Genomic DNA, 70,624 nt, shown 5'->3' with positions numbered 1-70,624 from the left:
ATTGCATAATGAGTTGGCCATGAGTTGGCATGGCCAACTCATTATGCAATAGGAAGGGGACACCTCACTTGTCCCCTCCCTTGGTCCCATATTTTGGGTCCCCGTAGCAGCACTCTTTTGGGTATTTTGGGTGAAAGCCTAACATTGTGTCAGACTTTCACCCTAAGACGCCTCTAAAAGATCTTTGGAATTGCAAAACACGTGGGAGGCAATAAAGTCGTGGTGATGTTTTCAAAAACGACCTTACAGATCTTTGGAATTGCAAAACAAAGAGAAAATTACGCTAATAAGCGTCCGAAATTATATCACTTGAAGCTTCCCTACTGCTGCTGACCAAAAAAATTGCAAAATTAATCAGACAGGATCCGAATCTGAGAAATCAAAAGTACAGAATCAGCCGCTCCAGGAAAATGACAGCTCTTCACGGTAACACAGCAATGTCCAATAAATGTTGGCATATGAGCTATTTTATTCACAAACCATAATACATAAGGTTACACAAAGAACACACTACATCATAAATTGAAGCAAAATAAGGCCGCAATGCACAACAACAATAAAGATATATAATACTTTCGCATAACACCCCACCAATTCACTCAGCTCACAAAAATTAACATGTAAAAATAAGAAATCATGTATCACTTGAAGCTTCCATACTGCTGCTGACCAGAAGTAGAGAAGCTAGTCCCCCCCATGCTTGGATTTGAGGGAGGAATACCTGATCCCAAACCCACAGTAGTATCAGCCATATACCACGGTGTCGCCGTTCCTTTTCCATTGTTTGAAGTATCGCCAAGTCCACCGACTATTCCAATACCTGCTAGATTTGCCTTCTTGGCTGCAAAATGAAAGATCAACTTAATACCAGGCCAAAGTTTCCAATATCTGCTAGTAACTAATAGATGACTACTCCTTGTCTCTGCTTGGCTATATTAAGGGTTAATTGATAGACCCTCTTATTATCGCCCAATTGCGAATAGACCCCCCATACTATTTGCCCAAGTGCCGATAGACCCCTGAGTAATTTTCTTTTAATATTCTTAAAAGAGAAAACCAAAAACATTCAGGGCATCTATCTGCGCAATAGAACTATAAGGGGTCTATCCGCACCTGGGGCTATCGTACAGAGGCCTATTCGCATTTAATCCATATATTAATTTTAGCTTTTCACGCAAAACCACCTAATACCTTATGTATATACCTTAATACTGCCCCTCACTTAGAAGCATATAGCATAGGCAAGATAGCAACAAAATTGTGATATTAACATTGGTTTGGTTACTTTAAAGTTTTATATATACCTTAATAATGCCCCTCAATTAGAAGCATATAGTATAGGCAAGATTGCAACGAAATTGTGATATTAACATTAGTTTGGTTACTTGAAATGTCATAATAATGTTCTCAAGCGCCTTAGAGCACCTGATATGTCATAAGACCTCAAACTAGAAGCTCCAGGTAAGATTGATAATAACAACAGGGCTTACTATGAATAATAAATAACATCAGAATGAAAAGAAACTTACGGGCTGTGATGTTTAGATCAATCAATCCACGGCTTAAAGAATCAGCCCATACCCCTGACTTGACTTGAAAAGCATTCTTCATGGGTGCAGGCTTGGATGCCATTGAAGATGTCTGTTCCAAGCTGCGGAGGCTGTTCTTTGTCGCATTTTGTTGAGGCTCTGTTGTCACAGACTGAGTATGAGATGTGAAGGTGCCAAAGGAGTCGGATTCTTCGAAATTGTTCAGTGGAATCGCGGCAAAAGGATCAAAGGCTTTTGTGTTTGTAGCTTCTGAAGCAGAGGACTTTGTGTCAGCATGCTTGCTTGAATCAGGAACTGCAAAAGGATCAAATGTTGTCGAGTGTTCCGGCTCTGAGGTAGAGTACTTCACTTCAGATGCTCCAAATAAATCAACATTTGCAACATTTGCAGCAGGAGGGGGAGGAAAGGCAGGTTGACTAGCAAAGAGATCAACATTGTCCTGCAATAACATTGGATATAGGGCACTAGGGATGAGGCGTCACTCAATGCTACCAAAGAGTACTAAATCTAAACAAACAAAAGGTGATGAATTCCAGGATAAAGATTTATTTAGTAAGCATATTAAAAGTACATCAACTAGAGAACGAGCCGCTGAGATTAACTAGCAACAGCTGCCAGCCTAGAAGGGCATGCTTGATTGTTATTGGTTTTACACTGCATAAAAAAGCAAATAGGACTTCACATCTGCTGTATGAAGCAGATGCCTTGTGCCAAGCTAATTCCAAGTGCTAGTCTAACCTGATCATGAGAACCTGGTGTTGCTTCAGAGTGAGGTGAGGCTGATACAAAAGTCGCATCAGCAAATAGGTCAACTTCAGGAGTGTTGGTGTTGCTGAAGAATGCAGGCTCTGATGGTGTAGATGTTGGTGCATCCATGAGATCAACTAAGCTTTCACCAAATAGATCCACTTGGTTGGAGGTTGTATTTGCTGGTCCATATCAGATAGTGACGAGTAGTTAAGATACAAAATATCTATATATATAGTGCTGTCAACTAATGCAAACAAGACAGACAGATATCAGCATAGAAGGCACTTGATTTCTAGATCATGCAGTTCCAATGTAGGTGTCACTCATCAGTCATCTCATTGCTACTGCTAATTCACCACTAATAGATACCATAAGATTAAATTTGAAATAGCCTCCAAATTATACAAGGTTTTACTGATAATGTCTGATGAAGGATACCAGAACAGCTGGTATCTGTACATCATCATGCTTCTACTCAAGACTGGCAAGAATTCTGGCAGAAATATGCAGGAAGCATGTATATAGTTCATTAATTATTTCCCTTAGCTGTTCAATCAAATTCAATTCGGACAATTATACCAAAGCAAATGATTATTAATATTTGTTTGATAAAATGTATATACTACTCCAATTATTTGATTCATTTAGTAGTCAATACACATAGAAAATCAAATATACAGTAAGATTTTATGGTTTCTTACATCTCCTTTAAGCTTAATCAAATATATTTACACACACGCGTCTATGTATAAACGCTGCAATATAGACAATAAAAAAATGTCTTCATAAGACAACTACTTGACTCAAAAATAAACAATTTGTTTTCATTAAACTTTTTAACAAAAGCATGCAGGAAAAAACATATTACCATTCTGCAAAATACATGCTGATTAAAGAGAGTTTCTTTTTTCCATTTCATAACTATCATCATCCGCAATAATTTACTAATAAGCACAGTATGGCACTTACCTCCTTTAGAGGTTCCACGTGGATCAAAGTCGTCAAAATCATCCTCAGTAGTGTTCTGTTCCATACTCGGGCTCTTAGAAGATAGAACTGGAGCAGGCATCTTAGCTGTTTTTGAGGAATTGGAGGATGAAGAATTACGAGACCTATTAAAATCCCCACAAAAAAGCCATCTGAGTATTGGTTTAGATGTAACAGTTCTAGCAGAAAAGCTTGCTGAATTAGCAAGTAGCAAGTGGCTCCAATATAGTTTGCTATGCATGAACTCAGACCACATATAACAAGATAATATCTCTTTACCTGTTGTCCTTGTCAGCGGGTTTTGAACAACCACGAGTTCACAGAAACATCAATGATGGTCAATATAGAAATGCATCCTAAAACACCAGGAAATAAATACCTTTGTATATATATTTACATATATATATGTAATATGTGTGTGCTTAATCTTTTCTAGTTTTACAGGGAAGCATCAAACAATCCGAATAGCGTGTTTGTGAAAGCATGTACAGAAAAATAAATAAAGCAGAGAAGAAGGTATCTGACGTACCCGGTGCGACCTGATGATCCCTTCTTCAATCCACTTTCATTTTCGGTGGAACGGTCATCATTTGACTTGTGATCATCTTTGTAGCTATCCTTGAACGATTCACCGTCCCTTGAACTACCAAAGCCTCCATACCGATCACTGCTCCCAAATGAGGATGCACTTGACTTAAATGTTACTCCCGTCGAGGACAGTCCAAAATACCTGCGTGCAAGAACATTACAAGGTTCCATCTCAGTTAGCTTCAATAATAATATTATTTAGGAGCATAACAATTTCAATTAAACTAACTCACTTATCACGGGTTGCAGCAGCTTTATTTCTAACTGCTTGTATTTTTTCTTTGTCATGTATAAGAGCTACAATGGTTTCAACTTTCTTCCTCACGTTGATTCCAACATCCTTTCCATTAGGCTCAACATATTCAAAGCCTGAAAGTGACTTTTAAAAGGGAAAAACAACAATGAGCAGTTTGGTAGCAAGAAAAACTCATCAAGATACTTCACACAGCGGTATCCTTGTGATAGGCAGAGATGCTTACTGAAATCCGAAAACTACGCTCAAGGATATCATCAAGTGCACGTTCAGATCCATTTGCAATCAAGTACTCTATAACAGTTAATGCCTGCAATGGAAAAAGACTTTCAAAAAACAGAACTCATCGTTTGAAATGATAGTCAACACAACATAGGGCCAGTTTAATTTGATTCGTGTAAAATATGTGGCACTATAATAAATTGAAGGAACTATTACCTTGTAAACATGGCGCCAATTTGCACCTGTGTCAGTCAATCTGGTCCAAAGAACATTCATAATCATCTGGCACTCAGAGCTGTATGAAATAATATAATAAATGTCTATTTAAAATCCGGCAAACAAGATGAAAAAGAATGTTCAAGGATACAAAGTAAAAGAACTTGCAATTTTAGTGTGGCCTGAGCAAGCTCTGACAGAGCAGATCCATGAGGGCCCCAGGGTTCGTCACTGGTTGCATCAAGAACCTGAAATTTGTAACGTCAATTGGAAACAGTAATAAGTAGAAATAACTCAATCAAAATGGCAAAAAGTTATGAATATTCAGAATTATATCACATTGAATACGTTGAATCACTAACAAACATAACATGGATGGTATAAATGAGGGGTTACTTCAATGTCAGTGCAACAAATACAAAAAAAAAAAGGGAAACTAGGATTGCTCATCATGTTACTGGATTTCAGTGAAACAAAAATAAAAAAAATCTGATAGGACATGTATCTACAACAATAAAGATATAAACTGGCCAGAGAAAAGATAAGACAACTCTGGGGCTTGCAGTTGACATAGGATCAATTCTCCGTTAATATCTGGTGTCGTTTGAGCTCCTACACCGTGTTCTAAAAGAACGTCGACGGAAATTTTGGAACCATTTGTAATTTCAAATACGTTTTCTTTTTGGTATTGGTATCAGGAGTTTAGGATTCCTAGTGGTTCCAAATAGACCATCAAGAATTTAGAAAACTACCAATAGATAAAATAAAAGACATTCAGCAATGTCTTTCCCTGCTCAATTAGAAGAAACTACTCAGATTTAGATTAGGCATCAACGTACCTCACGCAATGAAAAATCTAACGTTGCGAATTTAGAAGAAGATATGGCATGGTTTTGAGCAACTAAACTAGCATTGCATGATTGGATAAAGGAGAATTGATTGAGAAGTCTATATTCTATTTGAGCTGATACCATCAAGTAAAGCCCTAGTAGTAAAAATTTAGTAACTTTTCACGTTTAACCCTGTCTAATCCGTAACTACATTCTCGCTCAATAACAATTCAACAAATTAAATAAAAAGATTGAAGATCTTGAAAAAAGCTCAAAGATCTATGCTGCCAAAAGCACCAATTTAAAAAAAATAGAAAAATAAAGAACAAACCCTAACCTTCTGCTCGATCTCCGGGACCTTGAGCACTTTCAGATTCACCTCCCTCTTTTAAAGAACAAACCCTAACCTTCTGCTCGATCTCCGGGACCTTGAGCACTTTCAGATTCACCTCCCTCTTTCTGCAAAAAATAAAATAAAAAAAGAAACAAAAATGAACTCTCTCTATAGAAAAATCTCTATAGACAAAAGAATTGCGATCGAGAGAGAGAGCTCGAATCTCACATCTCCCGAACGGTCTGATCCAAAACCTTCATGAAATCCATCACGAGATCCGCTCTGTTAAACCTAGAATCAAAACAAAGTAGAGGAGAACGGTCGAGCTTCTACAGATCTGGGCGGATCAAGCAAGGAGTGGTCGGATCGCGAATCGAGAATTTGAGCGAAGTGATGAGAGAAGGGAACGGAGATTTGCTGGGATTTTTTTGCGAACCGAGGTTGACGGTTGATGATCTGAGAGCGGTGTTTTTTTTTTAATCGTACGGCTGAGATGGTGGGTCCGAATATCGAGTAGAGGAGAGTTCCGCCGTTCTGGTGTACCGCGGCTTCGTTCGTTTTGTAGCGTCGTGGGGCTGGCAACGGGTCGGGTTCAAATTGGATCCGCAACCACGCGTTCGCGGGGTACGGGTGCTAATGGACCGGATGTGTATCAGATACGTAAATTGATAACTAAGCACCCTGTGTTTATACGTAAATTGGTAACTTTTTGATGCTTTACTAACGAGACAGAACGAAACTATTAGATACTTTTGAGTATAATTATGCACAGTATAGAGAGACTACAGCTCTCCTATTTAAAAAAAATAAAAATGTTAACCGATAAAATCGTTAATCATCTAATAAACAGTAATAATTTATTTTACATGTTTGAAACTTGTGTTTTTACCGAATTTCGCATGTGAGAGAGCAATACAATGACAAACAATAATAAGATAATAAAAGAGAATCTAAAAAGAAAACAACCACCTTGATGTAACTGAATTGTTAATTTGCTCGGCAAGCTTCTAAATATCTTTCTAAATTTAATTGTATTTCTTTAAAATAAAGAAATACAATCCCACTTCTTCTTGATCAAAAAAAGAAAAAAGAAAAAAAAAAGATATTGCAAAATTAATCAGACAGGATCCGAATCTGAGAAATCAAAAGTACAGAATCAGCCGCTACAGGAAAATGACAGCTCTTCACGGTAACACAGCAATGTCCAATAAATGTTGCATATGAGCTCTTTTATTCACAAACCATAATACATAAGTTTACACAAAGAACACGCTTCATCATAAATTGAAGCAAAATAAGGCCGCAATGCACAACAACAATAAAGATATATAATACTTTCGCACAACACCCCAATTCACTCAGCTCACAAAAATTAACATGTAAAAATAAGAAATCATGTATCACTTGAAGCTTCCATACTGCTGCTGACCAAAAGTAGAGAAGCTAGTCCCTCCCATGCTTGGATTTGAGGGAGAAATACCTGATCCCAACCCACAGTCAAAGTTTCAAATATCGGCCGATAATCCGATAGTATCCCTGAGTTATCAGTTTTTGGAGCTTTCCAATAGGCTAAGTTGGAATTTAAATCAGTTATCTTTTTTTAAGGTTTATCGGAGATAATGCAGCGATAAAGGTGATTATCGGCAGATATTGGCGGCTCTAAAAATCAGAATTATCAGGTCACACTATTGGGTTGTGATTTTGGGTAATGAGTAATTTTTGAGTGAACATGAAACATGACACAGACCTGTTCTTTACAATAAAACTTAAACTCGATTAAGTAGCTCTAATCCTCCATTCTCTCTCCCCTCATTTGTGCGCCTGTACCCACTGCCCTAATCCTCTAATCTCCATTTCTCTTTGGACTCCGTCGACCTTGACGCTCGCCTCTGCCGACTTCGACGCTCGCCTCCGCTCCTCTTCGGGCTCCCCTGACCTCAACGCTATCGACTTCGACCATTCGACGATGCTCTCTCATCGACATTAACTGCATCGACTTGACGACTTTAATTAATACTGTGCTCTCTCCATCGACACCATCATCAACTGGTCTGGTAACTCGACGATGTTGACCAACACTGAGCTCTCTCCATCGACGCTATCATCAACTGTGACTTCGACAGTTCGACCTGGACTCTCCATCGACACCACACCCTTAACACAACTTCTGAAGTTGTAGCAACAAATAAAATTTACTATTCAGTTGGTTTTTTCTCTAGTTGTTTAGTGAAGATTGAGATAATGAAAGAGGGGAGTATGGTTAGATTACAATTTGGGGTATTATATTATATATACATATCATACGGTATATCACTCTGATAAGTACTACTTATCCCTGACATATTCCTAATTTCTGCTATCCGATAAGAATTTTGGCCGTCCAATAAATCCCCAATAATCGATATTTAAAACCTTGCCCACAATAGTATCAGCCACATACCACGGTGTCCCCGTTCCTTTTCCATTGTTTGAAGTATCGCCAAGTCCACCGACTATTCCAATATCTGCTAGATTTGCCTTCTTGGCTACAAAATGAAAGATCAACTTAATACCAGGCCAAAGTTTCCGATATCTGCTAGTAACTAATAGATGATTGTTTCCTGTTTCTCTGCTTAGTAATATTAAGGGTTGATTGATAGACCCTCTTATTATCACCCAATTGCGAATAGACCTCATGTACTATTTGCCCAAGTGCTGATAGACCCCTTGCGTAATTTTTTTAAATATTCTTAAAAGAGTAAAAACATAAACATTCAGGGCATCTATCTGCGCAATAGAACTTTAAGGGGTCTATCCGCACTTGGGGCTATAGTACAGGGGCTTATTCGCAATTAATCCATATACTAATTTTAGCTTTTCACGCAAAACCACCTAATACCTTTTATATATATCTTAATACTGCCCCTCAATTAGAAGCATATGGTATAGGCAAGATAGCAACGAAATTGTGATATTAACATTAGTTTGATTACTTAAAAGAGTCGTTATAATGTTCTCAAGCGCCTTGAGCACCTGATATGTCATAAGACCTCAAACTAGAAGCTCCAGGTAAGATTGATAATAACGACAGGGCTTACTATGAATAATAAATAACATCAGAACGAAAAGAAACTTACGGGCTGTGATGTTTAGATCAATCAATCCACGGCTTAAAGAATCAGCCCATACCCCTGACTTGACTTGGAAAGCATTCTTCATGGGTGCAGGCTTGGATGCCATTGAAGATGTCTGTTCCAAGCTGCGGAGCGCCGGAGGCTGTTCTTTGTCGCATTTTGTTGAGGCTCTGTTGTCACACACTGAGTATGAGATGTGAAGGCCAAAGGAGTCGGATTCTTCGAAATTGTTCAGTGGAATCGCGGCAAAAGGATCAAAGGCTTTTGTGTTTGTAGCTTCTGAAGCAGAGGACTTTGTGTCAGCATGCTTGCTTGAATCAGGAACTGCAAAAGGATCAAATGTTGTCGAGTGTTCCGGCTCTGAGGTAGAGTACTTCACTTCAGATGCTCCAAATAAATCAACATTTGCAACATTTGCAGCAGGAGGGGGAGGAAAGGCAGGTTGACTAGCAAAGAGATCAACATTGTCCTGCAATAACATTGGATATAGGGCACTAGGGATGAGGCATCACTCAATGCTACCAAAGAGTACTAAATCTAAACAAACAAAAGGTGATGAATTCCAGGATAAAGATTTATTTAGTAAGCATATTAAAAGTACATCAACTAGAGAACGAGCCGCTGAGATTAACTAGCAACAGCTGCCAGCCTAGAAGGGCATGCTTGATTGTTATTGGTTTTACACTGCATAAAAAAGCAAATAGGACTTCACATCTGCTGTATGAAGCAGATGCCTTGTGCCAAGCTAATTCCAAGTGCTAGTCTAACCTGATCATGAGAACCTGGTGTTGCTTCAGAGTGAGGTGAGGCTGATACAAAAGTCGCATCAGCAAATAGGTCAACTTCAGGAGTGTTGGTGTTGCTGAAGAATGCAGGCTCTGATGGTGTAGATGTTGGTGCATCCATGAGATCAACTAAGCTTTCACCAAATAGATCCACTTGGTTGGAGGTTGTATTTGCTGGTCCATATCAGATAGTGACGAGTAGTTAAGATACAATATATCTATATATATAGTGCTGTCAACTAATGCAAACAAGACAGACGGATATCAGCATAGAAGGCACTTGATTTCTAGATCATGCAGTTCCAATGTAGGTGTCACTCATCAGTCATCTCATTGCTACTGCTAATTCACCACTAATAGATACCATAAGATTAAATTTGAAATAGCCTCCAAATTATACAAGGCTTTACTGATAATGTCTGATGAAGGATGCCAGAACAGCTGGTATCTGTACATCATCATGCTTCTACTCAAGACTGGCAAGAATTCTGGCAGAAATATGCAGCAAGCATGTATATAGTTCATTAATTATTTCCCTTCGCTGTTCAATCAAATTCAATTCGAACAATTATACCAAAGCAAATGATTATTAATATTTGTTTGGTAAAATGTATATACTACTCCAATTATTTGATTCATTTAGTAGTCAATACACATATAGACAATTGTAATAGACTATTTCTTCTGTTTTTTTTAAATAATTTACATATTACATATTTACGTCATATAATAGACTCTTTCTTGCTAGTTGTTAATCTATTCTCTATATTTTCATGTCTAACCTATAAAAATAAAACATTAATTAGTAATTTAGTATATTTGTTTGCTAATTGTAACTTCCTTCTCTAATTAGCATGCTAACTAGAAAATTATGAACATGTAAATATGTAATTGTTACCTCCATTCTCCATCTTTTCATGATAACTAGCAAATAACAATTAAGAATGCTAACTAGAAAATTATGAACTTCTCTATATGTAATTGTTATCTCCATTCTCCATCTTTTCATGCTAACTAGCAAATAACAATCATATTTTTTAATCACTTAATTGTTACTTAAAAATACATATATTTTAAATGAAAATACATATTTCTTATTTGTTACTTGCTTGTTTTGTTTCATAAACTTTTGCTTATGTTGGAGATTATCTTGCATTGCGATTTGTGAAAACTTATGAACTTCTCTATGTTATGCATGCTAATTAAGACTCTGTCGTGAATTAGTAGGTGAAATTATATTTATTGGTCTTTTTATGTGACAACTTATAAACATGTTGCTTATATGCTTATTTGTCTTATGTTGCAAAATATTAGTTTGAGTTGTGCGCTTCAATTCAGTGAGGCGCGCACATCGTTGTACGCCTTGCGCATGGTGCGCATAAGGGGCCTTTGCGCCCCAGCATTGCGCCTTGCGCCTTGATAACAATGGTGGCACTATAATAAATTGAAGAAACTATTGCCTTGTAAACATGGCGCCAATTTGGCGCCAATTTGCACCTGTATCGGTCAATCTGGTCCAAAGAACATTCATAATCATCTGGCACTCAGAGCTGTAAGAAATAATATAATAAATGTCTATTTAAAATCCGACAAACAAGAGGAAAAAGAAGATACAAGGTAAAAGAAGAACTTGCAATTTTTTTGTGGCCTGAGCAAGCTCTGCCAGAGCAGATCCATGAGGACCCCAGGGTTCGTCGCTGGTTGGTGGTTGCATCAAGAACCTGAAATTTGTAACGTTAAGCATTTTTTTTTATAAATCAATATAATAACTTGAAAGTAGTAAACAATAAATATGTTCATTACACAAATAGATGAACTAACCAAACCAAAGTGTAAGTCTTAACTAATTATTACAAACATAATTAATTAGCTAAAGAGATAATCTTTAAAGCACCAATGCGAGTGTCGATCTCGCTGTATGCAACAAGACGAACATAGTAAATCCTGTTTTCAAAAACGACCTTACAGATCTTTGGAATTGCAAAACAAAGAGAAAATTACGCTAATAAGCGTCCGAAATTATATCACTTGAAGCTTCCCTACTGCTGCTGACCAAAAAAATTGCAAAATTAATCAGACAGGATCCGAATCTGAGAAATCAAAAGTACAGAATCAGCCGCTCCAGGAAAATGACAGCTCTTCACGGTAACACAGCAATGTCCAATAAATGTTGGCATATGAGCTATTTTATTCACAAACCATAATACATAAGGTTACACAAAGAACACACTACATCATAAATTGAAGCAAAATAAGGCCGCAATGCACAACAACAATAAAGATATATAATACTTTCGCATAACACCCCACCAATTCACTCAGCTCACAAAAATTAACATGTAAAAATAAGAAATCATGTATCACTTGAAGCTTCCATACTGCTGCTGACCAGAAGTAGAGAAGCTAGTCCCCCCCATGCTTGGATTTGAGGGAGGAATACCTGATCCCAAACCCACAGTAGTATCAGCCATATACCACGGTGTCGCCGTTCCTTTTCCATTGTTTGAAGTATCGCCAAGTCCACCGACTATTCCAATACCTGCTAGATTTGCCTTCTTGGCTGCAAAATGAAAGATCAACTTAATACCAGGCCAAAGTTTCCAAATATCTGCTAGTAACTAATAGATGATTGTTTCCTGTTTCTCTGCTTAGTAATATTAAGGGTTAATTGATAGACCCTCTTATTATCACCCAATTGCGAATAGACCCCATGTACTATTTGCCCAAGTGCTGATAGACCCCTTGAGTAAATTTTTTTTAATATTCTTAAAAGAGTAAAAACATAAACATTCAAGGCATCTATCTGCGCAATAGAACTTTAAGGGAACTATCCGCACTTGGGGCTATAGTACAGGGTCTATCCATATACTAATTTTAGCTTTTCACGCAAAACCACCTAATACCTTATGTATATACCTTAATACTGCCCCTCACTTAGAAGCATATAGCATAGGCAAGATAGCAACAAAATTGTGATATTAACATTGGTTTGGTTACTTTAAAGTTTTATATATACCTTAATAATGCCCCTCAATTAGAAGCATATAGTATAGGCAAGATTGCAACGAAATTGTGATATTAACATTAGTTTGGTTACTTGAAATGTCATAATAATGTTCTCAAGCGCCTTAGAGCACCTGATATGTCATAAGACCTCAAACTAGAAGCTCCAGGTAAGATTGATAATAACAACAGGGCTTACTATGAATAATAAATAACATCAGAACGAAAAGAAACTTACGGGCTGTGATGTTTAGATCAATCAATCCACGGCTTAAAGAATCAGCCCATACCCCTGACTTGACTTGAAAAGCATTCTTCATGGGTGCAGGCTTGGATGCCATTGAAGATGTCTGTTCCAAGCTGCGGAGGCTGTTCTTTGTCGCATTTTGTTGAGGCTCTGTTGTCACAGACTGAGTATGAGATGTGAAGGCGCCAAAGGAGTCGGATTCTTCGAAATTGTTCAGTGGAATCGCGGCAAAAGGATCAAAGGCTTTTGTGTTTGTAGCTTCTGAAGCAGAGGACTTTGTGTCAGCATGCTTGCTTGAATCAGGAACTGCAAAAGGATCAAATGTTGTCGAGTGTTCCGGCTCTGAGGTAGAGTACTTCACTTCAGATGCTCCAAATAAATCAACATTTGCAACATTTGCAGCAGGAGGGGGAGGAAAGGCAGGTTGACTAGCAAAGAGATCAACATTGTCCTGCAATAACATTGGATATAGGGCACTAGGGATGAGGCATCACTCAATGCTACCAAAGAGTACTAAATCTAAACAAACAAAAGGTGATGAATTCCAGGATAAAGATTTATTTAGTAAGCATATTAAAAGTACATCAACTAGAGAACGAGCCGCTGAGATTAACTAGCAACAGCTGCCAGCCTAGAAGGGCATGCTTGATTGTTATTGGTTTTACACTGCATAAAAAAGCAAATAGGACTTCACATCTGCTGTATGAAGCAGATGCCTTGTGCCAAGCTAATTCCAAGTGCTAGTCTAACCTGATCATGAGAACCTGGTGTTGCTTCAGAGTGAGGTGAGGCTGATACAAAAGTCGCATCAGCAAATAGGTCAACTTCAGGAGTGTTGGTGTTGCTGAAGAATGCAGGCTCTGATGGTGTAGATGTTGGTGCATCCATGAGATCAACTAAGCTTTCACCAAATAGATCCACTTGGTTGGAGGTTGTATTTGCTGGTCCATATCAGATAGTGACGAGTAGTTAAGATACAATATATCTATATATATAGTGCTGTCAACTAATGCAAACAAGACAGACGGATATCAGCATAGAAGGCACTTGATTTCTAGATCATGCAGTTCCAATGTAGGTGTCACTCATCAGTCATCTCATTGCTACTGCTAATTCACCACTAATAGATACCATAAGATTAAATTTGAAATAGCCTCCAAATTATACAAGGCTTTACTGATAATGTCTGATGAAGGATGCCAGAACAGCTGGTATCTGTACATCATCATGCTTCTACTCAAGACTGGCAAGAATTCTGGCAGAAATATGCAGCAAGCATGTATATAGTTCATTAATTATTTCCCTTCGCTGTTCAATCAAATTCAATTCGAACAATTATACCAAAGCAAATGATTATTAATATTTGTTTGGTAAAATGTATATACTACTCCAATTATTTGATTCATTTAGTAGTCAATACACATATAGACAATTGTAATAGACTATTTCTTCTGTTTTTTTTAAATAATTTACATATTACATATTTACGTCATATAATAGACTCTTTCTTGCTAGTTGTTAATCTATTCTCTATATTTTCATGTCTAACCTATAAAAATAAAACATTAATTAGTAATTTAGTATATTTGTTTGCTAATTGTAACTTCCTTCTCTAATTAGCATGCTAACTAGAAAATTATGAACATGTAAATATGTAATTGTTACCTCCATTCTCCATCTTTTCATGATAACTAGCAAATAACAATTAAGAATGCTAACTAGAAAATTATGAACTTCTCTATATGTAATTGTTATCTCCATTCTCCATCTTTTCATGCTAACTAGCAAATAACAATCATATTTTTTAATCACTTAATTGTTACTTAAAAATACATATATTTTAAATGAAAATACATATTTCTTATTTGTTACTTGCTTGTTTTGTTTCATAAACTTTTGCTTATGTTGGAGATTATCTTGCATTGCGATTTGTGAAAACTTATGAACTTCTCTATGTTATGCATGCTAATTAAGACTCTGTCGTGAATTAGTAGGTGAAATTATATTTATTGGTCTTTTTATGTGACAACTTATAAACATGTTGCTTATATGCTTATTTGTCTTATGTTGCAAAATATTAGTTTGAGTTGTGCGCTTCAATTCAGTGAGGCGCGCACATCGTTGTACGCCTTGCGCATGGTGCGCATAAGGGGCCTTTGCGCCCCAGCATTGCGCCTTGCGCCTTGATAACAATGGTGGCACTATAATAAATTGAAGAAACTATTGCCTTGTAAACATGGCGCCAATTTGGCGCCAATTTGCACCTGTATCGGTCAATCTGGTCCAAAGAACATTCATAATCATCTGGCACTCAGAGCTGTAAGAAATAATATAATAAATGTCTATTTAAAATCCGACAAACAAGAGGAAAAAGAAGATACAAGGTAAAAGAAGAACTTGCAATTTTTTTGTGGCCTGAGCAAGCTCTGCCAGAGCAGATCCATGAGGACCCCAGGGTTCGTCGCTGGTTGGTGGTTGCATCAAGAACCTGAAATTTGTAACGTTAAGCATTTTTTTTTATAAATCAATATAATAACTTGAAAGTAGTAAACAATAAATATGTTCATTACACAAATAGATGAACTAACCAAACCAAAGTGTAAGTCTTAACTAATTATTACAAACATAATTAATTAGCTAAAGAGATAATCTTTAAAGCACCAATGCGAGTGTCGATCTCGCTGTATGCAACAAGACGAACATAGTAAATCCAGTCAACGATGCGATATTGATTGACCGTTGCAGTGTATTCCATTGGGTCAGTTGTTGAAGAGGTGGGGGTTGGTTCAGTTCCAGTGATCCTCAAAGTATGTCCTTGAGTGTCGGAGCCAGAAGCGTCGGTTGTCTTCAGCTTCTTTGAGCTTGTGTCTGTCGGCACGAGGAAAAGACTCATGTCTAAAACATGTTCTCTTACTTCGCCACTTCTCACTTCATAAGATCCATAAAATCTTCTGGGCATTGTGCGACTTGCTTCAGTCCATGAAAAGTTTCTGGGAACAATGTTGTTGGGGAAGTTTTGCCAGTCGTCCACATCTCGGTAGGCCATGTTTGGAGAACAGGCCTCTCCAATGATGTAGGCTATGGTCACATCATCAGTAGTGTAGTTGCCTTCAAAAGGGAACCACGCTAAGCACATTTCATTGTCGTGCCAGTCGAATAACCAGGATGGTCTTCCAGTTGTGGTTGAGACGAGTGATGATATATTCCAAGCTTTACTATCACACATTCTCATTAGCACACATTGTGCTAAGTCAAAGTTGTCTGTGAAGCCGTCGATGTTAAACGGATTGATGATGTTATTCCAGTTTGTTTCTTTGTTTATAACTGGCACGTACATTACATTTTCACTAATTCCTTTGATGTGGGTAGGGTGAATAGCAGCATGTAGTAGGCACAGAAATTCGTCATATTCATAACTTCTGTGAACTTCTTCTTCATACTCGTAGTATTCTGTGAACGCAATAGGGTCGATTGCCCTAGCAGCCTCTCGGTTTGAGACGTAGAGGTCGTAGAACCACATCGAAACGTATGCACGAGCGGCGTACGTGATGAAGCTGATTCCTCCGGGGGGTGGGAATGCTTCACGTAGTCCACAGAAGTCACTTTGTCTTAAGCTAAAGATTCCCTGGTATAACGTGACCAGAGAATCAAAGATTCCTTGTCTTTTGATAACAACATAGCGGCTGTACGTACCATAGCGTGGCTTCAAAGTTCTGATGCGATGGCTTTCTTGAAGGAAGTCGCTAGCTCGGCTCACTCGGGTCCTAGAAGGAATTGGAGCGGGAGGCGCAGGCGCTGTGACGGTCGAAATGACGTCATCGGGATCAATATGATCTCCCATCTGTGTAAAGTTACAGAGATTTATAAGCGCCGAGTTCAAACGTATTGGAAACAGTAATAAGTAGAAATAACTCGATCAAAATGGCAAAAAGTTGTGAATATTCAGAATTATATCACATTGAATACGTTGAATCGCTAACAAACATAACATGGATGGTATAAATGAGGGGAGAAAAAAAGCTCAAAGATCTATGCTGCCAAAAGCACCAATTTAAAAAAAATAGAAAAATAAAGAACAAACCCTAACCTTCTGCTCGATCTCCGGGACCTTGAGCACTTTCAGATTCACCTCCCTCTTTATGCAAAAATTTTTAAAAAAGAAACAAAAATGAAATCTCTATAGAAAAATCTCTATAGACAAAAGAATTGCGATCGAGAGAGAGAGAGCTCGAATCTCACATCTCTCGAACGGTCTGATCCAAAACCTTCATGAAATCCATCACGAGATCCGCTCTGTTAAACCTAGATTCAGACGAAGGAGAGGAGAACGGTCGAGCTTCTATAGATCTGGGCGGATCAATCAAGGAGTGGTCGGATCGCGAATCGAGAATTTGAGCGAAGTGATGAGAGAAGGGAACGGAGATTTGCTGGGATTTTTTTGCGAACCGAGGTTGACGGTTGATGATCTGAGAGCGAGAGAAGGGAACGGAGATTTGCTGGGATTTTTTTGCGAACCGAGGTTGACGGTTGATGATCTGAGAGCGCTGTTTTTTTTTAATCGTACGGCTGAGATGGTGGGTCCGAATATCGAGTAGAGGAGAGTTCCGCCGTTCTGGTGTACCGCGGCCCCGTTCGTTTTGTAGCGTCAGGGGGCTGGCAACGGGTCGGGTTCAAATTGGATCCGCAACCACGCGTTCGCGGGGTACGGGTGCTAATGGACCGGATGTGTATCAGATACGTAAATTGATAACTAAGCTCTAAGCACCCTCTGTTATACGTAAATTGGTAACTTTTTGATGCTTAGCTAACGAGACAGAACGAAACTATTAGATACTTTTGAGTAAATTATGCACAGTATAGAGAGACTACAGCTCTCCTATTTAAAAAAAATAAAAATGTTCACCGATAAAATCGTTAAAACCATCTAGTAAACAGTAATAATTTATTTTACATGTTTGAAACTTGTGTTTTTACCGAATTTCGCATGTGAGAGAGCAATACAATGACAAACAATAATAAGATAATAAAAGAGAATCTAAAAAGAAAACAACCACCTTGATGTAACTGAATTGTTAATTTGCTCGGCAAGCTTCTAAATATCTTTCTAAATTTAATTGTATTTCTTTAAAATAAAGAAATACAATCCCACTTCTTCTTGATCAAAAAAAAAAAGAAAAAAAAAAGATATTGCAAAATTAATCAGACAGGATCCGAATATGAGAAATCAAAAGTCCAGAATCAGCCGCTACAGGAAAATGACAGCTCTTCACGGTAACACAGCAATGTCCAATAAATGTTGCATATGAGCTCTTTTATTCACAAACCATAATACATAAGTTTACACAAAGAACATGCTTCATCATAAATTGAAGCAAAATAAGGCCGCAATGCACAACAACAATAAAGATATATAATACTTTCGCACAACACCCCAATTCACTCAGCTCACAAAAATTAACATGTAAAAATAAGAAATCATGTATCACTTGAAGCTTCCATACTGCTGCTGACCAAAAGTAGAGAAGCTAGTCCCTCCCATGCTTGGATTTGAGGGAGAAATACCTGATCCCAACCCACAGTCAAAGTTTCAAATATCAGCCGATAATCCGATAGTATCACTGAGTTATCGGTTTTTGGAGCTTTCCAATAGGCTAAGTTGGAATTTAAATCAGTTATCTTTTTTTCGGGTTTATCGGAGATAATGCAGCGATAAAGGTGATTATCGGCCGATATTGGCGGCTCGAAAAATCAGAATTATCGGGTCACACTATTGGGTTGTGATTTTGGGTAATGGGTAATTTTTGAGTGAACATGAAACACGACACATACCTGTTCTTTACAATAAAACTTAAACTCAATTAAGTAGCTCTAATCCTCCATTCTCTCTCCCCTCATTTGTGTGCCTGTACCCGCTGCCCTAATCCTCTGATCTTAATTTCTCTTTGGACTCCGTCGACCTTGACGCTCGCCTCCGCCGACTTCGACGCTCGCCTCCGCTCCTCTTCGGGCTCCGCTAACCTCAACGCTATCGACTTCGACCATTCGACGTTGCTCTCTCATCGACATTAACTTCATCGACTTGACGACTTCGACTAATGATGTGCTCTCTCCATCGACACCATCATCAACTGATCTGATTAACTCGACGATGTTAACCAACACTGAGCTCTCTCCATCGACGTCATCATCAACTGTGACTTCGACAGTTCGACTTGGACTCTCCATCGACACCACACCCTTAACACAACTTCTGAAGTTGTAGCAACAAATAAAATTCACTATTCAGTTGGTTTTTTCTCTAGTCATTTAGTGAATATTGAGAGAATGAAAGAGGGGAGTATGGTTAGATTACAATTTGGGGGTATTATATTATATATACACATTATATCACTCTGATAAATACTACTTATCCCCAACATATTCCTGATTTCTGCTATCCGATAAGAATTTTGGCCGTCCAATAAATCCCCAATAATCGATATTTAAAACCTTGCCCACAGTAGTATCAGCCATATACCACGGTGTCGCCGTTCCTTTTCCATTGTTTGAAGTATCGACAAGTCCACCGACTATTCCAATATCTGCTAGATTTGCCTTCTTGGCTACAAAATGAAAGATCAACTTAATACCAGGCCAAAGTTTCCAAATATCTGCTAGTAACTAATAGATGATTGTTTCCTGTTTCTCTGCTTAGTAATATTAAGGGTTAATTGATAGACCCTCTTATTATCACCCAATTGCGAATAGACCCCATGTACTATTTGCCCAAGTGCTGATAGACCCCTTGAGTAAATTTTTTTTAATATTCTTAAAAGAGTAAAAACATAAACATTCAAGGCATCTATCTGCGCAATAGAACTTTAAGGGAACTATCCGCACTTGGGGCTATAGTACAGGGTCTATCCATATACTAATTTTAGCTTTTCACGCAAAACCACCTAATACCTTTTATATATATCTTAATACTGCCCCTCAATTAGAAGCATAAGGTAGAGGCAAGATAGCAACGAAATTGTGATATTAACATTAGTTTGGTTACTTTAAAGTTTTATATATACCTTAATAATGCCCCTCAATTAGAAGCATATAGTATAGGCAAGATTGCAACGAAATTGTGATATTAACATTAGTTTGGTTACTTGAAATGTCATAATAATGTTCTCAAGCGCCTTGAGCACCTGATATGTCATAAGACCTCAAACTAGAAGCTCCAGGTAAGATTGATAATAACAACAGGGCTTACTATGAATAATAAATAACATCAGAACGAAAAGAAACTTACGGGCTGTGATGTTTAGATCAATCAATCCACGGCTTAAAGAATCAGCCCATACCCCTGACTCGACTTGTAAAGCGTTCTTCATGGGTGCAGGCTTGGATGCCATTGAAGATGTCTGTTCCAAGCTGCGGAGGCTGTTCTTTGTCGCATTTTGTTGAGGCTCTGTTGTCACAGACTGAGTATGAGATGTGAAGGCGCCAAAGGAGTCGGATTCTTCGAAATTGTTCAGTGGAATCGCGGCAAAAGGATCAAAGGCTTTTGTGTTTGTAGCTTCTGAAGCAGAGGACTTTGTGTCAGCATGCTTGCTTGAATCAGGAACTGCAAAAGGATCAAATGTTGTCGAGTGTTCCGGCTCTGAGGTAGAGTACTTCACTTCAGATGCTCCAAATAAATCAACATTTGCAACATTTGCAGCAGGAGGGGGAGGAAAGGCAGGTTGACTAGCAAAGAGATCAACATTGTCCTGCAATAACATTGGATATAGGGCACTAGGGATGAGGCATCACTCAATGCTACCAAAGAGTACTAAATCTAAACAAACAAAAGGTGATGAATTCCAGGATAAAGATTTATTTAGTAAGCATATTAAAAGTACATCAACTAGAGAACGAGCCGCTGAGATTAACTAGCAACAGCTGCCAGCCTAGAAGGGCATGCTTGATTGTTATTGGTTTTACACTGCATAAAAAAGCAAATAGGACTTCACATCTGCTGTATGAAGCAGATGCCTTGTGCCAAGCTAATTCCAAGTGCTAGTCTAACCTGATCATGAGAACCTGGTGTTGCTTCAGTGTGAGGTGAGGCTGATACAAAAGTCGCATCAGCAAATAGGTCAACTTCAGGAGTGTTGGTGTTGCTGAAGAATGCAGGCTCTGATGGTGTAGATGTTGGTGCATCCATGAGATCAACTAAGCTTTCACCAAATAGATCCACTTGGTTGGAGGTTGTATTTGCTGGTCCATATCAGATAGTGACGAGTAGTTAAGATACAATATATCTATATATATAGTGCTGTCAACTAATGCAAACAAGACAGACGGATATCAGCATAGAAGGCACTTGATTTCTAGATCATGCAGTTCCAATGTAGGTGTCACTCATCAGTCATCTCATTGCTACTGCTAATTCACCACTAATAGATACAATAAGATTAAATTTGAAATAGCCTCCAAATTATACAAGGCTTTACTGATAATGTCTGATGAAGGATGCCAGAACAGCTGGTGTCTGTACATCATCATGCTTCTACTCAAGACTGGCAAGAATTCTGGCAGAAATATGCAGCAAGCATGTATGTAGTTCTTTAATTATTTCCCTTAGCTGTTCAATCAAATTCAATTCGGACAATTACACCAAAGCAAATGATTATTAATATTTGTTTGATAAAATGTATATACTACTCCAATTATTTGATTCATTTAGTAGTCAATACACATATAGACAATTGTAATAGACTCTCTCTTATGTTTTTTTTAAATAATTTACATATTACATATTTACGTCATATAATAGAATCTTTCTTGCTAGTTGTTAATCTATTCTCCATATTTTCATGTCTAACCTATAAAAATAAAACATTAATTAGTAATTTAGTATATTTGTTTGCTAATTGTAACTTCCTTCTCTAATTAGCATGCTAACTAGAAAATTATGAACATGTAAATATGTAATTGTTACCTCCATTCTCCATCTTTTCATGATAACTAGCAAATAACAATTAAGAATGCTAACTAGAAAATTATGAACTTCTCTATATGTAATTGTTATCTCCATTCTTTATCTTTTCATGCTAACTAGCAAATAACAATCATATTTTTTAATCACTTAATTGTTACTTAAAAATACATATATTTTAAATGAAAATACATATTTCTTATTTGTTACATGCTTGTTTTGTTTCATAAACTTTTGCTTATGTTGGAGATTATCTTGCATTGTGATTTGTGAAAACTTATGAACTTCTCTTTGTTATGCATGCTAATTAAGACTCTATCGTGAATTAGTAGGTGAAATTATATTTATTGGTCTTTTTATGTGACAACTTATAAACATGTTGCTTATATGCTTATTTGTCTTATGTTGCAAAATATTAGTTTGAGTTGTACGCCTCAATTCAGTGAGGCGCGCGCATCGTTGTGCGCCTTGCGCATGGTGCGCGTAAAGAGCCTTTGCGCCCCGCATTGCGCCTTGCGCCTTGATAACAATGGTGGCACTATAATAAATTGAAGAAACTATTACCTTGTAAACATGGCGCCAATTTGCACCTGTATCAGTCAATCTGGTCCAAAGAACATTCATAATCATCTAGCACTCAGAGCTGTAAGAAATAATATAATAAATGTCTATTTAAAATCCGGCAAACAAGATGAAAAAGAATGTTCAAGGATACAAAGTAAAAGAAGAACTTGCAATTTTTTTGTGGCCTGAGCAAGCTCTGCCAGAGCAGATCCATGAAGACCCCAGGGTTCGTCGCTGGTTGGTGGTTGCATCAAGAACCTGAAATTTGTAACGTTAAGCATTTTTTTTATATAAATCAATATAATAACTTGAAAGTAGTAAACATTAAATATGTTCATTACACAAATAGATGAACTAACCAAAGTGTAAGTCTTAACTAATTATTACAAACATAATTAATTAGCTAAAGAGATAATCTTTAAAGCATCAATGCGAGTGTCGATCTCGCTGTATGCAACAAGACGAACATAGTAAATCCAGTCAACGATGCGATATTGATTGACCGTTGCAGTGTATTCCATTGGGTCAGTTGTTGAAGAGGTGGGGGTTGGTTCAGTTCCAGTGATCCTCAAAGTATGTCCTTGAGTGTCGGAACCAGAAGCGTCAGTTGTCTTCCGCTTCTTTGAGCTTGTGTCTGTCGGCGCGAGGAAAAGACTCATGTCTAAAACATGTTCTCTTACTTCGCCACTTCTCACTTCATAAGTTCCATGAAATCTTCTGGGCATTGTGCGATTTGCTTCAGTCCACGAAACGTTTCTGGGAACAATGTTGTTGGGGAAGTTTTGCCAGTCGTCCACATCTTGGTAGGCCAGGTTTGGAGAACAGGCCTCTCCAATGATGTAGGCTATGGTCACATCATCAGCAGTGTAGTTGCCTTCAAAAGGGAACCACGCTAAGCACATTTCATTGTCGTGCCAGTCGAATAACCAGGATGGTCTTCCAGTCGTGGTTGAGACGAGTGATGATATATTCCAAGCTCTACTATCACACATTCTCATTAGCACACATTGTGCTAAGTCAAAGTTGTCTGTGAAGCCGTCGATGTTAAACGGATTGATGATGTTATTCCAGTTTGTTTCTTTGTTTATAACTGGCACGTACATTACATTTTCACTAATTCCTTTGATGTGAGTAGGGTGAATAGCAGCATGTAGTAGGCACAGAAATTCGTCATATTCATAACTTCTGTGAACTTCTTCATGCAAGTAGTATTGTGTGAATGCAATAGGGTCGATTGCCCTAGCAGCCTCTCGGTTTGAGACGTAGAGGTCGTAGAACCACATTGAAACGTATGCACGAGCGGCGTACGTGATGAAGCTGATTCCTCCGGGGAGTGGGAATGCTTCATGTAGTCCACAGAAGTCTCTTTGTTTTAAGCTAAAGATTGCCTGGTATAACGTGACCAGAGAATCAAAGATTCCTTGTCTTTTGATTTCAACATAGTGTCTGTACTTATCATAGCGTTGCTTCAAAGTTACGATGCGATAGCTTTCTTCAAGGAAGTCGCTAGCTCGGCTCGCTGGGGTCCTAGAAGGAATTGGAGCGGGAGGCGCAGGCGCTGTGACGGTCGAAATGACGTCATCGGGATTAGTATGATCTCCCATCTGTGTAAAGTTACAGAGATTTATAAGCGCCGAGTGCAAACGTATTGGAAACACTAATGAGTAGAAATAACTCGATCAAAATGGCAAAAAGTCGTGAACATTCAGAATTATATCACATTGAATACGTTGAATCGCTAACAAACATAACATGGATGGTATAAATGAGGGGTTACTTCAATGTCAGTGCAACAAATACAAGAAAAAGGGAAACTAGGGTTGCTCATCATGTTACTAGATTTACTTGTATTTAGAACAATAAAGATATAAACTGGCGAGAGAAAAGATAAAGACGACTCTGGCTGCAGCAACCAAAATGTAGCCGTATGGAATCCAGTAACATGATCTGGGAAAAAAGCTCAAAGATCTATGCTGCCAACAGTACCAATTTAAAAAAATAGAAAAATAAAGAACAAACCCTAACCTTCAGCTCGATCTCCGGGACCTTGAGCACTTTCAGATTCACCTCCCTCTTTATGCAAAATATTTTAAAAAAAGAAACAAAAATGAACTCTCTCTCTCTCTCTCTCTCTGGAAAAATCTCACATCTCTCGAACGGTCTGATCCAAAACCTTCATGAAATCCATCACGAGATCCGCTCTATTAAACCTAGAATCAAACGAAAGAGAGGAGAACGGTCGAGCTACTACAGATCTGGGCGGATCAAGCAAGGAGCGGTCGGATCGCAAATCGAGAATTTGAGCGGAGTGATGAGATAAGGGGATGGAGATCGTACGGCTGAGATGGTGGGTCCAAATATCGAGTAGAGCCAGAGGAGAGTTTCGCCGTTTTGTTGTACCGCGGCCCTCGTTCGTTTGGTAGCGGAATAATTTTTCAAAACAGGCCGATTTAGCTTTTTATTTTTCAAAATCGACCGTTTTTTTTATTTATCAAAATTGACCCGGTTTTGTGATTAACAGATTAATCATCATACTCCCTTTAAAAGCACGAGTTCGGAAAAAGCTTTCTGTAGACAAATATACCCCTATATAGTTTGAAATATCCTATCTATAATCAAATTTTAATTTTTAGATTTAATTTAATGATAATTTTCCTAAGAAATTGCTTACCTGTACACCAAAGTCTCCTACGTATTGTGACTAGAATTCATGAAGAACTACATAGTGCCAATAATAACAGATCAGGAAAATATCAATAATTACAGTTATTATAACAGATATTTATTCTACTTCAAGAACTATGTTATTATCTAATCTAATCTGACGTGAATCCTAACAACTTCAAGAACCTGATTAATTAAAAAATCATATAAGCAACAAAAATATAATACACATCTAATTATTAATAATAATACACATTTAATCATTAACAAAAATATAATGGCGATTCATGAATAACTATATAGTGCCAATAATAACAGTTATTATAACAGATATTAATAGATACCATAATAATCTACTTCAAGAACTATGTTATTATATAATCTAATCTGACGTGAATCCTAACAACTTCAAGAACCTGATTAATCAAAAAATCATATAAGCAACAAAAATATAATACACATCCGTGAATTATAATAACTTCAAGAACTTTAATAACTTTATACCCAGTGAGATGATAACCCAGATATATTATAAATAATTCATTACCGGGATCTAATTAGAAATTGTTTATTTGTAAATTATAATAACAGAAATTGTTTTATTATAATAACAGTTATTATTATCATAATAACAAATACCATAACAATTATTATAATAACTTCAAGAACTTTAATAACTTTATACCCAGTGAGATGATAACCCAGTTATATTATAACTAATTCATTGCCAGAATCTAATTAGAAATTGCTTATTTGTAAATTATAATAACAAGAATTGCTTTATTATAATAATTATTATTATTATCATAATAACAAATACCATAACAATTATTATTATCCGTGAATTATAATAACTTTAAGAACATTTATTGCTAATCAATGTTCTGAACTTTATCTGTAGACTCCACCTTTTTACACAACATCCCCGATTGATAACTATTCTAATTATGATCAAATCCTAATAAAACTCTAATTATAACTATTATCCTATCACATGTAATATCTGATCATGCCTAAATATAAACCATAAAATTACACAATTTTCATAATAACTTTCTATCTCCTTCAACATGTATGTTTTTTTATTTTCATGATTATTCTTTAAAAATATTGTGTATTTAATTTAATGGTGATGGTGATATTTGTTTTACGATGCAATTAATTTTTATGGAAATTGATATTTTTTTAAAATTCTTAAATTTTCATGCAGAATTTGGAGGAATAAATATTTCATTGTTGTAGGTTGTCATATATATCAAGGTAAATCTTCATGTTTGATATTATTTTAATTTAGATTTATTTAATTATAATCTTCTTCTTCTTCTTTTTCTTTGTATGCTTTTAGTTAGTTTATGTTTTTGCGTAGATTTATTTGTTTGCCTGCATATTGCATACGATCAATAGATTATGATATGATTTAAAACAACAAAATATTTTAATCAATTAAGTGATTAGCAAAAGAGAAATTGCATGAGAAAAGCATGAACTAAAAAGAGAAATAAGTTAACATCTTCCTTACAAACAATTTTATGTTTCTTTCATATATTGATGAATCTTCAATTGATATTTAGCAGTTCATACAATACAATAACTCTCTCTACCTACATGTTTTTCTATAAAAGTAATCTTAACTCTGTGACAAAATTACCTTCAATCCCCGAGTGAAATATCCCAAGTCCTGCCCAATAAACGTATGCAAACGGGATCAATGTAACAAAAAACTAACATAAAGTAACATATGCAAACAAAACAATGTAATATATGCAAACAGGAACAATGTAACAGAAAAAGTCCAAGACCATGGGAACAATATAATAATAGAAGAGAGTAAACAAAACAATGCCCTTTCACATATGCGAAAAACTATTTTTAAAAAAAATTCTTTGTGAGATCCACAACAAACTATCAAAACAATTGAACAATTAACAATATAATAATTACAAAATTTAATCTAGATGATATTGACTAAATCTCCTTATGCTCTCTTAGGGGGGGGGGAATCCTGAATCCATGTGATATCAACAAAACATCTTGTCTCCTTAAAGATTCTCTTAGGAAAAAAAGCACGTTACATATGATCTCACGCAACTGATGAAAGACGCTTCCAAATTTTGATTCAAGAAGTTTATAAAGCTAAGTCTCTTACGTGCAAATGAATAACTTCAACCATGTGACATTGTGCACTGTTGAAGAAAAATTATTGCTGAATATGGGTAATAAACATGATATATGACAATGATGACTATATAATTGGTATATCCATTTTAATTTACTTGATGAATCATGTGCTTGCTTTTGACGCACAAAATAAAAAACACATTTTTGCATATCATTCTTCAATGTCTCTGAGTATTCCTAATACTTTCTGAAATTAATTGGAAAACAAATATTGACAAATGAAACTTTCATAACAATATTTACATGAATAAGAATGAACAAGTGATAAAGAACTCAACAAGATATTATACATACCACGTGATTTGAGATTTAATACTACTTCTAAATCCTAAGCTCATGTATTGAATATTTTTACACAGCTACAATAATATGAGCAAAATTGCAGACAAGACACGAAGAGCTCACACCACTAGCCTCACTAATAAAGTAAAAGTAACAGTTTATAAATTAAACAAAAGTAACATGGCTAAAATAGGAGGCGGCATTAAGTCTAATTCGTAATTATTTTTATATTTTTTTTGCATAAAAATAGCATGCACTTACCATCTAGATCAACTGGAACATCTCCCTCAAATTCTGCAAATAGAAATAGTAAATTAGGTATAATTAGCAACAAGAATAACCAGCATAAGTAATTACAAGCTGGAAACTCTCCAAAGTTAGGGTTGTTCTCTCTAATGTTTAATGTGCATAATAAGTTTAGTGCAAATTATCCAATGAAATACAATAAGGATACCCCAAATGTAAAAGGACAAAAAACAAAGATTTACTGACAAAAATAGCAACATAGTTACTAAATAAAATTATTTTATATATCCAACAGCTGATAAACCAGATAATAAGTTATTATAAAAACATTCTAAGGACATCAAAATGCTTGTTATGAAGATAAAAACTCGGTTTAAGCTCACGAAACTTCTATATTCACATTAACCAGATATGAACAAAGACTATTACAAGATAATACGACGAAGGATTAAGCGATGGACGGAGCCCTAACAATGAAAGGGTTCATATACAATCTTCATTTATTCAGGAACCACAACATACTAATAGAATTACCATCCACTTACACATAATAATATGTGAATTATTATTAGTCTAAGCTAATTTTAGATATTTTTTTTATGTTGAATACCTCCTGTCACAAAATGACTTGATCCACTTACAGAATCTCCGAAGAATAGGCTAACCTAATTCTTCAGGCCAATTACAGTACCTAAGAAAAACTGAGAGTTTAAATTAGAATCATAGAAACTATGAAGTTTTCTGGGGGAATTTGCGTTAACTGTTAAGGACAATCCATGAACATGACCTCGGCCCCAGTTTCTATCATGAAGAATAATCTAACAGCGAGAAAAAAACATGAAACCAAATCTTTAATGATTTACAGAATCTCTTGAAATCTTTTAAGGTTTTTGTGCTATCAAAATAAACAATATTAGATTAACTGAAAATAAATGAGTTATGAAAAATCAGGCCTGAACGGGGTGCAGTCGTGATACACTGCCCTAGAAGATAGAGGACCCGCCTGTCGCCCTGACGTAGTTGATCCTCCCCCCTAGCGGTAAAAGCCCCCCGGAAACGGTCGGCCTCTCTACTCGGGCGCGAGTAGCAGAGCTTCTGCTCAGATGAAGATGATTGCCCAAAAATAATCCTCAAAATATGTAGCCGAAAATCTTTGAGTACTAAGAGTAGCAGAAGGAGGAAGAGGGAGCTATGAAATTCTTTGTGAATTTCTGTGTTGATCCTCCCCCCTAGCGGTAAAAGCCCCCCGGAAACGGCCGGCCTCTCTACTCGGGCGCGAGTAGCAGAGCTTCTGCTCAGATGAAGATGATTGCCCAAAAATAATCCTCAAAATATGTAGCCGAAAATCTTTGAGTACTAAGAGTAGCAGAAGGAGGAAGAGGGAGCTATGAAATTCTTTGTGAATTTCTGTGTGTTTTCCCGAATGAACTCTGCCTCCTTATATAGCCTCATGAACCAGTAACCGATGCTGAATCTCCTCGTCCGTTGGGCGTAAATCACGCTGCCGTTACATAATAAATGCTGTCATTCACAATTGCCTTTTCCTTAAGAAAATGCTAACACAGGCTTCTTAACTCCTTGGCCATTTCGGAGTAGGAGAGGAGCCCGTCGTTGTTAGAATTGAGGTAGGCAAACCGGTCCTTTACGGAGTCGGTGAAGGCTGCTTCGTCGTCGACGAAGGCACGGATTGTTGCTCTGTCGAGAATCTCTACCGTGTTGGTGGTCAAAATATATGTCAAGGTCAAAATCCATGACTCCCAGTCTCCCACTCAATTTAAAAAGAAAAGGAAGTCAAAAATATGTTGTGTGCAAAGTCAAAATCCGGTGGATTCAGAGCCAGCGACTTCCTGCATTGAGAACAAAAGGTCGTCATCAGGAGAAAGCAAACCAACTACCGTGTGGTGTCCGAAGGTTCAATTTCTGAGTAGTTTAAGCTCAAAGTAATAGCTGTCCCATTTCACCTATTTTTTGGTTGCAACCTATAAAGAATCCATTTCTTTGCCAGAAATCCCGACTTTTCCTAGAAATAAAATAAAGTTTGCACTTAATTTATATACTAGGATGGTATATTCTGCACATATTCTACACCCTCTGATATTGTCTGTTCTAAACTTAAACCCCACCCATGGGTTCTGACCTTGGCCTATATTTGCACCGACCAACACGAACCCGTCCTTTTCTATGGGCGTATTAACTCGAACTCTCTACCCCCACAATGCATATTAATTGTATAAGTAGGACTAGGTTCCCAGCTCTCTTCGCCAAAAGTAAACCTCTTCATTGAGAGAAATCATTAGACTACAATATGTGCTGGAATAGTAATAATAATTTGCCCTTGAACATCAAATACATATTATGTAATAATACTGTAATGTTAATAAATTTAATTATTGCACATAATTTGGGTATTATTTATATAATTGTTATATATATCCTTAGAAGTTATTTTGTTAGATCATGCACTGTGATGGTCACTTGCTTGGAGATATGATCTAACTTAGAAATTTCTTAAATTTGTGCTTAACCTATAACTAGTAAATGATAACTTTGTTATAACATGTTATTATGCATGACAACGATATATGAGATATGGTGGTAGGTCTCAACCATCGGGAATGGAGATTCTCCGGGTGTATGTCATAAGCACGCATTATGATGTGTGTAGCACTAGATCGTATTTGAATTCTCTAGGATGAGTCATCTAAGAGATAGAGAATTCAAATTGTTACATGGTCCCTTTGACTTGATGATATTGTCATTTTCGATTTGATAATTTAGTATGCTTTGATGTGATGGTTAAGCTTGTTTAGCAAGCGCTACACAACCTGAAACATTGGGTTGCTAAATTTCATTTAGGAAAATGATGGATGTCTAGATAGGATCCAGTACGCTCATTATGATGAGTTAATTTATTATGTATTCCCATGAAGCTATTAAATTCCTATCGGCAGGTGGTTTTGAAAATATTTTTAAAAATTTACTTTCTTATAAAAATAAAATATTTTGATGTTTCAAAATGATTTTTATTTATGTTCATGGGAATTGCAAATTTAGGCATGAGCAAATAGGTGACTTGTCATGCTTAAAAGAGTTGCCTAAAATAAATGATACTGGAAGGGAGTGAATGTAAGATATTATTTAATCCTGATACTGGAAGGGAGTGAATGTAAGATTTATGAACAATTGGTCGGATAGGGATTTGATTGTTAAATTAAAATTATTAATTTGATTAATAATTGGTTCTTGATATGGGACCCAATTGGTCTCACTAATGTCATTAGAAGAGGTATACATGCAATATTATAATAACTTCAAGAACTTTAATAACTTTATACCCAGTGAGATGATAACCCAGTTATATTATAAATAATTCATTACCGGGATCTAATTAGAAATTGTTTATTTGTAAATTATAATAACAGAAATTGTTTTATTATAATAACAGTTATTATTATCATAATAACAAATACCATAATAATTATTATAATAACTTCAAGAACTTTAATAACTTTATACCCAGTGAGATGATAACCCGGTTATATTATAACTAATTCATTGCCAGAATCTAATTAGAAATTGCTTATTTGTAAATTATAATAACAGGAATTGCTTTATTATATTAATAATAATTATTATTATAATAACAAATACCATAACAATTATTATTATCCGTGAATTATAATAACTTTAAGAACATTTATTGCTAATCAATGTTCTGAACTTTATCTGTAGACTCCACCTTTTTACACAACATCCCCAATTGATAACTATTCTAATTATGATCAAATCATAATAAAACTCTAATTATAACTATTATCCTATCACATGTAATATCTGATTATGCCTATATATAAACCATGAAATTACACAATTTTCATAATAACTCTCTATCTCCTTCAACATGTATGTTTTTTTTATTTTCATGATTATTCTTTATAAATATTATGTGTTTAATTTGATGGTGATGGTGATATTTGTTTTACGCTGCAATTAATTTTTATGGAAATTGATATTTTTTCAAAATTCTTAAATTTTCATGCATAATTTGGAGGAATAAATATTTGATTGTTGCAGGTTGTCATATATATCAAGGTAAATCTTCATGTTTGATATTATTTTAATTTAGATTTATTTAATTATAATCTTCTTCTTCTTCTTTTTCTTTGTATGCTTTTAGTTAGTTTATGTTTTTGCGTAGATTTATTTGTTTGCCTGCATATTGCATACGATCAATAGATTATGATATGATTTAAAACAACAAAATATTTTAATCAATTAAGTGATTAGCAAAATAGAAATTGTATGAGAAAAGCATGATCTGAAAAGAGAAATAAGTTGACATCTTCCTTACAAACAATTTTATGTTTCTTTCATATATTGATGAATCTTCAATTGATATTTAGCAGTTCATACAATACAATAACTCTATACCTACATGTTTTTCTATAAAAGTAATCTTAACTCTGTGACAAAATTACCTTCAATCCCCGAGTGAAATATCCCAAGTCCTGCCCAACATAAACTAACATATGCAAACAAAACAATGTAACATATGCAAACAGGAACAATGTAACAGAAAAAGTCCAAGACCATGGGAACAATATAATAATAGAAGAGAGTAAACAAAACAATGCCCTTTCACATATGCGAAAAACTATTTTTAAAAAAAATTCTTTGTGAGATCCACAGCAAACTATCAAAACAATTGAACAATTAACAATATAATAATTACAAAATTTAATCTAGATGATATTGACTAAATCTCCTTATGCTCTCTTAGGGGGGGGGGAATCCTGAATCCATGTGATATCAACAAAACATCCTGCCTCCTTAAAGATTCTCTTAGGAAAAAAGCACGCTACATATGATCTCACGCAACTAATGAAAGACGCTTCCAAATTTTGATTCAACAAGTTTATAAAGCTAAGTCTCTTACGTGCAAATGAATAACTCCAACCATGTGACATTGTGTACTGTTGAAGAAAAATTATTGCTGGATATGGGTAATAAACATGATATACGACAATGATGGCTATATAATTGGTATATCCATTTTAATTTACTTGATGAATCATGTGCTTGCTTTTGACGCACAAAATAAAAAACACATTTTTGCATATCATTCTTCAATGTCTCTGAGTATTCCTAATACTTTCTGAAATTAATTGGAAAACAAATATTGACAAATGAAACTTTCATAACAATATTTACATGAATAAGAATGAACAAGTGATAAAGAACTCAACAAGATACTATACATATCACGTGATTTGAGATTTAATACTACTTCTAAATCCTAAGCTCATGTATTGAATATTTTTACACAGCTACAATAATATGAGCAAAATTGCAGACAAGACACGAAGAGCTCACACCACTAGCCTCACTAATAAAGTAAAAGTAACAGTTTAGAAATTAAACAAAAGTAACATGGCTAAAATAGGAGGCGGCATTAAGTCTAATTCGTAATTATTTTTATTTATTTTTGCATAAAAATAGCAGGCACTTACCATCTAGATCAACTGGAACATCTCCCTCAAATTCTGCAAATAGAAATAGTAAATTAGGTATAATTAGCAACAAGAATAACCAGCATAAGTAATTACAAGCTGGAAACTCTCCAAAGTTAGGGTTGTTCTCTCTAATGTTTAATGTGCATAATAAGTTTAGTGCAAATTATCCAATGAAATACAATCAGGATACCCCAAATGTAAAAGGACAAAAAACAAAGATTTACTGACAAAAATAGCAACATAGTTACTAAATAAAATTGTTTTATATATCCAACAGTTGATAAACCAGATAATAAGTTATTATAAAAACATTCTAAGGACATCAAAATGCTTGCTATGAAGATAAAAATGAAAATAAATGAGTTATGAAAAATCAGGCCTGAACGGGGTGCAGTCGTGATACACTGCCCTAGAAGATAGAGGACCCGCCTGTCGCCCTGGCGTAGTTGATCCTCCCCCCTAGCGGTAAAAGCCCCCCGGAAACGGCCGGCCTCTCTACTCGGGCGCGAGTAGCAGAGCTTCTGCTCAGATGAAGATGATTGCCCAAAAATAATCCTCAAAATATGTAGCCGAAAATCTTTGAGTACTAAGAGTAGCAGAAGGAGGAAGAGGGAGCTATGAAATTCTTTGTGAATTTCTGTGTGTTTTCCCGAATGAACTCTGCCTCCTTATATAGCCTCATGAACCAGTAACCGATGCTGAATCTCCTCGTCCGTTGGGCGTAAATCACGCTGCCGGGCGTGGCGTGCGTGCGCGCGCGCGTGTGTGGAGAAAGAGCACAAACACTAGTAGGCCCAAAACATTACTCAAAGCCCATTAGGAAGTGAACCATTATAAACCACTTGAACTTCTCTTCAACTTCCAATGTGGGACTATTCACAATTGCCTTTTCCTTAAGAAAATGCTAACATTTTGAAATAAGACCAAAAAAAAAAAAATGCCCAACTCTTATGCCAAGTATTGTATATACAATGTCGTTACTTAGGGGACGTGCCACTTTTTACTTTTAAGTTTCGCAGTAGAATTTTGATCACTTGATGCAAAAAAGGTACAGAATTATCTACATCTTTATATGCACATACATCATGCGGTGTCATCTGGCATCAATGTATACACAAAGACCCCTAATTCTCTTATCATGGTTGGGAAATACATCGCCTATTGTCCATTATCTCACTTTATCCCACTCAAATTGTCCAAGGGGTTAAATTGGCCCAATGGAACAATTGTCCCACTTGACCCCGACTTGTCCCTATGAATAAAACCATATGAACGAAATCTAGGAATAAAAAGTGACTACTTCCCCATACTTTTCATTTAAAGTAATGAATAAAACACCCTTAAAATTTTTAAAACTTTTAAGGGTGTTTCTTTTATAGTTTTCTAAATTTTTATTGTATTGTCAATATAATGCATAGATACATCAATTAACAATGATATTGAAAAGTAAATCGTTCTTAAGATGTATTAGGTCACTCGTCACTATTCCTAGGCAGTATAGTTTATATATGCAAAAAATTTTAGGCAATCTATATAGTGGTTAAAATGATTTTTGATTTTAATGTACTATTTTTTATAAATTATATTTAATGTGAACCCACCATATAATTTTGACTATGGTCACCGTAATTTAAATACGTTTAATTGATTGACTATATATGTATATAGATCATAGATTACTTTACTTTCTCACATGAACTAATATTTGGTGCTTAATAATTTTAATTATTATTTTTAAATTTAATATAAAGAGGAACTCTAATAACATTTACTTATTTACCTACATGATAATACAATCTCAATTCCTATTTTTTCTTAAGATTTATTTCATAGTTATTCATACCAAATTAGTAACTAAATAATAATTATTCGTGCTTAAGTTATGATGATTATAGTTGGTCATTCACAATGAAATTTTCATGAAGATGTATACCTTCCTCTCTATAGCTATCTACATTGTCCATGTATATTTTAAAAATTAGTTGTTAATTTGACATATTAAATTACTTTTTTTATAGAAATTTTTTCTTTTTGACTTTTGGATTGTGTAACCACTATCACCATTCTAGCGTAGAAAGGACCTCACTCTAAATGGCTTCACGCTAATGTTTGAATTGAATTAATATATATATTATTGCTACTATATAAATATATTTTTTAAGAAAACAATGTCAATACTTTATAAATAGAAAAGAATATTTTAACCTCTGAGATTATAAAAACTAAATATAGCCAATTGAGTGATTAGCAAAAGATGACTTACATTAAAAATGCGTGAATAATAAGATAAAGATGAAAGATAATGACATTACCAATAGTGCTACTAATAGCAAACTACAATATAAAATTAACCTATTTTGTGGAGCCCAACTACTGGCCATAAGCATCTAGGTTTCCATATATATACTTTATAATTTATTCAAAAAGGTTATATAATTTTATATAATAAAAATGATTTAATATTGAATAGTAATATCGTTGTAATAATATCGTTATTAGGTAAAATTCTTTATGAACCAATATGTTCTTTATAATATATAAGCTATGCACTCTAAATTCTTATGTCTTTTATAGAGCTAAAAAGTTTGAATACGAGACCCTAACATTTTGCTCTCACAACAACAAAATTCACTTAGCAGATGTGGATATTCTAGATGAGTTATATATCATATATACAATACAATTGCCCTAGACAAGTGAATTATAATAGTATTTTTTATTCACATCGTTTGGTGAAAGATTTGATAGGAACATTGCATAAAAAAGAAATTTTTATATTTAGAGCATATAGCGAAATATATCATAATCTCGCTGCTCTAATTTCGTAAGAAAATAATTTTTCATACTTTTAGTTTTACTTCTATGGTTCAGAGAATGATCTGTAAAATTGAATGAGAACATTAGGTAATCTGAATATAAGTGAGACCACAACTAAAAGTTAATGTGAATATGAGTCAAATCATAACTAAAAGTTTAATGTACTATTGTAAGTAAATACATATGCAATATTCCTTTGTGAATTGAATGATCATCCATATTTTAAAGATTTTAAAACACTAATAAACAGAGATGTCGTATTAGATCAACGTATTTATAACTCACAAATAGTAGATCACGTTGCCACAGTCTAGGTTAAAGAAAACAATAACAATATTTTATTTGAGAGAGATTATTGAGTTGATGATCAATCCCACAAATAATTTTATTTTTTTATTATTATTCTATTTTTATCAATTTAAATAATCATGATATTCAACCGCGTGCGTTGCACGTGCATCTAAACTAGTTATCCTAAATAGTCGGGGTTGCCAACCCCGACTATTTAGGAGGGTGTTAAACCCTAATTAAAGGTCTTAAACCCTAAAAATTAATGTCCTAATTAGTCGGGGTTGGCAACCCCGACTATTTAGGATAGTAATTAGTCTGCTAATCACAAAACCAAGTCAATTTTGATAAATAAAAAAAACGATCGATTTTGAAAAATAAAAAACTAAATCAGCCTATTTTGAAAAATTGTTCTTTCGTAGCGTCAGGGGGCTGGCAACGGGTCGGGTTCAAAATGGATCCGCAACCATGCGTTCGCGGGATACGGGTGCTAATGGATCGGATGTGTATCAGATACGAAATCAAAGGGTCCCCATACGCCTCGGTACATCGCTTATCATATTCATATTCGTTAACCAATTGCAGACACCGGTATATTTGGGTAAAGAAAACTCATATATATCCGCTAAATCATATATGATTATGGATATTCATGCAGATGAAAAAACGGATACGAGAAGACCAAATAACATTGAGGAAATATAGTCCTTACAATACAACAGTGGTCATTACTATAATCATTACATCTGAAAAGCTAAGGTTAGATTTATTAATCATCAAAATTAACCTCAAATCTAATAATCTAAGAATGAGAACAATTGCAACTATCGCCTGTAATCATATTGTGTTGCATATAGATATGTGGCGATAAACATGTATCATATCAAAAAAAATAAAAAAATTCACCCCTAGTATCAGATGTCGTTTGTCGCATCCATAGACTGCCTAAATGTCCGACGCCCAATATGAATATTTTTAGATAGTGAAAACTTATATTCATATTTGCTAAAATTCGCTAGGAACTGAGTAGTGAAGAAGTCTGAGGACAGTCACCGAGCGCGGCTGCCCCTAGACACTCGCGCAATTAGGATAGGCAAATGTTAGGTTTAGGGTTAATGTTAGGATTAATTTTCATTTTTAGGACGCGCGTCCCTCTACTGCCGCGGGCGGTAGCGACCCTCGCGTGACTCCTACGAGTAGTATATTGTACGCTGGATAACATGTAGCGAAATTCATTTACGGTGATTTTGAACTTTATTCCTTTTGGTTTCCCAGGTCGACCAAGAGTTGAAGCAATGAGGGTGAGAAGAAATTTTTTAAACAAACTTATTCGTAATTTTTTTTTTGTCTAAAAATAGACCCCATTGAGTTTTTTTTTACAAAAATCGACTCATTTTGTCTTAATCCGGTTTCTAAATAGTCAGGGTTGCCAACCCCGACTATTTAGGAACCGGATTAAGATAAAATGAGTCTATTTTTGTAAATAAAACTCAATGAGGTCTATTTTTAGAAAAAAAAATGAATGAGTTTATTTAGAAAATTTCTTCATGAGGGTAACGGAATACAGACTTTGACTAGGAGTAACAAAAACCAACGCATGAAGAATGACGGTCGAATACATACAAGAGCTAACTTGAATGAATCATCAACTAGCATACTCTACATTCAGTGCTGTTCGTATAGTGGGTTCCCCACTTCACTAACTCTACGAACAGACACAAAATTAAATCGGATAGGATACATCATTACAAAAAAAAAAAAAAAAAATTCCATAAAAAAAAAAAAAAAAAAAAATTCAAAGCATCAGCGGCTAATCAAGTTCGCCATATTTCCGATCTCTCTCGCTCTCATCGTTGTTGAGTGTAATATATGAAGGCTGTCAATTTGATGGGCCCCTGTTATGCCGTTAAAATTTGTTAGCAGTCAGGTCTCCTTCGATCAACGAAGCGCTTGTCATCCAGATTATGTCAATGTATTTTTGTTCATGAATCACGAGATCCTTGGACTATCAAATTAATGTGCTTACCACTATCTGAGCGGAGATTTTCGCCCTTGTATCCCATCTGGATATTTCATAGAGAAACATGAATCCAAATAACCTAAAAATTCAAGATCGTGTAAATAAATGCCACAATTTGCTAGAGGTACAAACTTCACCTCTGCTTGACTTGAATCTGGTGAAAACCATCGTAATAGGACTCCAAGATGAACAACTGCTGGGATCGACTTGAACAAAAATGGAGTTGTCACCTGCACATTTACTACTCGAATGAACCCCTTGCGAAGAGATTTTCTAAGACCAATTACATTACTGAAATTATATCCAGTTAACTGCAAAGACTATTGTACAGACTTATTCAAAATGTTTACTGGCAACACTTTTTAGCTTTTTGCGAGGAAGTACTACTGTAGTATATTGGTGATTTTGGACAAAGAGGGAATACCAGGCTTAAAGCAGTTGTTCCTATTAGTAGCAGGTAGACTTTTCCCTGCACAAATAATCAAAATGATTGTTAATTGACAGATCATAGAATGTTAAATTTTAGAAAACAAAAACCGATGGTTTCTCTTAAAGAGTATGCATCTGATAACTGTTTGCCTCCAATAAAAACTAAGGATATAAGCAAACAAGGCTTTCGAATGGTGAGCTCAACTAGTAGAATTTGAGCCCACAATATGCTCCATCATATCAAGAGATTTAAGGGCGAACTGATGTCAAATCAACCACAAAAGCATCTTGATGCAAAAGAGAGGTGTAGAAAGAGATAATTGAGAGAGCAAAAACCCTAACTTAATTGATTTATTCAGATACTAGAGAGATATATATATAGTCATACAAATAGGGGTATGGTTAACGGGTCACAGCCCATTAACCCAATACCCAATAGACTTAATCTAACACTCCCCCTCAAGCTGGAGCATAAATATCCACCATGCCCAGCTTGTCACATATAGTAGAAAACACCTTTGAAGAAGTAGCCTTGGTAAGAATATCAGCAAGTTGTTGTGAGGACGGAGTGAATATGAGAGATACTATCTTCTTCTCCCAAGCATCTCTGACAAAATTGCAGTCAACTTCAATATATTTTGTCCTCTCATGAAACACAGGATTCTGTGCAATATAAATGGCAGATTTGTTGTCACAATGCATTGGCATGGGTCCAGGCTGAACAAAACCAAGCTCTGTCATAAACTTTCTTAGCCACACCATGTCATAAGCAGTGTGAGCCATTGCTCTATATTCGGCCTCTGCACTAGATCGTGATACTACATCTTGTTTCTTACTTCTCCAAGTCACAAGATTACCTCCAACAAAAGTACAAAATCCTGAGGTTGACTTTCGGTCTCCCATGTCTCCTGCGTAGCCAGCATCAGAGAAAGCCGAAATGTGAGTATGCCCATGCTTCTTATATAACAATCCCTTGCCAGGACAACTTTTGACATATGCCAAAATCTTCAGAGCTGCTGTCCAATGAACCTCTCTAGGTTTGTGCATAAACCTGCTCAGTACACCTACTGCAAAAGTAATATCAGGTCTGGTAACTGTCAAATATATTAGCTTCCCAATTAGTCTCCTATATCGTGCAACATCATCTAGTAGAGAGTCCCAGTCAGCAGAATATCATCAACATATACGGCTAAAATAACCAAACCAGTTGTTGTGCGTCGAAGAAAGACAGAGTGATTAGACTGACAACGTTGAAAACCAACATTAGAAATAACCTTGCTGAACTTATCAAACCAAGCTCGAGGACTCTGCTTTAACCCATAGATGGCCTTTCTCAGCCTGCAGATAAGATTCTCCCCCTGAGCAACATACCCAGGAGGTTGCTCCATATAAACCTCCTCGTCCAAATCACCATAAAGGAAAGCATTCTTCACATCTAGTTGGTTCATCGCCCAATCCATATTAACAGCCAGAGAGAGAAGAATTCTGATGGAGTTGAGACGAGCAACGGGAGAAAAAGTTTCAAAATAGTCAATACCATATGTCTGAGTATATCCTTTAGCAACCAGGCGAGCTTTATATCTATCAACAGACCCATCAGGACGATATTTCAATGTATACACCCATCTGCAGCCAACCACAGTCGCTCCAGCAGGTAGAGAGACCAAATCCCAAGTCCCTCTAGAAAGCAGTGCATTCATCTCCTCATCCATAGCCTGTTTCCAGGAGGGTACTAACAAAGCTTCCTCATGTGACCTGGGTAAAGATATAGTGGACAATGACAAAGCAAACTGACGAAATGATGAGGTGAGACGGTCATAAGAGACAAAAAGAGAGATAGGATATTTTGGGCAAGACCGTTTACCTTTACGAAGAGCAATAGGAACATCTAAGTCAGAAGAGATATGAGGCTCGACATGAGATGGACCTGCAGCTGGAGAAGAAGAGTCAGCAGGAGCAAAGACAGGTGTATGTACTTTCGGACGGCGAGAGTATGTCAGTAGAGGCTTTGGTGCAGTAGCCACAGGAGCAGATACCGGAATAGTAGTGGGAGCCGTAGAAGGTAGTGGCACCTGTGGACTGACAGAGGTAGTGGAACCAGAGGAAAAATATGGGACAGACTCAAAAAAGGTAACATCAGCAGAAACAAAATATCTCCTGGTGTTTGGATGATAGCACCTATACCCTTTTTGAGTACGTGAGTATCCAACAAACACACACTTAATGGACCTAGGAGACAATTTATCCAAACCAGCAGTCAAATCCTGAACAAAACACGTACAACCAAAAACTCGAGGAATCACAGAAAAACGTTTTTTAGCAGGATAAAGACAGTGGAATGGTATCAAACCATCAAGAACAGAGGAAGGCATGCGATTAATCAAATAACAGGCAGTGAGGACAGCATCCGACCACAAGTACTTTGGAATATTCATATGTATCATCAGTGTTCTAGCAACATCGAGAATATGTCTATGCTTCCTCTCAGCAACTCCATTTTGTTGTGAAGTGTGAGAGCATGAAGTTTGATGAATAATACCATTAAGAGCACAAAATTTTGAAACGTCATTTTTCATATATTCCAAAGCATTATCAGTACGAAGAATATGAACAGAAGTAGAGAACTGGGTTTTTATTTCATTATAAAAAAATTCAATAACATGCTGGACTTCAGACCTCTCTTTCAACAAATATAGCCAAGTCATGCGAGAGAAATCATCAACAAAAATAATGAAATATCGAAAACCCTTCACAGAGGGAACACGACAAGGACCCCAGACATCAGAATGAACTAACTCAAACGCAAAACTACTGCGTTTATCGACACGACTCTGAAAAGAAGCACGATGGTGCTTTCCCAGTTCACATGACTCACAACCTAAAGAAGAAAGAGAAGACTGAACAGGAACTACCGATCTAAGTTTCTGTAGTGAAGGATGACCCAGACGCCAGTGCCACAGTAAGGTAGAATCAGGCTGTACTGCAACAAGACCAGCACTTGACACACTGTCGTCCAAATAGTACATACCTCCTCTCTCATGCCCCGAACCAATCGTCATCCCAGTTGCTAGGTCCTGAAAAACACAATAAGAAGGAAAGAATGTGACTTTACAGTTATTGTGCTTTGTAAACTTGCTAATGGATAATAAGCTAACAGGGAATTTAGGAGCATATAACACATCAGTGAGTTTCAAAGAGGAAGTAGCATGAACTACTCCAGCACCAAGAACTGGAGAAAGTGTACCATCAGCGATGCGAATAGAGGGAAACTTATCAGAAAGATGTAAAGAGACAAAACGATCCTTTATACCTGTCATATGGGATGAGGCTCCGGAATCTAGTACCCATGGTTCATGAGGAGAAGCTATGTAAGCATCCATACCTGAAGAGGATGCATGAGTAGCCGAATGATTGTTCTGAGAGAGCTCTAGCTGGCGTAACCTCTCATAATCTGCCTGAGAAATCTGAATAGTAGGAACAATAGTAGCTGGATCACTAGAAATAGTAGTAGAAATAGGTAAGCGAGTCGACTCGGCATCGGCTACTTGGGCCCATTGAGGGCGACCAAACTTCTCCCAGCACTTCTCAGAAATATGATTGGTCCTCCCACAGTGACCACACTGATGTGAACCCCTATCAGAATCACCCTGTCTCCCACTAAAAGAGCCACGTCCTCCCACAGAATCACGACCACGACCACGACCGCGGCCTCTGCCTCTACTAGAGAACATGGCAGACTGATCCACTGAAGGTGGAGACGGTGCAGAAGTATCAGAAGAAACACCAGTAGAGACCTGCATGACTCTGGAGAATGTAGCAGTTAGTGAGGGGATGGTATCTCCACCCAATATCTGTCCTCTCACCTGGGACTGCAAGTTAGGGTGCAATCCACACCCAATATCTGTCCTCTCACCTGGGACTGCAAGTTAGGGTGCAATCCAGAAAGAAACTTGGACACTGCTAAGTCACGGCGATATCCCAACAGCGTCGCCGCATCAGATACTGTAGGCTGATGCATCTCCAGTTCGTCTATCAATCCCTTTAACTCACCAAAGAACTCCGGAACTGACCTATCTCCCTGTTTGAGCGTAAACAGTCGCTCATAAATCTCAAATACACGGGAAGCATTCTTCTCATTCCCGTACATAATCTTCAGGCTATCCCACATCTCCTTCGCAGTGGTTAAGAACATAACACTGCTACTAATCTGTGGTTCCGTGCTGTTAAGGAGCCACGTCATAACACAATAATCAGACGAGAGCCAGGAACTGTAGGTGGGATCTGTGGTGGGTGGAGGAGAGGCCAGAAGATGTGGAAGTTTGCTCTGAGCGCCAATGAAGATGCGGAAAGCCTGAGCCCAGAGCAGATAGTTTGTACCATTCAATTTTATTGTAGTCCCCAAGACTACCTTGGGCGCAAAAGTCTGACCAGCAGCAACAGAGGGAGATGTAGAAGAGGATGAGAGATCTGTTTCCGACATTGTTGCACAATAGTGGTAGGCAGGTAGTAGTCAAATAGTCAGGGCAGTAGTAGAGATCTGTCTTTAAACATAGACTAAGAGCAGATCAAAAAAAAATAGGCAGTAGTAGATGACCGGATCGGGTCATGTGTGGCCTCGAATCACCTATTCAAGGCCATGGAAAAAAAAGGACAAAACAAACCGGCGCGGGTACTGTAGCGGCGCGCGGGTACTGTAGCGGCACGGCTAGCACCTCCAATTTTGAAATTATACCATGTAGAAAGAGATAATTGAGAGAGCAAAAACCCTAACTTAATTGATTTATTCAGATACTAGAGAGATATATATATAGTCATACAAATAGGGGTATGGTTAACGGGTCACAGCCCATTAACCCAATACCCAATAGACTTAATCTAACAAGAGGGATGTGCTCAAGTTTACAAGAAGTCGTATATAGAAGAAATTTATGGTGGGCATAAAATATGCTTGTCAACAAGAGAACATGAAGGTGATGCCTGTCTAACCTCAACTAAATGAAGATTTGAAGCACGACTCAAAAGCACAAAAGCAAATTCTCCAATCTGTGCTAGCGACATTCCAACCTACAATTTACAGAGGTGTGAAAGATTAGATTAAAAAAGACTAATAATGTAGAAATGGTCAGCGGCTGAGGAAAGTCATAATTACAAGAATTGATGTTTTATTGGTGTAGCCAAAACCCTTGACAACAAAGGTGATAATAAATGTCTTCACAACGACCACCAAAATCACAGCTGCTAATAGAATATCGACGTGGTTCCAGAGGAACTGAACATGAATTAACATTCCAATACTAGCAAGAAATAGAGCAGCAAAGAAGTTTCTGATGGGTTCGATCTGCAGAAAGAAAAAACCCGAAATAAGAAATATATAATAAATTACTATATTTTAAGGCCATATCCTCTATACTGTATATAATTTTTTGAAAACAGCTAAAACTAAGAAGTTCCAGATTCACCCATTCTTTTTCCACCTTTTTTCAAATATTCTTTTAACTAAAATTAAAAATTGGTGAAGCTAGAAAAAGAACAGTAAGCAAACAGGCAATATCAAGAAAGCTAAAACTAAAATTAAAGGTTTTTCACTGCTCCTGGTTAATCAATAGCAGCTAAACACGCAAATGCAACTGAAATCAATTCACAAGCTTGAGCAACAAGTTTGTTCTTTTCATTAGATAAAAATAAAAAATCATGATCTGAATGAAAAGATAATAAATCTCCATATTAGTAGATTAATCAACAAACTGTAACAATGGCATCTAGAGATCATATTTACTATAAAGGAAAAAAAAATGCAACAAAAAAAATTGCAGTTTGAAGTTAACATCAGCTGTATAATATACAAAAAGTTATCAAAAGAAACAGAAAAAGAAAACATACTTGTTCAAGAGTATGTTGTGCAAGATCAGTTGTCGATATCATCACTCCAGCAGCAAAGGAACCAAGTTCCAAACTCAGGCCTAACTTGTCACTACACTGAAGTACAGAAATTTCTAAAATAAGGAAACAAGTATGTGCTTTTATCATAAATCAAACTAGACATCAGCCAATGTGATAAAATCTAGTTCTCTATATCCACAGGAACCTTTGCAGAATGAGCTCTGAACAAGCAAAAAGTTGAAAAGATAAACCACATATTGACATGAAGACCAGAAGACAAGGAGAGAGACGGATAAGATATGGATAGAAATTTCAATAAAGCTAGTGGCATAAGAAGCTTCTAAATGTAAATATGGATTGTCTCATAATTACTAAGGAATGATATTGAGTAAAGGATCTGATCAATTATCAGAATCAGATACTGTCTATATTAGCAGCGATTTAGAGATTTCGTTAAATATATTACATATATTTGCTCAGTTGATAGAGTATTATATTTAAAAAGGTATAAGTCTGGAATAACATAGATCAAACTACTGTTCTGTGATTATCTCAGGTTTACGGTTCTGTAGCAGTCCAAACTAAATATTGAAAAGGGCTTCATGGAGGCTGTGCTTTATCCTGCCTAACAATAAGGAAAACCATAAGAAGGTTCCAAAGAAATTAAAGAAACTAAATTTTTTCAAGAATATGAAAAGAGATGCATGTCATGCTTCTGCAAATTTGGCTTGTTAGGCTCCTACCATGCCTTTCCCATAGAGCACTTTATCATTTCCCCCTATTACTAGGCTCTACACTTGTGGTATAATACTTTTGGAGGGTCGCAATAGCTTAAAACTGCTTAAACTATAATGCAGGTTTCCCTAACTTCCACTAGCATGCTAAATTAGGCAAACCACTCTTTAGCCCACACGTCACTTAATTGATGACACCAGCTGAGAGACTTGGATGTCAACTACTGCTTTAGAAAAGGCCGACCAATCCCAAGAGTCTTCCCAAGGCGAATTGCTCCATAGGCAGCTCATCTAGATCAGGAAATACTTAGATGATGATAATAATGCGAATTGCTCCATAGCTGGCTCATCTAGATCAGGAAGTAAGCTATGTGACTGCATTTTCAAATTTCAATGGAAAGGAACAGATTTAGACAGAAGATTTACTAATTATGCTTCAGGCCAGATTGCCAGTAATGTAGCTGATGCATTAAATTTATGAAATTGCTAGTTGATATTTCACAGTTAGTCATATTATTACGCCATTGAATAAGTTTCCTTTCTAATTTGAGTAAAATTTACTCACATTAGAGCTTAAGCTTCAAGCAGAGATTTAGGAAGCACACAATGTAAATTAAATTTATTATGCGCACAAAAGAAGTAGTAAATAGGTAAAAGTAATTTTAAACAAAATTTAAAGTACTTGTTAGTTTATAATGAACACAAAATTCAAACATAGAGCCAACTGTTAAGGGATCCGAACACAAACCCAAGCAACAAGCAGGCAGAATGCAACTGATGCCAACTGGTAAAGTTCATTGGTCTGCAATGATTTTTTTTTTTTTTTGTTAGGATCATTTGTCATAATATGAAATGTCTACTAACAAACAATATTTGTTTCCCATATACGAATTGAGGAATAAAAGCAAAACTACCTGAGATGAGAGACTTATCATCAGCCGAAGAAACCAAGGAACACATGTTCGCGATAATATTGACAGGATACCCAAGAAAGTACACAGCATGATCAAACTGTTGAAAGAAAAGCTCCATTAGGACTTGCATTTTGATTAAATAATTAATTTTCTATTAACACTGAAAAATCTTAGCATAGAACTCTAATAGATAAACATACTGCAGAAAGCTCAATCACCCGATGACCAAACAAGGGGAAATAGAATATAAACCATGGACATCATTTATACCCTAGATATCAATATGTGGTCAGGCTAAAACAAATTTGTATGACATGCAGGAAACACCATGCAGCTGATAACAATATCAACAGCAGCATCCAACCCCATTTGATTTCAAAGCATGAGTTTGCATTCAGAACTCACTCACTACTATCCCAACAGGCAGGTGGAAGATTTCAACAATATTTACATTCACTATGTTTATCTGTGCTTCAGTAAAATGCATTTGTATTTCTTATTCACTAATGTGTTACTGGTTAAGAAAAACTATTCAAAGAAAGCGTGATAATGATCTTGTCTTTATGGATTTCACTTAAGAAATATTTAAACCACTGGAGTAGATTATACTAACTGAGCTATATATGACAATTGCAACAGGAAATTTTATGGTCATTTTTCTGATTGAGGAAGCACATAATCAAACTTATGTGTTTAACACATAGCATTACTAGCATACAGAAACTTGGTGAAGAACCATGTCATCCAACTTTCACACATGCGCATGCACAGAGAAAAGGGGGAAAAAAGAAAATTTGTCAGACTTCATAGATAGTTCACTCACGACTTAGCCATGGATATTACTCCTTGTAAAGCACCAGAAGTACCACCAAGAACTGGAAGCAATGCAAACAGCAAACCAACAGCACAATCCTGAGTTAAAGACAGCTTCACTCGATAAGTAAAATGGACTTGCCTGAAGAAATTTATTGCTGGAACTACGTATTGCCTACTATGAAACGGCTACTAGCACCTGAAGAATAAGAGTGCCTACAGTAACTTGACCATGGAGAGCATTAATACTATTTCTTTCCATGAGAAACTTTAAGACCTGTACAAGTAAGAGAGATCATAGGCATTTTGTCAAACAACAAGCAAGTTGCAGATGCAGGAAAAGGTTAAACAACTGTCATTTTTATATGACCTAGACAAGAAATTTCAATGTTGCCCACTTGACTCATTGCATGAGAAGCTTGACAGTATAAAAGGCAAATTCAGCGCACATAAGGTATAAAAGGATAAGAAACCAGCAAACAAGTTGGCAGAAACCGCCAAGGATTCTGAAAACTATAGCTTGCGATCAGGTTCCCTAGAGAAGGGGACCATAGTTCATGCAAGAATAGCAAGTGTGACAGGTTAAGTCTGAGGATGCACAATATTGTGGTTATCTAAAGCATAGAAATACTATCTTGATGACAAAATTAACTAGGTTTCAAAATGAAAAACAGTGAAATAATTATTCCTTGTTAAATGTGATTTGAGATAGCTTGTCTGATTTGTTACTTATTGTGTCTTTACAACAATACAAATTGCCGAGAAGTCACACTGGGGCTTCTTCGTCCCAGAGAAGCATCAAACAACACATGCATTTAAGTACAGGAAAAGAAACTTCAATCAAATTTTAGAGAATTACCACTGCAGTTGAAGACATTGACAATAATGCGCCAACAAATACACCTTCTGAAGGCTTACCCCCGCATAACTGCAAAAAAGTAGTACCATCATCATTAACAAAATCACTCTATTAAGAATATCAAATACTAAGTTAAACGATTATAAAAATCAGTAAAGTACTCTTGAACGTACACAAGACCCCAAAATAGAAACCATACAAAAGCTGCATGGTGCCACTGAAAATCAACAAATATTTATAAAAATGGTTTAGAAAGGATGGTGATGAATCATTTGCTAAATGTTACTGGAGCAAAAAATACCCAAGGAAATTCCTGGCAGGTGTCCCAGATCTGTCGGAAATATGGTGGAAGCTTTTGTATAAGAAAAGACATGGAATGGATTAAAATGGAATTTATAGTACAAGCAGTATAACAGACCACAAGCTTACATAGAGACATTCAATTTCATATGTACCTAGAAATTGTCTAAACATGCATTAGCATTGTATTAAACAGTACTTGTCTTTGTTATGAACAGATTACAGGATGAAAATACATCTAACATGAATGTCTATCTGCACCAGTATGTTACCATGCAGTACTTATGTTTGTTATGGACAGATTACAAGTTGAATATTGTAGTAAGCATGTCTCTGTGTGTGTAAACATAAGCATTGCAATAGATCTTGGATACAACGTAATGCTGATTTTTATTTGATATTTTCAACTAATTTAAATTATTAGATGCTCTTCATTAAATGAGAAACTAAGCAGTACAGCAAAACTTCCTGATTAGAACCTTTAACATACCGATGCAATTATGCCACATAAGCACATGAATAGAAAAATTTGGAGTAGACCCCCGAGAACAGCAACAGTACGAACAACTCGAAGCTGAAGACTCAATGTTAAGAAATTAAGAGTCAAAATTTACCAGATGAACTACAAAGCTATATGTGGAAACAATGCTAAATTATAGCTTAAAAACAAATAGTTAACCTTTGTTGTAGAGAATTCCAGACCCAATGCAAAAAGAAGAAATATTACACCAAACTGTGCAACTGTTTCAACCTGCAAAAAAGAATTGGGGAAGAAAGACATGCTAAGCACAGGTAAGACACAGATAAAGCAGCTTATTGATTAAGAGATAAAAGCTTGACAATGAAGCTGTTTTAACTGAATAAAGCAACACAGGTAAGGCACATCGGAAATTTTTTTTGTTTAAGATATAGCAACTGGATACGATAAAGCAGCAAGCTTCCGCATTCTAAATAAATATGTTATGAAATATCAAGTTACCTATGAATTCTTAAAAGAGATTTCTGAATTTCTGATCTATAAGATGATAATGTAAGGAGCACATAACCATGCTACAGATGCTGAAAATTTAATAATAAAAGCACCTTACTTGCACCATTTCACTGACAAAGTTCAAACCTCCAGGTCCGATGAGGGAGCCCGCAAGTAAATATCCAGTGATCACCTGAAACAGACTCCAGTTTCTCATAAGAGATAAAAGGTATGAAATTTTAAGCACTGAAACAAAAATGGGTCGATAATTCGAAACATCCACACCCCTCCCCCAAATGATAAAGCAATTCCATCTTGAAAGGAATCCTAGTTAACAGACCTCCATGTTACAAAATTTTGATGTGTTGGATACTTGGGTAAAACACGACACTTGGACATATATCCTATGGATCAGATACTTCCAAGGTGATATATAAAAAGCCTACACCAGGTGATTTAGGAAGAATGGAAGGAAAACTTTGACAAGTGCTATATTTGTCCATGATAAGACTCTTAATATCTTAAGTAAACAAATAGTGCTGCATAGAGCATGGTGCTCTTCTAAGTACAGGAAATCAGCATTTATATATTTGAGTATATGTGCACTAAAAAATATTCATGTGCCCTTGTCTTTTTGTTTAAGACTCAGCGTGTCAGGCACCATTAGGACGCTCCAAACTTGACACCCACGTCACATCTCTACATAATGGTATTACAGTGCAACATAGATATATAATGGTTACAACTAATACTAACCGGTTGCCCGATACAAGCAAAGGCAATTCCACCGCAAGTTGCGGATACAATAACCGCCACAAGATCAGATATCAGCCTGTACATGTACAGAAATTACTTTAAAAAAAATACAAAAGTAGATCATATAATCTTAATAGCAAACAAAAACTCTAGTTAGTATCAAAAAAATTGAAACTAACTGTGAATAATTTCCAGTGCAGCACAAATGGGGAAAACGTGTGAATAATAAAATAAACAAGATGGAGGAGTCAATAGGAGGATCTTAGTTGCTGGGAGACAGCATGCTAATAATGCTCATGTATCATTTGGATCTTTCTTTACTGGTGTTAGATGGACTCGTTACAGACTACAATCCTCTAGATGTATCACTTGTTTTCTTATATATAAAGTTAGAGCTGCATATGGCATTTCAAGATAGGTATATTTGAATTGAAAAGAAAGGTAAAAAAAGCAAGAAAATTCCTCAAGTGAGCAAAAAGAAGTAATATTATTCTATTTGAAATACTCATGTGCCTAGCTGTGAACATATTCACCATGTGGAGTTCACTATACAAAAATTCGAGAGGAAGGACTTGTGGTAACTGCATGAAAAGTTGAAAACCGCCTTCGCTGGAGGTCCTTGCCAAACAGATAAATTAAATTGTAAACAAAACAGGGCAAAGAAAAAGGCAGATTACGTCTGCGGTACTGTTCAGGCTAGTCACAAAACTTGGAGAATTCGACAAGAAAACTAAAGGCCCAAATCTACTTATTATGTTCACATGGTAGGATAGGAACATAAGAGAATAAGATTGCCTACATGGTAGGATAGGAACGTAAGAGAATAAGATTGCCTCATGTATGAAAAGGTGAAGGTGGCAGATTAAGGGCAGCAAGCAAGGAGCTAAAGTAATAAAGAACTTAATTTTAGCACTTTTTGGTTGGTTAAGGAGAATGAAGTGCAAAATACTCTGGAAAGAAGAGGCTGACTTTCTGAGCGATGCTGGAAAAGAACGTATTACTGTGCCGCTGCAAAAAATAGAAAAGGAAAACCAAGAAATGCACCTCCTTGATAAATGCTTATTAACACTAGCAAGGGTTGATGATAAAATCATTGACATTCTCTACTTCAGTAGCACATGAGTCATGTTGTTCATCACATTCAGAGCAAACAGCAGTAACTAGTAATGCAATAGAAATTATTTACATGCATGTAATTTAAAATGATAAACACAAGAATTACCAACAAACACTATTAAATTTTGTGTTAGCACTAAAAACTTATTTCCATGTGCAGTAGCAAATAAAAACAGCAGGTCACTTGCAATCGTGCATTGCTTACATATATTGACCTGCTAGACCAGTGAACTATGTGAATTAGAAAGATAGGGCAAAAAAACATTACAGACAATAAAAATGGAGCTCATGCAATATTAAGTGGAAGGAGATGACAGTGGTTGAAATAGGGTCATGTCTACTACTTAAATAAGATAGGAATGTTGTCAGGTTGAAGTCACTTTGATTTTCATCATTGGTGTCTTTTGCAGGTATGAAAATCTGTATTTCGGCAGTTTCAAATTAGAGTCACATCTTTGACTGAAGCTTAAAAAGGCCAGTTAAACAAAAAAACAAATGATAAACCAGACTAGTAAAGGACTGTGAAGGACAAGTGGCTCGGTACCAAACAAATTGTGCTGGTTATGGTTAGGGTAATAGTGGTACAAAAATTAAAAGATGAGTATCTGAAGAAGCTCAGTGTGCATACCTCAGGTCTAGCTTCAAAATTGGATACTTTGACTTGGGATTTGATATGATAAAAACATTATCCTGAAAGATGAATTTTCATTTCATGAGCAAGAGAAAAACAGTCACTGACAATTGCAGAAATGGGCACAATCAAGCCAACACATTATATGCACTAATAATAATATCTGAAATAGCATTAAACAGAACCGACCCTTATGGAATTAACATAGTACCTTTCGGTCAATTAGTGTGGGGATGTCTTCTGACTGGTCCTCATTATTAAAAACATTATGAAACTGAAATGATCTGAAAAGGAGATGCAAGGAAGTAAATCATCTATACTGAACTGCTTTAATGTAACAAAATAATTCGAACAGAACCATTCTATTTACAAGCAACAGCACTTACTTCTCCTCTTTGGTCTCATTTTTCTTTGATGTAACTCTAGCAACGGTTTCCACAACTGCCTGGTGCACCAAAACACATATATGAAGCACTTCAAGAAATTGTTATCTGCAACAAAACAAAACCAAAATAAAAGACAGCCTTCTGTGTGACACGCATCTCTATTTCTACAATTCTCAACTCAGGAAAATTTCTAACATTTGAAATATAATAGACACTAGGTTTTCCTTGTGGATGTCTCCATGCTTCCTAGATGTTGCATCCATGACTATAACAACATTACAGTGAGAAAGAATTCTCTTTCTCAACCTCCATTGCCTTCCAAAATTCTCCAAAGCGAAAATGACATCAATATGTATCCAGACCAAACCTAACTTTTAGTAGAATATAATATACACATCAAACCTCTACTCACATTTATACTTGTTCTCAAGGTCCTCTTACTGTGTCCATTGTGACTCTCTTAAAAAAGTTTTGCTATAAGAGGTATTCTTCAATAGCTTTATACTACCTTCCATTTGCACCTAAGAGTAAATAACAATTCTTAAAGAAATCTCTCTTTTATTTCAGACTCGATGTTGAAGTTATTGCTAGGCTCTCCTCAGTTGCAAAGGAGTTTACAATATACAATGACTTTATGTGCCCATTTCCCGTCCAACTGAAATCTTTGCTCACGATCATTTTGCGCAAGCCAACACTACAGTAATAGCTGCGAGTACCGTCCACCAAGTCTTTTCTGGGTTGATATCTCCTCTTTATCAATAACTACAACCCAATATTGATCTAAAAGCAATTCAAATAGAGTAAACAAAGAACCTGTTTCTCAGCCACGCTGTTGTTAAAACCACCCGGATCAGTTTCTGCAAAGAAGAGAAGAAGAAGAATTAGCACCTATTCACACCTGAAAACATCAACAATCAAGAGACAAAAAGAACTTAGTCACGTACATTTGTAATTCTCCTTTTCCCTTGGACAAATTTTCAAAACCAACCTCTTTCAGCATTTATTTCCAAAAAACGACCTCCTTTGCACTTATTTTCAAAAACCGACCTGGTTTCAGCCCTGACGCTAAAACCAGGTCGGTTTCTGAAAAAAAAATTTCGAGACTTCACGGGAGTTGAACTCCCGTGAAGTTTAGCATATTTTTAAACTTCACGGGAGTTGAACTCCCGTGAAGACTAAATTCTTCAAAAATCTTCACGGGAGTTCAACTCCCGTGAAGATTTATTCAGAAAACAGACTAAAATCCCACGCGATTCTATTTCTCAAATTATGCAACTAGCCCTGGACTTCATCCCCGACGAAATCATCAGATTCCCTTCCCCCCTCATCTCTCTCTTCCCCCTCGTCAGAATCAAAACCCCCATAACCTCTCTCCCTCTAAACCCTCGCCTCCCCCTCCCTCCCCGTGCTTCGTCATGCTCCCATGGCGACAGCCACCACCATCATCATGGCCACGATGGGGAGCTGAATGGGGCCCAGAAGGCGGTGGTAGGGTTTGCTAAGGCGGTGGGGTGGGCTGAGCTGGCGGATCTTTGAAGGAGCTCCTGCAGCTGTCCTGTTGCTCCATGGCGCTCCTCCTTGAATTCTGGGAGAATTGGATTGGCGCGCTGAACTACTCCTTATTTATTCAATTAATTAGATGAAGTGGATCTGCATATTTTTTTTCTTTATTCGCGCATTCAACTTTTGATTAGGCTAATAATTAAATGTGTTAATGAGTAAAGCACAGCAAAGGAGACCTGCTTGTGCGCACGTACAAAATCAATTCAAACAAATTTCACGTGAAGTTTGTTTGAACTATAGAACTTCACAGGACTTGAAGTCCCGTGAAGTTTAGCAGCTTGGTTAAATACCCGCTAAACTTCACGGGACTTGAAGTCCCATGAAGTTTTGAAACTTTTTTTGTAAAAACCGACCTGGTTTCAGCGCTGAGACTGAAAACAGGTCGGTTTTTACAAATAATTTTGAAATGGGTCATTTTTAGGAAATAAAATTGCAAATAGGGTGGTTTTGAAAATTCGTCCCCTTTTCTTTAGTCTAGTTTTTCTTTCAAGAAATAAAAAATAAAAGGAAAGGAATCAAGAAACGGTTAAAGGATCTGCTAAATTGTGCTTTTGAAGTCAAATAATTAAGCCTAACGATCTTTCTCTTATCCAAGAAAATTCCAAGAAAATTCAAGCAGGACACAAGGTTTACACTCATCTCAAAAACCCTAACCCCCTCAAACTGACGGAACCAAAAGCAGAGTTAAGAGATCTGCAAACCTCCGGTGCTCTGCTCGCTCTCAGGGAACTCCTTCTGCAGAGCTCGATCGAACATGTCGGCGAAGCTATCCTTAGCGATCCATTGACGGGCGGCGACGTCGTCGCATTGGCCAGATCCAAGAGATCTCCGCCGCCGCCGCCGAGAGCGAGAGAGTGAGATCGAGACCAAGAAGACGACGGCGATCGCCGATCTCATCGCTGGAGATGAGGAGGAAGTGAAGCTCAGTAGAGATGAAGTAGTAATGTTCGTTTGAGATCTGTGATGATTCCTTTGATTTGAAATTAGTTAGTTATAACCCCCTAGATCGAGAGGAGGGAATGTTGCCTTTTTTTTCTATCTTTTCTTTTTTTGGGTAGATATTTGGGCCTCGTTATAAAGCTTGGGTTTGGGTTAGCGAGATATTAACGCGATTTTTCTCCAAGTGATTTTTTAGCAATGAGAGGTGTGGCAAGTAGAAATTTGAAAATCAAACAAACTATGTTAAAACACGATTACTGAAAATAAAAATAAAAAGTTCCAAGTTCATCTCACCATTAGAAAATTGACAATGATTAAGGGGCTGTTTGGATGTTTTTTTTGGGGGTGAAAACCTGTCATTTTGTCAGAAAATGGTAGGTTTTCACCCAAAAACGTTTCTGACATAATGGCAGGTTTCACCCCCAAAAACCTCTCAAAAACAAGCATCCAAACAGCCCCTTATCAGCTGCGGATCTATACGGATTGTTAGGCAGTCGCATCCGTACAATTTAAGAATTACATTTTAAAGTCTTCTCAAATTACAAAGCGCCTCTTATTGTTTTAAGAAGTTTGCACCCAAATCCGTACTTTATGTAACCACTCTGTTTGGTTGTTGTTGGTAAAGTTGTGTATTTATGACACAACTTGGAAAGTTGTTGTCCAACTCATCAATTTCACTTTTATACTTTTCATTGTTTGTTTTTGATTCCATTGGAATCATAAAACACTTGTTTGGTTTGCAAAATGAAACTTTAATTGTTTGTTTGGAAAGTGTAAAAAGTGGTCCCTACTCAAATGATCATATTGGTTGGAATTATTTTTTATTATTTTTTCCTAACTTCAATGTTAACTTTCTCCTAAAATCATGTCTTTTTTTCATGAAATCACTTTACAAGCCACATCAGCATATGAAATCACTTTACACTATTTTCACAACTACAAACAAACAATTAAAAGTGATGAAAGCTGACATTGGGACCCACTTTTTTACACTTTACATCCTTTTACATGGTAAAAACATACAACCAAACAGCCCCTAAACAAAGTAGTAGTTCATTCGTCCTTCTAAGAAAGTTTTTTTCAGATCTGCAACCGGATTTAGTTTTTTTCCCCCTTTTCATTGCATTATTTTGATTTACAGTAAAATATTAGAGACGAGAAATTTTTCCACCGCAAAACATCAACATGCAACGAGCCGAGCCTTGTCTCCTCCGCGCCATTTCAACGAGTAGATTATCAAAAAGCCTTGAAATATTTACAAGTGGATCGAGCTTTTCGATCTCATTTATACCAAGTAGACGAATACGCAACTACAATTCACTAGCAACAATCTCAAATAGAAATGTTTAGTACGTAAACTATAAAATATTAAGAACCGCAAGCCAACAACAAAAAAAGATGGTTTCATGATAGTGTAGGCGGTACCTAGTTCAACAGTAAGGGGCTCTTTGGTTCAATTTCTATTAAAACTTTTCTACAAAACGGTTGAACCAAACACCACCTAAATAAAAAAAAAAGTAGAGAAAAAGAGCGTGCAATTATCACAATATCACTTCTTTACTCCATGAAAGCTATACGCTAGGATTGTTGCCTGTATGCAACAACGCACTAGGGTATACTTGAGGTCATTGCTTTCGGGGTAATAAGATCAGGATGTTCCAAACAAACATAATAAACTCTCTCGTCGAAAAATATCATACAATTACAAAAAAAAAAGTTTCGTAAAGAAATTGTAGTAACATGAAAGATTCTGATGCCCTTGGCCAAATTAGAAGACTGAATAATTGTTGAAAGCACACGCGAGCATTTTATTGAAATCACAGCACATTTCCATCAAGAATGTCATCTATACGTGTCACTGCTCCTTTTCTGTCTCCGTCTCTTTCTTTCCCAGGTACCTGTTAAGAGAGAAACCATAACATGTAAAATTTTGCCAATCTGCAAAGTGTTTTTTTAGGTTACTTCTTCATGGAAATAAGGGTGCGAATTCCTAACCAAAATAATAATACATTTTCATGTGCCTGTGAAATTATAATTCGGAATGGATCTACAACTATATTTCTTCCTTCATTACTTGTGTAGAATAGTTGCTCTAATCCAATGCTCAAAGTAGGATATTTGCTAACCTAAAACTTGATTTCCACCCATGTTCAAGTTATTCATCTGCATCCCATGCTCCTCTATTAGCCGAATACTCTCAGAAATGATCTATAACTATGCCGTGAAACCACCATAAAAGGTCGGAAGATAATACATACCCTAAATATACTAAGCTTACAGTTGTTCCTAGTACCAAAGAGTAAGGAGATAGCCTAACAAATCTAAACCATGTGATTGCTAATGTAGAGGCCATCAGCTTCGGAACTCCAATAATTATAACAATAATAACAATAAAGTACCCATGCACACTTGGTAAATAATATTTGCAAATCCAATTCTATGTCATTCCCCTTAAACCGGTGAAATGCTGGTTATGAGTTCCGCTGTCAGATTGGTAAATTCTTTATCTTTTCATGGGAAGTTATACATGTCCCTTTTCTGCACAGTCTTCTTCATCCCCATAGCTTCTCCCGTCCCCCAAATTACCCACCAATATCCAGCTGCTTCTTCCTTCCCCATTATTTTATGTGTTCTCCATTCTCCTCCGGTTCCTTCAATCAAACACACCGTAATCTTCTACGTAAAGAGTGCTTGGAGGGGCTTATTTTTAAAATCTTTTAAGTTATGTCAACTTTTAGTGGCTTTTGGCTTTTATGATAAAAAATCTATAAAAGATTGTTTGGGTAGAATCTAGGTAGCATGGATACGGGTGAGGACACGGACACGAGTCACGGCAAACTTGTAAAATGTAGGATACGGGGACATGGCTATATATAGTATACATATATACATATCTATATGTACGCGCGTGTGTATACACACACACGCACATGTGTATCTATATACATATATATGTACATATATACACATATGTATGTATGTATGTATGTATGTATGCATGTATGTATATTTATATAGAAAAATGTAGGAACTTGGTACCAAGTACAAATTTGTACTTGGTAGTGAGATATCTTATTTGTATGCACACACACACGCACATGTGTATCTATATACATATATATATGTATGTACATATATATACATATATATGTATGTATGTATGCATGTATATTTATATAGAAAAATGTAGGAACTTGGTACCAAGCACAAATTTTGTACTTGGTAGTGAGATATCTTATTTTTATCCACTCTCCAACATATGTGAATGTGAACCCCCATTTGAATGAGTGGATGGAAATGAGTCACCTCACTACCAAGCACAAAAAGTTGTGCTTGGTATCAAGTTCTTCCATATTGCTCATACACACACACATGACACGGCTATACACACACACACACACATACATACACAAACATGTATATACATGTATGCATATACATTTATGTATATATGTATATGTGTGTGTACATATACGCATGCATATGTATGTATGTATATATATATGTGTGTGTGTGTGTGTGTGTGTGTGTGTGTGTATGTGTGTGTGTATACATATACGCATGCTTATGTATGTATATGTGTGTGTGTATGTGTATGTAGATGTACATACATATATATGTATGTATATACATTTATGTATGCATGTGTGTGTATATATATGTGTGTGTGTCTATGTGTATACATTTATGTATGTGTATATATGTGTGTGCGTGTGCGTGTACATTTATGCATATATGAACATATATACATTTATGTATGTCTGTATCTATATGTGTGTGTGTCCATACATATACATATACGTATCTATGTATGTATGTATGTGTATATATATATATATATATATATGTGTGTGTGTGTGTGTGTGTGTGTGTGTGTACACATATATACACATATATATACATATATATACATACATACATACATACACACACACACACATACATACATATCTATATATACACATGCATACATACATACATATATGTGTGTGTGTGTGTGTAGTTCAAAGAAATCTTAATCTGTATCAAGTTCTCAATGATCGTGTTATTTGTGGGTGTAATCATTTCATATGGATGTTGCAAGGTGGATGTAAGGAAGTGATACAAAGTAAGAAGTATGGGATTGAACAAATGAGGAAGAAATCCCAGAGACATTTTTTACAATATTACCCTTTTATTAAATAAATAAATAAATAATGCTTTTCGGAGCACCGACGCAAAGCTCATATAAATTACTTCTCTTTAAAAATCAGGAGCAGACGTCCACCATATATAAATAATATAGAATGGGAGTATTAAGAGGGAATTAGGAATCCCCTATTGCTAATACAGAAATCTACACCTTACCATAATTGGAACTAAGATTGCACTATAATGTTGTCTACAGCACATTCTTATGTGAAAATGTGAAATAGAAGGACCTTAGTTGAGTCTCAATAGTATGAAGAATTAGATTCTAAAGGATATCTAATCATTAGGTTGTTCTGCTGTACATAAATCCTTTTAAAAAGACACAAGTCACACAACAAACATTGCTTGATCCAATGTCAGTGTTCGACCCCCAGATGATTTTCCATCTAATAGATTTCAAGCATTGACTTCCCAGTTCCTGTCTACATAACATTGGATATTATATCATTCAGTACAAATTAAACATTCTCAGCAGTCAGCAACAATGTCATACCAGTCCATACCAAACATACTGATATGGTGAAGATTGTGATCAATCAAAGTATGTATATCCCCTCATAAGAAAATTAATACAGTTTTCTTTTTTAATTTTCTTCTCATTTTTGTCATAGTTTTGACAATGTGAACTGAGAAGTTTGTTTAACAACCTGTAACTTTTTTTTCACTAACTCAGAGAATATCAGAAAACCCCAACTATTGAAACTGACAGTAACACTCTTAATTTCCGTTGGAATTTCAGACTAAGGTTTTCTATTTAAAATTGCATGCAAATAGCTAGTCCAAGGCAACAGTAGAGGACTTAATATTCTATATTTATGGATTTTCCTCTTGAAGTTGTAAGAGAACCCAAAATGAGTTGTATAGACCAATTTTAATACCAAACTGTAAGTACATCATGCTGGAAAACAATAAGAATCTAGATCCCAAAGCATTACATGTTTCTAACCCCACACATTAAATCAAACAAAGAGCTGCCATTGCAAGAGCTTGGGCTGATGCTGAACGAAACAGATGGCGGACTAAACATTTCTATCAAATTATACCGAGAACATGGACAAGACAGATTTTATGCAAGTATGCATAGTTTGTAACAAAAAAATACTTGTAAATTAATAAATAAATAGATATTTGTATGTCCAACTCTATTATAGTATCTTTCTGCAACCTCAGGCTGAATAATTGCAATTAATGATGATAGAATATATATATATAAGGAACTCCAGACACTGGGTGGCAAACTACAGCGTTGAAGGACTTCAGATTTTTGTGCCAAATAAATTGCAATGAGAATATTTCACACACAATGAGAATATTTCACACACAAAAAGTGCACTAGAAAACTCTGAATAAAGAAATCATACCCTTGAGATTTAGCCCAACGAGAAAGCTGATAGAGTTGCACCGTCTCATTAGAGGCATGGCATGCTAGAAGCAGATAATTTCGAGGCTGAACCATCCATGCAAACCTCATGAAGAGACCAGAGTAGACACACATAGCTGCAGGATCAAGAATAAGAGGTCAGAAGAATCAGGTCACAATAGGAAAATCTTTCGAAAATATCTTTTGCTGACCTCCAGTCATGTTGCCAGATATCAATTCTGGAGGTTTCTGCATATCAACTAAACCCTGAGAATGCATCCAGAAACCAAATTCATTATTAAATGCTAATGGTAAAATAATTATAGTACACAACACTATACTAGAATTAAGTGATCCAGATCACCACAATAAGTGATAGAATATTAAGTAATTATAATAAGGGCAATAACTGCATATCAAACGCGGGTCAAATCATATAACAACTATGACATAATATGATGCATAACCAAAATAACTGTGGCGCATCCGGTTAAGGTTTGGCTCAGTTACAAAACAGGTGATAAGAGACTTCAGCAAAAAGGCCAGGGCACTTTTGTTCGAAAAAGGGGGCAAAAATAGAACATCCATGAAGCCAATGCCGTCTGACTCTCTCACGCTGATATGATGGTTAGATCACTTTGGTATAATTTACAGTACATGCATCGCATTCCTCCATGAACAAGTCACCTAAAATGCAATTAAGTGAATGCATTCTCATTTCTCAAGGTTCATGATGACAAAAAATAGCGACGAAAAGTTTACTTTATCAACAACAGATTCTTCCAATGTAATATAGTAGGTATATGCAAATGTTAGTGAGAAATTTACTGTGCCATTAGGGAAGGCAGATAATACATATGTACGTCTATAGGTAAATAGCAGATAAACCCTCCTCATCTCTAATTCACTAGAAATTATCCTTCTCGAAATAGACGGGGGCGGGGGGTGCTATTGAAGGTGTAGACGAGAAAGGTATCTGCAATTTGTCCCGTATAAATTATCGGCAGGGTAAAATTTTATAATGTACTCTTGAAACCTTGAATCCATAGGGAGCATCTAAATCGTAACATCTAAATATATATAAACTATAACAACCCAAGTGCCATTTATAAATTTTAGCGGTTTAGAACACATAACATCTTTGAATATGTTGACGTCGGCAAATCGAGAAATCGAGAAACATACGGCGACGACGAATCCCCAGTTGGCAACGGGCCCCCAGAAATGAGACGTCTTGGGGCCCACAGGGCTGTTCCAGAAACCTCTGAAGGCCGCCATTTCGAGCGAAGCCGGGCCCTACGCCTGCGAATTCAGAAAGGCGTCGATCGAATCCGTTAGAAAACCCTAGCTACTCGTACGGAGCTCGATCGGAGCGCTTAGGATCGGAGAACTCGTCGACAGATGTGAAGAAAACGCACCTTTGATGGGAAGCAGAGAGGGGAGCGGGCCTAGGGTTCGAGGGGCCGCAGCGGGAAATGATGAGAGGGATCGGACCGGTTGGAGGTTGTTGACGGTACGCGGAACGATGCAGCGAGCTGGCGTTCGAGATCTCGGGTCAATGGGGGAGGGGCGTGCTTGATTTATTCTCGACCGTCCGATGCGAAAGGGTCGCCACGGATTGGAAACGGGTCGGGTCGGATTCTACAGGATCAGGTAGCAGAGGTGCGGTGGGTCCATGGCCCGAAACTCGGAAGAAGACCTAGGGCCCGAACCAAAATGCGATCAGTGAATATAATCCTACCCGGTTCAGATACTTTTTTTTTTTTGACCTTTTCCTTTTCTTTTCTTCTTTTCCCCTTTCTTTAATAATGCCTGAGGGTAAAACTAAAAATAATCTTAGGGGCACACCCCCTAACACACCACCAACCAAACCCCCCTTTCCCATCGCTACAACAAACCGGGTCAGGCCCCACATGGGATTTTACAAATTTTAAAATCCCATGTAAGGTCCGGTTTACTGTAGCGATGGGAGAGGTGGTGTGGTTGGTGGCGTGGTAGGAGATATGCATCTAACACCACTCTAAAACTAATTTGCTTTAATTTCAGGATTGCGAATAACCTACGAACAGAACAGTTTAACAAAACAATCACAAAATTATGCATCAAAATATTCCCGTGTATTTTGTCATGAGAACAATTTAAAAAAAAAGAACACATTCTTGGTAGGTAATCAATTCCACCAAAACAACTTACATAATTGCATCTTGCCCACATCTCTTGAAAGCACTCTATATAATACAACAAAAACAATTACAACAAGTATTTTTTGTCGCAAGGAATCCTCGGGGAACCATACTGGCGAGAAAATCAGGCAATAAAGAAGGCCGTCGTCGAGCTTTCTAGTGTACAACAGCAGAACCTTTGAGAGGCTGATTCCCTAAAAATTGAAAGATCAATTCGAAATACATTTCCGTGATGTTGACAGACAATGAGAAGGATATCATTATGCCGCAAGTGCCACAGATTGAACAGAATTTAACAGATTATATTCCATAAAGAATTTCTGAGTAAAGTAGCACACTGAAACTCACAATAATCAATTGGTCAAGAACTGCTCCACTGCCCAAACTTGCAAATTCCTCGGCGACTCTGCTCAAAAGATTCGCGGATAGATTTCACCATAGAGTGCACAGTAGGACATTTAGCTAATTCTTCATTCTCTTCCTGTAATTTTTTGGCTTAGTTTCATCAACATCAAGCTTTAAATTTAAAGGCAGAGAGAAATGTGTGTACCACTTCAGAGAGTCGGTCTTCAAAGCCCTTTAAATTTGCATCATTGCACATGAAAATCTTTTGATAAGCTTTCCTCATGCTTCTAACCTTGAATACCAAAAATAGAAAAGTTAGCAAGTTCTGGAGTAATATGTATGACTACAACTTCTTCAGATAATCGTTAACCTCAGCGCTTGAGAATCCACAGCGGCGCAGGCCCTCCAAATTCAAGCCCCGAAGCTCAGCTCTATCACCAGAAACCATCATGTACTTCGGGACATCCTGTGAAATCTGTTGCATAGATTACAAAATGACATTGTCTCACATCTGCACATAAGCCGAGGTTTAAAATATGACTGTCCGTCATAAGTTACACGAGATATGGAAGCCACCCTGACATAATGCATCCCTTCGCACTTCATTGTGGAGCAAACAGTATGATAATGATAATGTTGTAAACAATCAGACGTGTTCTAAAATAGGTAGTAACGGAGGTAATATTCAGCACACCATGCTAAACATACATCATTAACATGCTTGGATATCTTTCTTCTAAAGGTACATACCAAAACCCAAGAAAGGAACTACATGATAAAGATGCAATAATATCATATAAATACTGATAGACATGACAATAAACATGATAAAAAATACTTCTAAATGTATAATGATCTGACTAACCCAGCAAGATAACTACATGATTGAGATAAAATGTAATAGTCAACTGGACAAACAATATTCTAAATGTTAAAAGGATTGTAAAGATTCCAATGAATAAAGAAATAAAAGGTTTATAAACAAAATGACATACCACAGAACCTCCGCCTAAAAAAGAATACGCCCCTATATGGCAAAATTGATGAACGACAACAGCCCCAGAAGTATGAGTATAATCCTGCATTAACATCCAGTATTTTAAGTTGCTCTTTCTGCTGCTAATAAAAATCTAAGCAGCCATAAGCAAAACAATGACTTACTTCTACTACTACATGTCCTCCAAATAAAGTGCCATTGGCAAAAATATTGTTATTACCAACTTTGCAGTCATGGGCAATATGACAAGACCCCATGATAAGATTGTTATCACCAATAACCTGGGAAATCATAAAAAGTCAGTAAACGAGCAATGCATAGAAATGCTTCATACTCTAGTTATCTACATACCGTTTTGTCACTTGATTTAGAAGATCGGTGAATAGATACGAACTCTCTGATGTCATTATTGTCACCAACATGTAGGGAACTTTCATCCTCTTGCTGAAAGGACAAACATCAACGGCAGTTACTGACATACTGTAACATATATGTTCAACTTTTGTCAACAGTGTAAACTATCAATATTTTGAATATTAAGTAGAGTGTCCTTATGAATGAGAAATTGTAAAATACTAAAATACATCCATTGATATGTTAAGATTCAAGTGGCATATGACAGATAGAAGAAAGTGAGGACTATCAGAATGCTTTTAATGATTAAACTTTAAGCAATAGCGACCTCAAACCTATAAGCACTCCTTCAACAATCAAATGCCTTAACAATTTGCTCCCAGCTAGCTTGTTGAGCCACTTAATTATATCCATGGGCATATAAGTTTTGATAGATTCATTAAGTACAAAGATTTTCAACACGGTTCACAACAGACCATAAGTGGGAAGAGTCAAAAGACTGAAGCTTCACCGGATTCATATAAAATACAATGCATATGGCCACGGCTAGATTCTTCATACTACATGCCCACAAAAAAGGGTAAATAGACATGAATATATACCAGCTTGCATAACCTGTATAGTGTCAAACAAACGTACATAAAAAACTAAGAACATACATGTTTGTGGGAAAATTTGCAGTAAAAAGACAGTGAAAGAAAATTGACCTGTATTCTCTCAAAATCGATTACAATTTGGATTTCCGATTACAAAAAAGAGGAGAATGAATTTGATTCTCCCCTTTGTTTAAAACTGGGTTCTTCACGGTAGTGATGGAGTGTCTCCCTCGAATGCTTGCGTCGAGTTTGCTCTCCGTTGACGATCCACGCGTCTTGATTCACTAAAACGATATCTTCTCCTCACGATTTGACGTTGTGGAGAACTTGCGTGGCAAGTTTGAAACTCTTGATGAGTTGATAACTCTGAACGAGTTTTAACTCTTGAAAAAGAGTTGATTTGAACCGAAAGTTCGGTTGATAAGCCAAGGATGAAGAAGCTCTTGTTGCAGATCTCCCAAGCTCCAGAAAATGCTCCAAGGATCTCTTCTGCTGCTGTCAAACCGAGAGCCAAGTCCCCTCTGCTCCAACCTCGCTGCCAATTCTCCGATCCAAAAAAGCCAACCTGAACTCAATCGATTTTACCCATATTTATAGGGAATTAAGGGGTGTAACCGTCCCATTAATCCGCTCCTAAGTGGGGCGGAAATCCCTCAAATCGTGGAGGAAAAACGGTTCCTGCAACCGTTCAGCTCGTGTTTGAACGAGTCAAACGCCCACGTCGGCGTTCAGGACCCTAACTCTGCGTTTTAGAATGGAGACGCGGAGTTGGTTACTCGCTGGGTGCTAAAAAACACGGGTCCGACCCCAGTGTTTTAATGTTGTAACGCGGGTCCGACTCCAGCGTTTTGATGTTGTAACGTGGGTTCGACCCTCGCGTTTTGATGTTGTGACGCGGGTCCGACTCCAGCGTTTTGATGTTGACACACGAGGAGGACCTCCGCGTTTTGGTGTCGATACACGGGGAGGATCTCCGCGTTTTGGTCTTAGAGTGCGGTGATGAGTTCCGCATCTTGCTTTGGAGAGATTATCAACAAGTAATCTCTTTTGTCATAGCGTTGCAAAGATCATTGTCTTGTAATCTTCGTCTTGACTCCTTGAGAATATGAGAGTCGTCAGATTGTAACTCCCGATGTTGATTGTGAATGCTGTTGAACTAGAGCTCTCATCGGTTGTCGTGAAGATCGTCAGATTGTAACCTTCAGCGATCTACGTGAAAGTCTTCAAATTGTAGCCTTCTGGAAGTCGTCAGATTGTAACTTCCATCATCGGTGTTTGATGGGGGGATAAGCTATCTATTGTGATTTTTAGACAACCTACAATACACCATTTATATTTATTCATATACATTTGCTTTTATATCATGGGTGATTGCTAATAACTACACACTTTACCTTTGTATCAATGCTCTAGAATATTTGATACAATTGCAGGGGAAGGGGGGGGATGTTTTAATAATGGGATCATTACATAAGGCCTCAAGTATCAACCTTAGGAACTTATTAACCTTAGAACATCTTAGGAACTTCTTAACCTTAGAACATCACTGAAGGCTCCGTTATACAAAAGTCTATATCAAGCTAAGCATTGAAAGGCTTTACATAGAAAATAAGAACTGACCTTGTACTTTAGATCTTGGCACTTTATTCCGACCACTGCATGGTGTCCAATGACATTATTGTTCCCTATAATTGTTTTACCAGGTATGTCTGCACCAACAACAGCCCCACTATCTGACAGTTTCAAGTTTCACCACATCAACAATAAAAATGATCATGCAGATTGAAGCAAAATTAATGAAAAATTATGGTCTCAAACAGAAATCAGCAAAGTATGCTACAAACTTCAAAATGTTAGATCAACTTAATGAAAGTGAATAATAAAATACCTTCACTTTTGATTTTCCTGCTGGTCTTCTAGATGAAGGCCCACTTTCTTTGTCAAAGTAAATATGCCAAAAAAGATAACGTTGATAGCAGCTTGTTCAATAGAATGATAATTAATGGAGATATGCTCCATGGCTTAACTGTTAGGGAATTTAGTCTCCCCGCCTACTGCGAACTGCGCAACTCGGAAGCTAACCCACAATCAATAAGATAGATATAACCGCAATCAAGAAGCAAGAACACCGAGATTTACGTGGTTTGGTCGACCAACTTCGACCTACGTCCACGGACAAAAATACGAGAAATCCACTATGTATCAGAGAGAACTACAAGAGGAATCACTCAACTCTCGTCTCTCAATCTCTCAACCTCACATACATAATCAACTCTCATATTATCTCCAAAGTCATCTCCTTACAATCTTTTGAACGGACAAAGACTATGAAATCCTCTCCTAATGATGTAATCTTTTGTACGAACAAAGACTACGAAACCCTCGCCTCTCGTACAATATTCTTAAATCAGGTTACGTCCTCTGCTAACCCTAGATTACAAGAATATTAGCTCTCTCTCATCTGCTTGGTTTTTCCTCCATCAATAGAAGGATATATAGGAAAAAAATCTATCTCTAGCCTAACTTCCTAATTAGAATAGAATTCAAAATCCTAATCAAGATGAAACCTAATCTCGTAATCATGATAGATCTCTAACCCTATCTAATTCTTACGAAGGTATACAAAGAATCAAAGATACATTCTCAATAATCTCCACTTTGAATTTGATTCCCAAACTCCCTTGAAGATATATCATCGTTGTCTTCAAACTTTACCTCTCCCGCTAGAGTCTTCTATTCCTTTTGCACTTCAAATCAAAGCACTTGCACTCTAACTGGATGCCTGTATGACCCTCACTTTCATCTGCCTTGCTGTGGCACCTCCACCTCACTTGTGCGCACCAAGAGATCTTCGTCACCTCTGACATTAGAAGCAAATCGGCCATGCTTCTCCTCCCAACTTGAGCCTGACAACAGCCTCCCCTGCTTATTGTCCTTGTGCTCCACCTGCATCGCTCGTCTCAAACTATATCGGTGCACCTCTTCTACTACACACTACGAGTCGGATGCCTCTATTCCTCCATCACTTGGCTTGGACTGAATATGAGCGCTCATCATCTTCAAGTCTAATGCCACCATCTTCATTAGTATGTGTGTCACTCAGTCGTGCCTGCTTCCAAGCTACACCTAATCTGGCACTGTCCTCCTCGAGTCTACACACCAACCAACTACTGTTCCCGCGATGACCCTAAATAATTGTATGCTGACAACTCTACTGCTAGAATTACATCTGATTCTCTATACCAATCTTATTCTCACATACTCGTTTGCCTTATCTGCTATCAGATCTGTCGGGTCATCACTATCAGAACTTTTCAGCACTTTCTGACCAATCTGAACAAAATCTAAAAAAATCAAGCCCTCCCATCTCGTTCAGAGCACTCCAAAACTCAGAAATCGACCCATGTATCACTACATTCTGCCTCAGATTCACCCATTTGCCGAATAATCATGGACTGTCGGATTAAAAAAACACCAAACACCACAAATCAGCCAGCACCATATCAACATGAAATCCAACCCACGTGATTGATACCTTTCCTTCTCTCATAAATCTCGCGGACCCATGCTACAATAATTTCTCCTTTTTCCCTTTTCTTCTTTTTCTCCATCTTGATTCTTGTAACGCCGCCGATCTTCACTTTTGTACAATGTCTATCTTACGAACTCGCTCCCGGATCCATCATCATGGCTCTGATACCACTTGTTAGGGAATTTTAGTCTCCCCGCCTACTACGATCTCCACAACTTGGAAGCTAACCCACAATCAATAAGATAGAAAATAACCACCATCAAGAAGAAAGAACATCGAGATTTATGTGATTCGATAGACCAACTTCGACCTAAGTCCATGGGGCAACAATACTAGAAATTCACTATATATCAGGGAGAACTACAAGAGGAATCACTCAACTCTCGTCTCTCAATCTCTCAACCTCACATACATAATCAACTCTCATATTATCTCCAAAGTCTTCTCCTTATAATCTTTTGAACGGACAAAGACTGTGAAACCCTCTCCCAATGATGTAATCTTTTGCACGGATAAAGACTACGAAATTCTCGCCTCTCATACAATATTCTTGAATCAGGCTACGCTCTCTGCTAACCCTAGATTACAAGAATATTGGCTCTCTCTCCTCTGTTTCTTGATTTTTCCTCCAACAATAGAATAACATATATAGGGAAACCAAAAACACTATCTCTAGCCTAACTTCCTAATTAGAATAGGATTCAAACTCCTAATCATGTTGAAACTCAATCTCATAATCATGATAGATCTCTAACCATATCTAATTCTCATGAAGTTATAAAAATAATCAAAGACACAATCCTAACATTAACAACTTAAAAAGTTTTCGGTAGAAAAATTAAGAATCACGCTTTCTGGGAGATTTTTCATGCACAGCAGGTTAAACAAAAAGGAAAAAGAATACTTGCATCACACTCGTTGCTCGACTGATGCTTAATAACTACTGAAAAGAAAACATAATGCACCATAAGTTTACTTCTACATGCAGACAACAGAATTTAATAGGGTGCGAGACATGATTACAAACTTACGTTCGTATGATGCAATTCTCCCCTAAATTAGTATCTCCCATGATATGACTCGCCGGATGTAGTCGACAAGAATCGCCAATGTTCACATAAGATCCAACGGTACAAAGGGGACCAATAACAACACCCTACAAATACCAACACAAATTGAAGTAAATATGTGCTCCGTCGAGAACCGACATGACCATCAACAAAACAAAGTAAAGTTCAAATTTTGAAACCAACAGGTAAAGCTTCCAATTTCCGCTTGTATAGTTTAAAAAAAAACATCTCAAACAAATATTTTAGATTTTTGCACCTTTTCTTCCGGTTAGGTTCTCATTCTTTATTCTAGAACTATAAGATTGCATATTACCAAATGACCGCAGAGATACTCACTTCAAAAAATTTATTTAAAAAAGATCACATTTCTGTAAAAAAAAAGTGTAAATTTGAAGCGGAACAGGATAATAATTTTGATATTGGACCTTTCCGATGACGGCATCAGGATGGACAACAGCACTAGGATGGATCGAAGCAACTTCATCTTCTCTTCTCGACAATATACCTAAAATTACAAGGGAGAGTGCTCTAAAATAAATTAAAAATATACAGAAATTAAGGAAAAAATCGGATCTTTTGTAAAGGGGAAGAATCAAGAACCTCCATGGAGTTGGCAATAGAGGATCCTTTGAGAAATGGAGAGAGGGGAGAGGCGTCGCAGAGCTTTGAGAGCGATCATGGCGCCAATCGAGGGTTTTTAACGCCGAAGAAAGGGGAGGACTTTGAGAGAGCAAGCCAGCGCAGGACGGCGTACGGTATAGGTCTGTTGAGATCAAGCGTCTCGTATCAATATGATGATATTGCATAATATTTAATGTATATATAATTAAATATGTTATTAAAAAAATTGTGTAAATCAGATCATTTTTTAAGTGGAACGAGAGGAAATAAGAGGGGGGGGGAAGTACTGGGCTTATCTGAACTTTTCCACGTCAGACAGACTCACGTGCTTACACGAGACCAGCCTCGAACACGCAACGCAAAATATAAGCATCGACAGCCGTCGTTGGCCCCCACGTGCACCTCAAAACTCACGCGAGGCCGGGTACGGCTTGAGGGCTTGAGCCGCTCTCAAAGATCCCGAATCTTGAAGTCGCAGCTGTCAACCTACTGAGACCACCGCAATCGTCTTGTCTGAAAGGCATCTAAAGCACAATGCCCAAAATACCCTTATCCTTATCCGCTCCTTCTACCGGTACTACTGCAATTACCTCATAATTTCAGGCCTGTTTCTGTCATTTGATAATGATAATAAATATTTAGAAAAATGGGGGCGGCTAGGGTTTCAGCCTTCATCCGTTTT

The 70,624-nt window shown here is 36.8% G+C and overlaps 8 protein-coding genes across 13 annotated transcripts; all 8 read right to left on the bottom strand.

Annotated features, from left to right (window-relative positions):
• On the bottom strand, positions 441-6,186 carry LOC109837881 (clathrin interactor EPSIN 1-like). Of its 2 annotated transcripts, none has more exons than XM_020406261.1 (11): positions 5,959-6,186; positions 5,804-5,855; positions 4,735-4,814; positions 4,567-4,645; positions 4,355-4,438; positions 4,109-4,254; positions 3,817-4,017; positions 3,270-3,412; positions 2,289-2,479; positions 1,530-1,989; positions 441-841 (listed from the first exon to the last, which is right to left on the bottom strand). In XM_020406261.1, the coding sequence occupies exons 1-11, from the start codon at positions 5,997-5,999 to the stop codon at positions 642-644; spliced, it is 1,677 nt and encodes a 558-aa protein (XP_020261850.1). In that variant the 5' UTR covers positions 6,000-6,186; the 3' UTR covers positions 441-641. The 2 variants fall into 2 exon arrangements, with proteins under 2 accessions (XP_020261850.1, XP_020261849.1); XM_020406260.1 differs by lacking the exon at positions 5,804-5,855 and adding an exon at positions 5,734-5,785 and having other exon boundaries at positions 5,959-6,185.
• Positions 7,970-11,567, bottom strand: LOC109837884 (clathrin interactor EPSIN 1-like). The gene is made up of 6 exons (XM_020406263.1): positions 11,563-11,567; positions 11,263-11,349; positions 11,126-11,178; positions 9,612-9,802; positions 8,847-9,312; positions 7,970-8,255 (listed from the first exon to the last, which is right to left on the bottom strand). Coding segments are annotated over exons 1-6 (978 nt in total). The 5' UTR covers positions 11,565-11,567; the 3' UTR covers positions 7,970-8,076.
• Positions 11,788-17,321, bottom strand: LOC109837883 (clathrin interactor EPSIN 1-like). The gene is given in 8 exon segments (XM_020406262.1): positions 11,788-12,188; positions 12,870-13,329; positions 13,629-13,819; positions 15,143-15,195; positions 15,280-15,353; positions 15,355-15,366; positions 16,966-17,017; positions 17,118-17,321. Coding segments are annotated over 8 exon segments (1,083 nt in total). The 5' UTR covers positions 17,159-17,321; the 3' UTR covers positions 11,788-11,988.
• On the bottom strand, positions 18,152-24,790 carry LOC109837880. 2 transcript variants are annotated; one of them, XM_020406259.1, is made up of 6 exons: positions 24,543-24,789; positions 24,421-24,472; positions 22,863-23,999; positions 22,567-22,653; positions 20,161-20,620; positions 18,152-18,440 (listed from the first exon to the last, which is right to left on the bottom strand). In XM_020406259.1, the coding sequence occupies exons 1-6, from the start codon at positions 24,581-24,583 to the stop codon at positions 18,361-18,363; spliced, it is 1,857 nt and encodes a 618-aa protein (XP_020261848.1). In that variant the 5' UTR covers positions 24,584-24,789; the 3' UTR covers positions 18,152-18,360. The 2 variants fall into 2 exon arrangements, with proteins under 2 accessions (XP_020261848.1, XP_020261847.1); XM_020406258.1 differs by lacking the exon at positions 18,152-18,440 and adding an exon at positions 19,153-19,480 and having other exon boundaries at positions 24,543-24,790.
• Positions 37,959-54,831, bottom strand: LOC109837878 (K(+) efflux antiporter 4-like). Of its 2 annotated transcripts, XM_020406255.1 has the most exons (22): positions 54,456-54,829; positions 53,005-53,048; positions 52,192-52,250; positions 52,017-52,089; positions 51,803-51,864; positions 50,059-50,134; positions 49,421-49,495; positions 49,012-49,083; positions 48,823-48,906; positions 48,033-48,101; positions 47,373-47,450; positions 47,184-47,272; positions 46,361-46,457; positions 46,195-46,248; positions 44,713-44,808; positions 43,982-44,170; positions 43,819-43,896; positions 38,828-38,872; positions 38,541-38,633; positions 38,410-38,446; positions 38,178-38,278; positions 37,959-38,146 (listed from the first exon to the last, which is right to left on the bottom strand). In XM_020406255.1, exons 1-21 carry the CDS (start codon positions 54,649-54,651, stop codon positions 38,187-38,189), a joined length of 1,758 nt encoding a protein of 585 aa, XP_020261844.1. In that variant the 5' UTR covers positions 54,652-54,829; the 3' UTR covers positions 37,959-38,146; positions 38,178-38,186. The 2 variants fall into 2 exon arrangements, with proteins under 2 accessions (XP_020261844.1, XP_020261845.1); XM_020406256.1 differs by lacking the exons at positions 37,959-38,146; positions 38,178-38,278; positions 38,410-38,446 and having other exon boundaries at positions 38,555-38,644; positions 54,456-54,831.
• On the bottom strand, positions 41,779-43,505 carry LOC109837879. Its single transcript, XM_020406257.1, has 3 exons — positions 42,746-43,505; positions 42,143-42,695; positions 41,779-41,906 (listed from the first exon to the last, which is right to left on the bottom strand). Exons 1-3 carry the CDS (start codon positions 43,310-43,312, stop codon positions 41,869-41,871), a joined length of 1,158 nt encoding a protein of 385 aa, XP_020261846.1. The 5' UTR covers positions 43,313-43,505; the 3' UTR covers positions 41,779-41,868.
• On the bottom strand, positions 56,179-61,818 carry LOC109837877 (mitochondrial pyruvate carrier 1-like). Its single transcript, XM_020406254.1, has 5 exons — positions 61,663-61,818; positions 61,430-61,546; positions 60,457-60,511; positions 60,246-60,381; positions 56,179-56,591 (listed from the first exon to the last, which is right to left on the bottom strand). The coding sequence occupies exons 2-5, from the start codon at positions 61,520-61,522 to the stop codon at positions 56,549-56,551; spliced, it is 327 nt and encodes a 108-aa protein (XP_020261843.1). The 5' UTR covers positions 61,523-61,546; positions 61,663-61,818; the 3' UTR covers positions 56,179-56,548.
• LOC109837876 (probable acyl-[acyl-carrier-protein]--UDP-N-acetylglucosamine O-acyltransferase, mitochondrial) lies at positions 62,382-70,121 on the bottom strand. Of its 3 annotated transcripts, none has more exons than XM_020406251.1 (11): positions 69,922-70,121; positions 69,747-69,826; positions 69,283-69,407; positions 66,340-66,448; positions 64,121-64,213; positions 63,934-64,050; positions 63,768-63,851; positions 63,143-63,247; positions 62,978-63,064; positions 62,776-62,908; positions 62,382-62,692 (listed from the first exon to the last, which is right to left on the bottom strand). In XM_020406251.1, exons 1-10 carry the CDS (start codon positions 69,998-70,000, stop codon positions 62,789-62,791), a joined length of 999 nt encoding a protein of 332 aa, XP_020261840.1. In that variant the 5' UTR covers positions 70,001-70,121; the 3' UTR covers positions 62,382-62,692; positions 62,776-62,788. The 3 variants fall into 3 exon arrangements, with proteins under 3 accessions (XP_020261840.1, XP_020261842.1, XP_020261839.1); XM_020406253.1 differs by having other exon boundaries at positions 62,382-62,613; XM_020406250.1 differs by having other exon boundaries at positions 62,382-62,621; positions 69,922-70,120.

Source organism: Asparagus officinalis, chromosome 4 (genome assembly GCF_001876935.1).
Source record: "Asparagus officinalis chromosome 4, Aspof.V1, whole genome shotgun sequence".
Taxonomy (NCBI): Eukaryota; Viridiplantae; Streptophyta; class Magnoliopsida; order Asparagales; family Asparagaceae; genus Asparagus; species Asparagus officinalis.
This window is presented reverse-complemented; position numbering and strand designations above follow the sequence as displayed.

Excerpts from the sequence above, each read along its gene's own strand:
- LOC109837881 (XM_020406261.1), bottom strand. The coding sequence starts at position 5,999 with ATGGATTTCATGAAGGTTTTGGATCAGACCGTTCGGGAGAT. Across the intron at positions 4,439-4,566 it reads ATTGGCGCCATGTTTACAAG|GCATTAACTGTTATAGAGTA; the intron begins GTAATAGTTCCT and ends TTTCCATTGCAG. Across the intron at positions 1,990-2,288 it reads CACCAGGTTCTCATGATCAG|GACAATGTTGATCTCTTTGC; the intron begins GTTAGACTAGCA and ends ATGTTATTGCAG.
- LOC109837884 (XM_020406263.1), bottom strand. Across the intron at positions 11,179-11,262 it reads GCTCAGGCCACAAAAAAATT|CTCTGAGTGCCAGATGATTA; the intron begins GCAAGTTCTTCT and ends TATTTCTTACAG. Across the intron at positions 9,803-11,125 it reads GACCAGATTGACCGATACAG|CAAATACAACCTCCAACCAA; the intron begins GTGCAAATTGGC and ends GATATGGACCAG.
- LOC109837880 (XM_020406258.1), bottom strand. The coding sequence starts at position 24,583 with ATGGATTTCATGAAGGTTTTGGATCAGACCGTTCGAGAGAT. Across the intron at positions 24,473-24,542 it reads GATCAGACCGTTCGAGAGAT|AAAGAGGGAGGTGAATCTGA; the intron begins GTGAGATTTTTC and ends AATATTTTGCAT. Across the intron at positions 22,654-22,862 it reads TCGTTGACTGGATTTACTAT|GTTCTTGATGCAACCACCAA; the intron begins GTTCGTCTTGTT and ends TACAAATTTCAG.
- LOC109837879 (XM_020406257.1), bottom strand. The coding sequence starts at position 43,312 with ATGTCGGAAACAGATCTCTCATCCTCTTCTACATCTCCCTCTGTTGCT. Across the intron at positions 42,696-42,745 it reads ACCCTAACTTGCAGTCCCAG|GTGAGAGGACAGATATTGGG; the intron begins GTGAGAGGACAG and ends TTGCAGTCCCAG. Across the intron at positions 41,907-42,142 it reads AGCCTCATCCCATATGACAG|GACCTAGCAACTGGGATGAC; the intron begins GTATAAAGGATC and ends TGTGTTTTTCAG.
- LOC109837878 (XM_020406255.1), bottom strand. The coding sequence starts at position 54,651 with ATGAGATCGGCGATCGCCGTCGTCTTCTTGGTCTCGATCTCACTCTCT. Across the intron at positions 53,049-54,455 it reads GAGCGAGCAGAGCACCGGAG|AAACTGATCCGGGTGGTTTT; the intron begins GTTTGCAGATCT and ends TCTTCTTTGCAG. Across the intron at positions 43,897-43,981 it reads CCAATAAAACATCAATTCTT|GTTGGAATGTCGCTAGCACA; the intron begins GTAATTATGACT and ends TGTAAATTGTAG.
- LOC109837877 (XM_020406254.1), bottom strand. The coding sequence starts at position 61,522 with ATGGCGGCCTTCAGAGGTTTCTGGAACAGCCCTGTGGGCCCCAAGACG. Across the intron at positions 60,512-61,429 it reads ACTGGGGATTCGTCGTCGCC|GGTTTAGTTGATATGCAGAA; the intron begins GTATGTTTCTCG and ends ATGCATTCTCAG. Across the intron at positions 56,592-60,245 it reads CGTTGGGCTAAATCTCAAGG|GTACCTGGGAAAGAAAGAGA; the intron begins GTATGATTTCTT and ends CTCTCTTAACAG.
- LOC109837876 (XM_020406251.1), bottom strand. The coding sequence starts at position 70,000 with ATGATCGCTCTCAAAGCTCTGCGACGCCTCTCCCCTCTCTCCATTTCT. Across the intron at positions 64,214-66,339 it reads GCCAAGATCTAAAGTACAAG|CAAGAGGATGAAAGTTCCCT; the intron begins GTCAGTTCTTAT and ends TTGTCCTTTCAG. Across the intron at positions 63,065-63,142 it reads GTGGATTCTCAAGCGCTGAG|GTTAGAAGCATGAGGAAAGC; the intron begins GTTAACGATTAT and ends TTGGTATTCAAG.